The sequence below is a fragment of the Camellia sinensis genome, chromosome 2 (genome assembly GCF_055761805.1).
Source record: "Camellia sinensis isolate YWXY chromosome 2, ASM5576180v1, whole genome shotgun sequence".
NCBI lineage: Eukaryota > Viridiplantae > Streptophyta > Magnoliopsida > Ericales > Theaceae > Camellia > Camellia sinensis.
In genome coordinates this window covers 201229933-201302021 of record NC_138962.1, presented here as the reverse complement: position 1 = coordinate 201302021, position 72089 = coordinate 201229933, and the positions used below count along the sequence as shown (strand labels likewise).

General features: G+C 32.2%; 3 protein-coding genes across 5 annotated transcripts; 1 reads left to right on the top strand and 2 right to left on the bottom strand.

The window, feature by feature from the left end:
* Positions 1 to 202: 202 nt before the first annotated feature.
* Positions 203 to 1357, bottom strand: LOC145819361 (L10-interacting MYB domain-containing protein-like). The gene is made up of 2 exons (XM_082913344.1): positions 1106 to 1357; positions 203 to 865 (listed from the first exon to the last, which is right to left on the bottom strand). The coding sequence occupies exons 1-2, from the start codon at positions 1355 to 1357 to the stop codon at positions 203 to 205; spliced, it is 915 nt and encodes a 304-aa protein (XP_082769470.1).
* An 8445-nt stretch (positions 1358 to 9802) lies between these two features.
* LOC114298340 (uncharacterized) lies at positions 9803 to 28399 on the bottom strand. 3 transcript variants are annotated; one of them, XM_082916589.1, is made up of 7 exons: positions 28289 to 28399; positions 27704 to 27829; positions 17726 to 18020; positions 15942 to 16044; positions 11755 to 12144; positions 11037 to 11144; positions 9803 to 10257 (listed from the first exon to the last, which is right to left on the bottom strand). In XM_082916589.1, the coding sequence occupies exons 5-7, from the start codon at positions 12082 to 12084 to the stop codon at positions 9982 to 9984; spliced, it is 714 nt and encodes a 237-aa protein (XP_082772715.1). In that variant the 5' UTR covers positions 12085 to 12144; positions 15942 to 16044; positions 17726 to 18020; positions 27704 to 27829; positions 28289 to 28399; the 3' UTR covers positions 9803 to 9981. The 3 variants fall into 3 exon arrangements, 2 of the variants coding, with proteins under 2 accessions (XP_082772715.1, XP_082772716.1); XM_082916590.1 differs by lacking the exons at positions 15942 to 16044; positions 17726 to 18020; XR_003641869.2 differs by lacking the exons at positions 9803 to 10257; positions 11037 to 11144; positions 11755 to 12144; positions 15942 to 16044; positions 17726 to 18020 and adding an exon at positions 26589 to 27154.
* Positions 28400 to 38770: 10371 nt separating this feature from the next.
* On the top strand, positions 38771 to 46950 carry LOC114298352 (Golgi SNAP receptor complex member 1-2). The gene is made up of 6 exons (XM_028242922.2): positions 38771 to 39117; positions 41794 to 41990; positions 44684 to 44773; positions 44897 to 44968; positions 46443 to 46572; positions 46657 to 46950. Exons 1-6 carry the CDS (start codon positions 38982 to 38984, stop codon positions 46752 to 46754), a joined length of 723 nt encoding a protein of 240 aa, XP_028098723.1. The 5' UTR covers positions 38771 to 38981; the 3' UTR covers positions 46755 to 46950.
* The last annotated feature ends 25139 nt before the right edge of the window (positions 46951 to 72089 follow it).

The following is a 72089-nucleotide window of genomic DNA, read 5'->3' as shown; positions in this document are numbered from 1 at the left end:
AATAACACAACAAACCAAAATAAGCCTGCAAAGTCCTGCAGAATCATACATACACGTCCACACCAAAATAAAAGAAATGCGAACTATCTCGAGACTTCACCATCCCAAAATAAATAAATAAATAAAAAACAATACAAACACACATAATATACTACAATCTCATGATAACCAAATAGTAAAATGACAATCCAACCACAAAGGCCTAGTTCAAGTTAACAGCACCACCACTCCCGAACAGCTGTGTCCCCCCTTCACGATCCCTGCCAACATTGGCCGGCGTGCAGGCGCGCTTCTCTGTCAACCAGTTGACAATGTAATTCTGGGGGAGGGGCATGATGATGTCCCGATTATCGGGTGAATCCATTATGCCGCATGCGAATGAGAACAGCTTACCGCCGGGCTCTAATCCAGGTGTGCTCATAAACCGTGCAAGACAGTCCCCCACTATGTTGTCACCTTTACCCATGACAACGTATTGCATGATTTTCAACTCCCCGCTTTGTTTGCTCACTACTTCCATGAGATTGTCCATACTGCTAGCAACAGTACCTGGCGTTGCCCGCTTGCGCCGTTTTGGATTGGCTGATCCATCTACGCCTGACTGGGGGGGAGCATCCTCAAAGAGGCTACTATCAACCACGTTATCCCCGACAATGTCATGGCCCAGCTGTGGTGGTGTGCTTGCATTGAGAGGTCCCATCCCGCTATCCACATCCATGGCATTGGTCGCAGTAGTAGCATCATCGCGCACTTCTGTTGGAGTCCATGCATGTTTCCCAGTCACTGCTGCGCCAGAGTACACCCGCTCCATGAGATCCACGTGCTCTAAAGGCTTACTCTTGAATTTAGCACATCGATTGTTCATCTGTGAAGGAGAAAACACATATGTCAGTACAACTTGAAATGTAATTACAAAACAATAAATGTAACTCTTGAATTAAGTGTACACATCGCACGTTGTGGGTTGCCCAACATATGTTAAAGTAGTATGTTCAACAAGTGCTTTGATTTGTTAAAAATAGTTATGTGAACAAAATGTGGCAACTGAAATCAACAATACTAGTACAACAGTACTGGGGAACATAAAAGTTTTGTGAAAATATACCGCTTGCATTTTCGCCCACCAAAGGTCAGGTGCAGTGAACAAGCCTGTCTCATGGTCGTACCCAAGCCCTGTTAAGCCGTGGCTGGCATTCTCCAACTTCTTCCAGGCGACCCAATCTTTCTTCAAGTTGTCAAACTTGTTTTTCATTTGTTTGGCTGAATGTAGAAGGCCGGTTTTCTCTAGAAATTTGTTTGCTACATTCTTATACCCTGCCATGGACAAGCTGCACGGTTGTCGATTACCACATTCCATTTCAGCAATGATAAGTTAAAGAAACAGCTTTGTATTGTCGCTATCGAATTGGCATTTGTGGATTGGCTGGGGTTGGGTTGTTGTGACAACGTTACCTCGATACTTTGAATGGGTACGGGGTGATGATCGGTTTGTTTCCATGAGTAGTGTTGTCCTGCTTGTAACATTTACAATGCAATATCAGAAAGAAATGAAGTATAGTACATATTGTTTGCATGGCCAAAAGTGAAATAAAAGTGTAAACACAATTACTACAGTAATAACAACAAACAGTACAACACTTTCCGAAAGACAAAGTCCGTTTTACTACACGTTGGGGAGATCTTATGTAACAGGACCAAAACATCTAACTGATAGCAAAGTACATATGTCATACAAAAAGTAATAACCATGTGAATATCCATGACAATACATCACATCCGAAACAACAACACCAAAACAATGACGCACAAAAAATCGATGACGGTCTACGTAGGCTCTGATCTATGCGCGCAACGTCCGCTCGTAACCCCTGATCGACATCATTATGTGGCTAGTCAGTACGCAAACTGGTGCTGCGAAACTCGTCACACCAACCAGCCCACGACACACATCTCTGCTGGACAAAATTGTAGTAGATAGTTAGCATGCATACTATACAACACAACCAGAAATAAACGACGACATGACTAACTGCATAAGAGAGTGGCAACACAGATGCACCGTAGTTCTTGGGCAAACGCAGTACGCACGACCAGGGTTTTTAGCAGATCTTGATATCTGTACAACGCAATGTCCAAACCCACAATCACACATCCTCGGTGGCCATGATGAAGTGGCACTTGGCGTGGAGGACGCCATCTGTATACTCCTTTGATTTTTTTCGTTCATGTTATAAATTGAACTAATATAATCTACTATGCGGAACGAAAGATAGTAACTGAAAGAAGTTCATTTTGAATTTAGGTTAATACTTGAAAATGCTAGTTTAGTGGTGTGTCGAGACTCTAGCCATTTTGTTGTCTAAATTTTTCCAAGTACTGTCGTTGTCTTGTGTTGTCCAGTATTGGTAAACTACTTCAGAAATATATGGGATTTATGTTGTACGAATTTCTGCCATGAGAGCAGCAAGACACCAAAATGGTCATAGTATTATTTTGTTCACACAAAACATTGGTATGGAGGTGTTTCAGGTAAGATTAACAAAAACAAATAATTTTAAAAAAATAGAAAATATAATGTCTTATTTTAATATTTACTGTGCCATCTTATATATATATATATAAACTTTGAGCCACTATTGAATGACTCATGATAGGATGAATCAATTGGAGAGAGAAAAGAGAGAACCATGGGCTTCCCTTAACAGTAAAAAACTTCTCTGCATTTGACAATGCATATGGGTTAGGCCATTAATTATTAATGACCTACACATCTTGACTACTACCTTCTGTGGTCTCAATATCAACCACCATCCAAAATTCCATGTGAAACTAGGCACACAAATGGTAATTGACACAGCACAATTACCTAATGCATTTCCTTCACAAGCCATATAGACAAAAAAAGAATGCAATATTGTCTATTGCAATAATGTATTGTTTATGAACACAAGCAAAATCAATTGAAATCCTATGTTTTACTCTCTTGTAAAAATCTAACATAATTGCAACCAGCATCAAACAAAACCCACAACCACTTTTAAACAAGTTTACACATCATTTGATTCATTTTGCATTAACCACTGATACTAATTATAGTTGAACTTATTAATATTTGGTTCAAAACTCAGATGAATTGAGTTTGACACTCACTGATATGATATTTATCTTTTAAATTTTGTATAAATGTGGTTTGCAAATGATTGTAGGTTTGCAGAGCCTGCTTGGGTGGGCATAAAGAATCTAGTTTGGTCTTAGGATTGTTTATAATTATAAAAAAAAAAAAAGTTAATTATATTTTGATCTCTACATACAATATGTAATTTATGTCATTTTGTTTCTAACCTTTCAATTATATCAATTTTATTCCCAAAATTAGAAGAAAAAAAAGGTATTTCCAAAATATTGAATGCATCATTGTCAATATTCATTATAAGAATCATGGATATTTATTTTGGTCCTAATATAATATTTTGATTGAGTCAATTTGTAAATGCCTTTTTTTTTTTTTCTTAATATGTAATTTTTTGTTCAAAAAACACCCCTAATTGCAACGATATACACTATTAGGCATATAATTAAGTTATTATATATTTAATACTTTGAGGATGAAATTAACACAATTAAAATGTTTGGAATCAAAAGTGTAATTAGCCTAAGAAAATGCTTACTAATTTGTTTGTTTGCGAGATAACCCCAACCTAATGTATCTAATCCTTGTGCATAATTGAGCAATGTTATTATTGTGACTTTCACCAAATTTGAGCAAGTTATGGCGTGCTTGGTTTAATCAGATCATAATCATAGGAAATTGTGGGGATATATTTTCTGAGTACCAATACGTGGCAAGGTGACACCGACGTGTCAGCTGAGGTGCCACGTGTTCTGGTCGTGACGCCGAGGTGATCTCGGTAAGGCCGAGGTTATCTCCGAAGATATCGGAATCCGAGATAAGTGGATAAGGGACAAGAGTCCTAGAATAAAAATGGACCTCAACCTAGATATGGACAAGAGTCCTAGAATGAGAGAAGACTTCAGTTTGGGTAAAGATGAGACTCTTAGAGAGTTTATCCTAATTCAACTGGGAGTCCAAGATTAGCAGTAATCCTGAGTCCATAGAAGTCAGGCTTCTATTGGGACTAGGTTTATGTTGGCTATAAAAGAGAGGCACCCCCATGGGTCTAACGTATGCTTTTGATACTCAAGCTTGTGAGTTTAGTACTTGATTTATCTTTGAGAGATATACTGACTTGATCGTCGGAGTGCCCCCGGGTGGTCGAAACCACCGCGGGATTCTTATATTTTTGTTACAGGTCAGCCAGGTGCCATCTATTCTGTCGATGCTCTCCAGTTGGTTACTAAGCGGACAGTGTGGTCAGAAAATCACTCACACAATTTGGCGCCGTCTGTGGGAAAGAAAGAAGAATAGATGGCCAATGACAGACAGAAGGATCAGATTAGAGACAATGCTCCTGCTGGGAGTGGGAGACCTATCGATCTCGACGTTGAAGGACGACCGCAACACAGAAACTCGTGACCAGAGTCACGGAGTGAAAGATGCCGGCCAGGAAGCTAACGCACCAAAGACAACAGATCGAAGCGGATACTACAACGAAGATGACCTCCAGGTATGGAAGGATAGATACCTGCGGAGGAACGAAGACCCTTCCAGAAGGGATGCAAAGACAGGGGGGCATGAGCGCTCCCAAGGAGATAACATTCAAGTATAGAAGAGCTCAACCTGAGTGAGCAAATCCCGGATCCCAGATCCCAGAAGACATGATCTCGGCCTAGATGAGTAGGTCCGAGAAAAGAAGAGCTTAACCTAAGTGAGCAGATCCAAGATTCCAGAAGATAAGATCTCGGGACCTGAGTCCGAGAAGAGAAGAACACAATGAGCAGATCTCAGATCCCAGAAGATAAAAAGGAAACACACAAGATCAAACTAAAGTTGGCCAGAATTGAGAAGTATGCTAGGGCCGAGGAGGACATGTCGAGAACAAAGGCGTCAGAACAAGAAAAGAGAAACGGCTCGTCGATGCGAGGCCGAAAATCAAACTCAGGTTGGAGCCAAGTAAGATCAATAAAGAAACCAAGGCCGACAACCTCGGCTCGAATTAAACCTCGGCGACAAGGTCGAAGCTACATGTATGATGAGAACCCAAGTGAATTTTAACTTCACACTGGGGGCGTAGAGAAGAAGAATGCGTTTACCACTTGTTGAAATTTGTAGCAATTTACAAGTTGGTTAAACCGAAAAGTATTGCTTAAACACTTGTTGAAATTTGTAGCAATTTACAAGTTGAAGTTAAGCCGAGATAGTTCCTTATCTTCACTTGTTGAAATTTGTAACAATTTACAGGTTGAAGTTAAGCTGAGATGGTTCCTTATCTTCACTTGTTGAAATTTGTAGCAATTTACAAGTTGAAGTTAAGCCGAGATGGTTCCTTATCTTCACTTGTTGAAATTTGTAGCAATTTACAAGTTGAAGTTAAGCTGAGATGGTTCCTTATCTCCACTTGTTGAAAGTTGTAGCAATTTACAAGTTGAAGTTAAGCTGAGATTATTCCTTATCTTCACTTATTAAAATTTGTAACAATTTACAAGTTGAAGTTAAGCCGAGATGGTTCCTTATCTTCACTTGTTGAAATTTGTAGCAATTTACAAGTTGAAGTTAAGCCGAGATGGTTCCTTATCTTCACTTGTTGAAATTTGTAGCAATTTACAAGTTGAAGTTAAGCTAAGATTATTCCTTATCTTCACTTGTTGAAATTTGTAGCAATTTACAAGTTAAGCTGAGATTATTCCTTATCTTCACTTGTTGAAATTTGCAGCAATTTACAAGTTGAAGTTAAGCCAAGATTACTGTTTCTCTTCGCTTGTTTAAATTCGTAGCAATTTACGAGTTGAAGCAAAACCGAGGTTATTGCTTAAACGCTTGTAGCAATCTACAGGTTGGTTAAACCAAAGAAGATGCTTAACAATTGTTGAAATTTGTAGCAATTTACAAGATAACGTTAAGCCGACATATGATCATCTGTTGAAATTTACAACAATTTACAGGTTGAGGAAAGAGCTAAGTATATTTAAACACTTGTTGAAATTCGTAGAAATTTACAAATAGATTATTGTTTAAAACTTGTTATGTTAATCCTTGTTGATCCCTGTTACAATATATGTTAATCCTTGTTGAAATTTGTAGCAATTTACAAGTAGGCTAGACCGAGATCACCGTTTAAACACTTGTTGAAACTTAAGAAAAAGTATGCAAAGTTAACATTGAGTAATATATGTTTCACACTTGTTAGAATTTATGAAAAGTTTACAGGTCAGTATCTTACCGAAGTAAAAGTTTTGTAGCTATTATACCCGAGGTATGTAACCCCGAGAAGATTGCACAAAGGAGGCAAAGTATGAAAGACATGCAAAATATTCGAAGTATAGAATCATGCAAGAGCAGTTAGAAGAAGATCAAGACAGAATTTATGGTGATTGACATGCCCTCACCATACAATATCATCTTGGGAAGGCCATGGCTATATACAATGGGGGCAGTTCCCTCAACGTTGCATCAACTACTGCGGTTCCCAACAGAACATGGGATTGAAGAAGTCAGAAGGGATCAACTGCAGGCGGAGAATTGCTCCATGGCAGCAATGAAATCCATCTGCAACATTCGAGAACCAGAGAAGGCAGAGATTGAAAACAAGGGCATAAAGGTCCTAGATGATGTCGGCAAGGAGCCAGCCGAGAAAAGTGAAGAGGCACTGAGGAAAATCCTCATCTAGGAGGGGGATGAAGAACGCTTCTTTCTTCTCGGCTCAAGCTTAGCTGAAGAAGAAGAAAGAGAATTGGAAGCTTTTTTTTAGAACAAACATTGAGGTATTTGCTTGGACACCTTACGAAATGCCTGGCATTGACCCCGAGGTCACTTGCCACCAACTGAACGTCGACAGATCGGCCAAACCTGTAAATCCAACGAGCAAGAGGACTGACGTTGATGCACGTCGAAGTAATAGAGGAAGAAGTAGACAGACTTCTGGAGACTAGGGCCATTCGAGAAGTCAATTACCAGACATGGCTACCAAATACAGTGGAAGAAGGAATGACAATCAAGAAGCAAGGAATGTTAATATTGGCCAACAAACAGACATTTTTCAGAAGCAAAAAAGGTTGCATATGCAAAGAAAACAAAAGTACAAAGATGAAGACCCTGAGAACTAGGGACTAAGGCAAGAACGTCGGACTAATCTGCTTCAACGGTTGACGATGGTTCAACATTGACAGTCAGCTGGGAGAGCTTCTCTACCATTATCTCAGCAACAATTTCAAGAAGGGACGTGGTTCTAAGACTATACAGAAAATAGAAACAAGAATGTAATTCGTAATCAAGAATGGTAATGAAGCTATCAGGAAATCAAGACAAAAAATTTACACCAGTGTGTATTCAATAAGATGATTTGGAAACAACGGGTAAAACAGCAATTGTGATTAACAATGAAGTAGAGCTTCTTAAGCAACAAGAAATAAAACCAGGAGGAACAGTGGCTTACCAGAAAGAGGGAAGCCGGAATGAGAATTGTCGAAGTCTGATGACAATGACAGAATGACGTAAGCTTCACCAGAGGAGAGGAACGAAGATAGTTGCAGAAGCTTGAAGGCTTGGAACAATGACGGATTTAAGCAAAAAATCTAGAAAGAGAAAAAGCCAGAGGATTGAATGAAAAAAGAGAAAAACAGAGTCAAGAAAATGACAAAGTTCAAAGAATAAAGCCAAGTGCACAGGCGCTAAGTAAGTATGTGAAGAACAAAAAAGTAATGACCCAGACACAATGCTAGCAATAGAAAAGAACAGTGCCAGGCATTCAAACAATTCAAAACTTGAAGACAGACGAGAATAGAAGGCAACAGATGGCAAACAAACAGATTCAAAGTAAATCAGAAGAGTTATGAAAGATTGAGCTTAATAGCAAGTAAAGAGTTTATGAACCTACCAAGAGAAATGAACGCCGATATGAAAATCGCCAGAGTCAAATAGATGACTGAAAATCAGGAACTCATCAGAGAGTGTGAGTGGAGCAGTTGCAAAGCTCTTGGAGTTTACGAATTAATGGAATCAGAACCTCGGCTAGGAGGTGTGATTTCAAGCAGCTTGGAAGGCATGAATCTTGATACTTGACAGAAGTGAACAGCAAAGTCCAGGGAACTTTGAGGTCAGCAAGTTTGATCTCGGATAGAGGGGCACAGATGAACGAACAGTGTAGGTTCCATCACCTCAGAATGCCGAGGTAATAGAACCTAGGGGGCAGTTGTGGGGATATATTTTCTGAGTACCAACACGTGGCAAGGTGACGCCGACGTGTCAGCCGAGGTGCCACGTGTCCTGGTCGTGACGCCGAGGTGATCTCGGTAAGGCCGAGGTTATCTCCGAAGATATCGGAATCCTAGATAAGTGGATAAGGGACAAGAGTCCTAGAATGAAAAGGGAACTCAACCTAGATATGGACAAGAGTCCTAGAATGAGAGAAGACTTCAGTTTGGGTAAAGATGAGACTCTTAGAGAGTTTATCCTAATTCAACTGGGAGTCCAAGATTAGCAGTAATCCTGAGTCCATAGAAGTCAGGCTTCTATTGGGACTAGGTTTATGTTGGCTATAAAAGAGAGGCACCCCCATGGGTCTAAGGTATGCTTTTGATACTCAAGCTTGTGAGTTTAGTACTTGATTTATCTTTGAGAGATATACTGACTTGATCGTCGGAGTGCCCCCGGGTGGTCGAAACCACCGCGGGATTCTTATATTTCTGTTGCAGGTCAGCCAGGTGCCATCTATTCTGCCGGTGCTCTCCAGTTGGTTACTAAGCGAGCAGTGTGGTTAGAAAATCACCCACACAGAAATATATATATACATATCAGATTCCACTAAACATGTAAGGCATCAGGGCAGAATGTGTTAAAAGAACACAAGTGACCCCATATTTAATTGTTGTATCAACCATGTAAATGCTAACAATCGCTGAAATTAATTAATTAATTACATCACTCAGCCCAATTTTTAACCTATACAAACAATTTCATGATCAAAAGCTCTTCCCAACAGCATCATAAAACTGATTTCAAGCAACAGAGTATGGTGTCCAATCCATGAAAGAGTGCAAGTTTCATACAATAGCTCCACTTCACCGCACTACAACAAAATTAAATATTTACGGCTTGCGATGCATGCTGTAAAAACTCTTTCACGACATGCACACAAATGCCGTTATATGACATGCCGTGAAAAGTGTAACATCATTTACGGCATGCAGATAAAGTTGTAAAAAGTAATAAATTAAACATTAATGACATACTTTGTATGTCGTATATAACTTTTTACGACATTTTTATCATGCCATAAATCATCATACTTTCCATGACATAATTTTGCATGCCGTAGAAGATTATTTTTAATATATTTATAGCATACTTTGTATGCCGTATATAGTATTTTACGACATTTTCTTGCATGTCATAAATTATCACTTTTCACGACATAATTTTGTATGCCGTAGAAGGTCATTTTTAATATATTTATGACATGCCTTGTATGCCATATATAATCTTCTACGACATTTTCTTACATGCCATAAATCGTTACAGTTTTCACGGCATACTTTTGCATGCCGTAGAAAGTTATTTTTAGTATAATATATATATAGGAACATAACCTTGTCTAACCGTATGTAGACAACAGCTTATAAAATGCAACATGTTACAAACCAAGCAGAAGCAGCAACTATGAAGTAAACAAAAAAATCTAATATCCATACACCAAACAACCTGCATACTAACTTTTATCCTCAACTTCTATCATATCAAGCTGATAACAACCTCAAACATACAAATAAAAAAAAAGTATCCAAATCATAAGATTCACTAATCTCTAAAATACGACTTTAAACATCCAAAAAGTATAACTACAAATCGTAAATCAATTAGTCCAATATTTAGTCCAAAAAAATGAATTGACTAGGCCATGCAACTGTACTTCCTATTGCATCTTGAAGATCATACATCTCACGAGTAGAACGAAACAACGGCACGTTGACTGTTACGTGGTTCACCCATACTTTCCAACACAAAGGTCCAAGAGTTGCATGATGCACCTTTGACTTGGGATCCCTTGATGCAATTTGGCCTTCTGCAACCACCAAGTTTGACCCCTCCCAATGCAACAACTTGCATTTGACATTTGCTAAGCTCGACACACCATTACTTTGATCCTACAAATATTAAGAGTATATAAGCATACTGCATAACATTCATCCCATTTACGCAGTATTAGTTCAACAAAGGAAATGAAAGTGTCAAAAAGCTTCAACGAGAACTCACTTACATATGTCATCAATGTCAGAAAAGAAAATTTCAACTTGATAAATATATATTTTAAGGTGGTCACACTTATGAGTCTACTTAACCTGATGAATATGACAAGGCTTAAAAAAAGATACATTTGAATGTCTGAAACTGTTACTATCATCAGGTGTTGGCTTAGAGCTAAACTGTTATTGCTGGACCACATTATAGCCCTAAAAATATGACAAGGCTCAAAAAAAGGATCTTAGGGCATACAAATGCTATTCAACCACTACATAAACATTACCATCCGAGGCATAATTAAGACACATTTGAATGTCTGAAAAAATATGAATTGGATCACTTTAGGATTAGCTCATTAACAAATTAGATAAGTACATGTGTTGCACTGTAAAGATGACAACTAAAAAATTGATTAATTTACTTTCTTTGTGAGAATTTAAATTAGTTCATTTCTTTTAAACATAGAATTACTGGCAAACAATGTGCAAAAAGTTGGGGACATTTGGGACATGGCTTTCCCTATTTAAGAGTGTGGTTTCTTCATCATTATGCATATCTAGCTCTTACAAGGTTTACATTATGTTATGCTTTTACAATTTGATGTGAGCAATCCTGGATCATATAAATTGATGTGAATGCAAATTATAATACCAAAAAAAAAAAAATGAAGTAATATTGGTACCACAGTTGCATCAAGCACTTCATTCATGGATTTTCCTTCCTTCCTCGTATGCCTTTTAATCCAAACATCAACTCTTGATATGGATGATGGTGCTCGACTTTCTCTTCTCTAGAAAATAAAATAGAAAATGAAAATCAGCATGATTAAAACAATCTCAAAGTAACCATACTTCATACCCAATTTACAAAATTACTTGAATCACTCTTAAATTTACCATTTCATCCTCTAATCGTGCATAACCTTTACGACTCATGGTGTGAAAGAGGGTTTACTTTTTTCTCATTGCCCTAAATCTTTTACTCTTTGCCTACATATACAAAAGAAGAATGTCATAATTTATATGATTAATAATTCATAATTGAATCACTATGAGAAAATTTGTTGGTCTAATTAGTTCATAAAAACTAGAGAATTTCTATGAGGATTCTTTGGAAGTTCATTATTTCACAAATGCTTTCCATTCAACCATTTCTACATTATCAGGTTTGGTGAGGACAATATTGTGTGCTAGCTTAGCACTTTTACCAAGAGGTCTTATTTTTCGTGATAGTTTAGATTTGTGTGAGCGCCATAATCTGCCAAACTTTTGCATGATGTGTTTCCTATGGCAATCATGTATTTTGAATCTAAGCTGCATTTGCATTTAAACAAAAATTTAGTGGTTAGGAAAAACACTTAAGTTGATAGTATAATAATGAATTAAATAAATATATGTTACCTTCACACAAGCCCATAGCTTGTCTTTAACCTCTTCTGGAATATCAGGCCATCTCTCTAGGGTTATTGGCACCATCTCTCGTGCCAAGATCCCTTCTAAAGTCGATAGTTTAACTGACTCAGGTCCCACAAGCTGATTCCTTTCATTGAAGTCAATTTCATCACACTTTTGTTTTCCTTTGTCATGCATCTTTAACTTTGATGCCCCCCTAGTTTTCTTCTTTGGTTCTTGAGTGGAGTCTACAACTCCTTCCATATCATGTGATTCAACATGTGGAGAAGTAGAACACTCATCTAAAATTCTGAATGATGCATTTCTTCTTTCATCCATTGTCGCAGCAATTATAGCTTCACGCTCCTTTCTAATTCTTTTCTCAGTTTTTTTTGAACTCTGTGCAATACATAAGGAAAAATAAGAAATAATGTGGACAACAATTGGTTATAAATGAGTCCATTTCCAATGAAAGAAGAGGGAAAAAAACAATTTAAAGCAATTTAATGAGAGAAAAAAAAAACAAAAAAACAAAAATATCGCAAAACAAAAAAACAAAGACTCTTTCTGGGTATTGCATTGACCTCCCCTCTTGTTTTGAGAAAATAAAGAAAATTCCACAATTTTAACATAATTACTTTGGATTCTCTTAAAGTTTTAATTCACATAACACAACTTAGTTTTCATACATGAACTTTTCTCACAAGAAAAATGAATTAAATAAAAGAAACAAAAGTAATAAATGATTTATTTTTCTATTAATCATTTTGGGATCATCTAAAGTGCAAACCACATGGCCTCTAAATCTCTTATGCAAATGTAGTATGTTGTATTACACTTTCATTTTAATCTTACGTTTCATAGGTAAAGTTTCAAATAATTATTGTCCCCATTGACAATGTCTAGGCTAAAATTGGGAGATAAAAAAGTAGTTTATATTTTTTTTTCTTATTTAGAATTTTTTTGTTCAACACTCGGTCGAAATTGTTTTTTTTTTTTCCCTTTTTTCTTTTTTTGGGTCACACGATAGAACATTTAGTAAGTTAATAGAGTTAAATTATTACAATAAACTAATGTCACTCCATCTCTATACTAAAACTCAAGTGCCGATTATGACCACTTGGACTAACACTCTATTGTATAATTAATTGGCTACTCTTGTAATTATTAGACGTCAAACTATTAACTATTAATTGGCTACTCTTGTAATTAATTGGCCTGACATTGAAGACAACCATGGCCAACGTTTTAATTTCTTATCCAAGAACGTAGTAAATTTGAAGCACTTAAGGTACCTTACCATGAAGTACTGTTATGGTATGCAAACACTCCCTAAAGGCTTTGGCAATAACTTGCTAAACTTGCAATATTTAAATCTTTATGGTTCAGCACTATGTGAATTGCCTGAAGATTTTGGGAAACTAACCAACCTACGTTTTTTGGGTTTATCATCAATGCTGACATGTTTGCCTGAGAAACAGATTGGTGGGTTGACTTCTCTCCAGGAATTACAGCTATATGATAGTTTTGAACTAACTGCTTTATGTGAAGGGATAGGAAAACTCACTTGCCTCCGAAAGTTGGAAATTAAACTATGTCCAATGCTAACTTCATTGCCATTTGGCATGAGATACCTCACTGCCCTTGAGCATCTGAAGATTAGCTATTCTTTTGCTCTCAAATTCTCAGAGGATAATGATTTGCGGGGGCTGAGAAGACTTAAATCACTAACATTGGTTGATCTGCCGTGGTTGGTGAGTTTGCCCAAGGGACTTCAAGATGCTGCTAACACACTCAGCCTCCGTTTGGGAAGTGGGTTGGTTTTTTGGCTTTTTGGCTTTTTTGGCTATTTTAGCCTGGGCTAAAAAGCTTGGTTTGGGAAGGGCTTTTTGGCTTTTTGGCTTTTTTGACTTTTTTTGTGAGAGAAGAATGTAATGATTATAGGTTGGATGTGATGTTTTGTTTGTTATGGCTAAAATAGCCTATTTTGTTTTTTGTGGCTAAAATAGCCAAAAAAGCCTGAAAAAGCCCTTGCCAAACACAGGCTCAATCAGTTCAAACTTCGAAGTTGTGAGAACTTGACAACAGTATCAGAGTTCGTCCTCCCATGTCTCACATCACTTCAAGGACTTGAAATTTATAATTGCCCTAATTTGCTATCTCTACCAAAAGATATGCAACATCTCACTAAACTACATTGTCTGAGCATCAAGGGGTGCAAACACTTGAGTAGAAGATGTGAAAAGGGAATAGGAGAGTATCAAGGGGTGCAAACACTTGAGTAGAGGATTAGCCTATGAGGGATCAAATTTCTATTTTTATCACTTGCGTTGCACCGCCTGAAGGGTATGTGAAATTAAATGTTGATGGCGCCGCAACGGGCAATCCTGGGTTAGCGGGCTTTGGTGGAATATTCTGTGATAAGGCCAGCAATTTTAAACTAGCATTTGCTAAAATAATTAGCTACATCGCTAATGCCATGGCTGAAATGTGGGTTGTCCGTGAAAAACTATCCTATGACTTAGCACATGGAATTTTAGACTCATTATTGAAACTGATCCCCTTATGGTTTTTGTTTTGATGCTTTTCGCAGGAAGCAAGTTCATCATCACAAGCTGGAGCTTCTACTTCTGGACAGCCTAGCTCTAGCACAAGGGTTTGAGGCATTGCAGCTTCATTTTGTATATCGAGAAGCAAATTTCACAGCCGATGCACTAGCTAAATATGCAGTTCAATACACATCCTTAGATATAAAAATAAATACGGCACCTATGTTTTTGCCCTTTTTTGTTATTGGATGTGTCCAAAGCTTCTCGATTAAGATTTGTATCTAAACTTCAACTATGCACAAAGTTGTTATTTTATATAATATCTTTTGTTTCTTGTTAAAAAAACAAACCAGAGACATCTTCACAACCATCAATTGTTCTTTTGGTTGTGTTTACTTCTTCATACTCTCACTATCACCTCAAGTTCTGCAATAAAATGCTTTGCAATACCCAGAGAAACAAGAACTACTTCTAGCAAGTGATCATCCTCAACCAGCTTCCTGACTTCTGCCTAGAAAAGCTGAATCTAATTATTCACCGGGAAGAATTGCTTATGGTACACTTAAACAAAGTGATGCTCTTTGCACTTCATGATTTCACTTACACTGACTTGATTTCATTTCCAAAATTTACAACTAGACATCATAAAAAAACCAGAAACTCATATTACTCTATGCATCTTGCAATGTAATAGTGGTATCTTGAAGATTCTATTATCATAGATTTGATCACATAATCTTGCAAATTCTTTCAATTAATAATGAGGTCGCCAAAAAGTAAAGTCAACTTTTTAAGAGTTATGGCACATGGCTTCCTTTGTATTTGTGTTTCTATTATAAGACTTGTTAGACATATCTTTGTTTCTATTATAAGCCAGACAGATTGATCAAAATGAAGATTAGAGCCAAAGAGAAGAGTTATTATTGGTTTAAGAGTCAAACCTAAGTATTTTTTTTTTGGTATTTTCCCTTTATTTTATTCAAAATGACAAACTACCAGTAGATCTCTCTTATCATTTTGAGAACATACTGGTTGACCAATACAGATGGGATAGTATATGATTTCATATTGATCTACCAGTACAACTCTAACAACTAACGTGATAGATGTTCATTTTTGACATCTAGCGATTTGATTTCTTCCAACACAAACAAATATACAAAACAACGAACCATTTCACAGCTTCTGTATTTTTTCTAAGTGTAACATAAATGCTACCATAAAACTGTAATTTCACAAATTGAAGTAAAATCCACAAGCATATATGATACTTGAATCATTCACATTCATATAAAAAAACCATTCCTCTTAAAGCAGTTGTTGAAGACACCCTACATCAAACTGCAACCTCACAGAGATACAAGGAAAATTTATGTAACAAATTCGAAAGAGGTTAATTCTATATCAAGATAAATGTAAGTACCAAATTTCCCAATTTTTGACTAAGAAAATATCACAAATGGCCACCAAAGCACTATTCTGAAGCAATTTGACTAGCAGTTCATACATAGAAGGAACCAATCAAACCGAACTGAATTCTAAAATCAATTGCTCAAACTCGATGGGAAGAGCTTGAGGGAGAGAGAAAGAGAATACGAAATTGAGAGAGAGAGAGACAGAGAGAGAGAGAGAGACGATGGTGCTCACCTTAGTAGACGATGGTCCTTACTTCCCTCACCGGTGCAGATGGTGGAGGCAGTGGAGCTTCGGAATCTCAAAATCGAAATTACCAATCGCTCTGAGATTGGATCTGAGATGAATCACCAATCACTTTGAGATCAAATCAAGGCTAAAGAAGGCTGATTCGATCGGTTGAGAGAAATTAGGGTTTAGAGAGGGTTGAGAGAGAGAGAGAGAGAGAGAGACCAGAGAGTGAGTGAGAAAGAGAGAGAGAGAGATCGATCAAATCAAGGCCTAAATTGTTTTTCTGTGTTTTGTGTTAGTTATTGTAATATTTTAAATAATTTTTTTTTTTTACTTTTCAAATTCAAATAATTTATATATACTTAAAAGAAATATTTTATTTTAATTTTAATAATGTTTTACTTTTTAATTTTTTTAAAAAAATACTAAATTCAAAAAAAATAAAATTTAATACATTTCATATATATTATATTTTATTATTTTTTTTACAAATATTTTATTTTTTAGTTGTATTCATATTAGGCACATCTAAAAAATAAAAAATAAATAAATTATTAAAAGAAGAAAAAATATCAAATCAAGGTAATTTAAAAAAATAATAATTACAAATTAGTGAGAAGCCATATAAATATTAATCATTAAAATTATAAACGTTTTCATTAATGTGTAATTTTTTTTTTCCAAAATCCCACTGGGTGCAATTATCCCTTAAAAGAGACATTAAATTATAAAATAATGTATAAATTATTTTTTATGTTGTCCTCAATTAGGAAAATTTAAGGTGAGAAGTTCGGTTGGAAATTGTTAGTTTTTTGAAATCAAAAAAAAAAAAACAAAAAATTGGATTGAAATTTTTTTAATAAAAGTTTTCACGACCTGCTAATAGATGCCGTGTAAAGTTATAATATTTTATGACATAAAATGTATGTCATCTTAAGTACAAATATTTTATGACATATTTTTGCATGCCGTGAAAATATACATTTTTTACGGCATGCTTTTGCATGCCATAAAAAAAAATTCTGATTGATTTTTTTTTTTTTTTGTAGAAGTTTTCACGACATGTTAATGTATGCCGTGTAAAGTTATAATATTTTACAACATGAAATGTATGTCGTCTTAAATGCAAATATTTTACGACATATTTTTGTAAGTCGTAAAAACATACATTTTTTACGGCATACTTTTGCACATGGTATGTATGTTGTTATTGATAAAACATTAACGGCTTGTAAAAAAAAAAAAATGCCGTAGAATGTACTAACTACAACATGTATTTAATGCATGTCATAAACATGATGCCGTAAATAGTTAGTTTTATTATAGTGCCGTATATAGTATGTATATATATATACACTACACTTCACTTAATGGGATTCATTAGAATTCTTGGAAAAAATGGATCTAATCTGTAGCTGTTCTAAGTACACAGAACACCTTGGTGTTTCAAATCGGAAAAATATTTATTTTTGGACATCCGAAATCACAAGTTCAAACCAATATGGACCAACCATGGAAATAATTAGAATTCTTAGATCAATTTGTCATTGATCTAATCTGCAGGTGTTCTAAGTACAGAACACCTTGGTGTTTCAGATCGGATATACAAAAACCCTTTTTTTCACATCCGAAATCAGAAGTGCAAACCAATATAGACCAACCATTATGAATGTCATCCAAAATCACAGGTGTAGGTCGTCGACAAGATCAAGAACAACTGTTGCCATGGTTTTGGGTCCGTCACTACTTGCGAGAAGATAGTAAATGGAAGACAGTTTTCGGCGTACCTAATGGTGCAGATCCCGTGAAGGCGAGGACGTGGGCGACGAATCCGGCGGCAGCTTCGGCGGGGGCCGACAAGGTCGTTGGTTGCTCAACGGAGTTACACGACGCCGCTTGAAGGAGGATTTCGCTAAAGGAACCAAACTCTGAAGGAGGCAAATGTGGCCTCGTTTTGCCCTAGGCCCCAATTTATGAGATGATGGTAGTTTGGTAAATGGCCGAGTTGTGTTTCTAGATCTTCCCAAATGGTGGATTCAGTTTTTTTCAACACTCCAGCGTTTGTGCCCTTAGCTGAGAACGCTGCGTTTTTTCAAGGTTCCCAAAACGGCACAATATTAATATTAAGCCACTGATGCCGCTACTTTTCGGAAGACTAAAACAATCTATATATATTGTTGAATCTTGGATTTTTATCAAAATCTTAGCTATTATTATTGGGCTTTCAAAAGATATCTATAATATATTAAAAATATATTATAACCAATCCCAAACTAAATCAAATTATTTGAATAAACTAAAGAGGTATCCCAATAATATTTGTCTAACTGCACTCTACCATCAAATATTAGGCCACACTAATATACCCAACCTACATTTACGTAAGGTGCTGTTGAAACACCACGTGACTTTGCTACGAGAGCATTGATTAACTTTTCAAGATGGCTAGTTTTCTGGTTTATTTATTTTTATTTTTTTTAATTAATTAATTTATTTATTTTTTTGGATCTTGATAGAGGGAACAAAGTTTCTCTTTAGTCCATCAGACTTGAACCTTCAATTCAGCTCTGGTAGGATTCATTATGAGTCATACTTTGATATCTATTATATTTTTAAGTTTCAATGTGTAAATTATTCACAAAAAAAAAAAATCAAATTAATCTGATAATCATAGCCATATAACTTTATTATCTTTAATTTCATAAAAATGAACGATTTATTTTTAAAATTATACGTACTATCTATTTGTATAAAGACAAAGACAATAAAGTTATATAACTATAATTATCAAATTAATCTAATTTTTTCATATATTACCTATAAAAATGAACAAAATACATAATTAAAACTCATGATGGGCCCAATTGAAGAAGAGTTGAGTTGGGAGAGAGGTGGCACAACTTAGGATCCCAAATTTTCAAAGATTTAGAACCTAAGGCCTCAGTTGGATGTTCCACATAGGGCATCAAAAAAACTTTTGGCCTGCAGTCGGGTCTCAAGATGGGCCGGGTTGGAGCCTCTGTTAGGGGTGGGGTGGTGTTGGGCTGCGGCTAAAACTGTTGCTTGGGCCTACATATCTTGTTTCCATGAAGTGAGTGACTTGTTCTTAATATTACAAACAAATCAAGCTGAACCGAGCTATAATATGTTTGGCTTTATTTATAAAGATTTTAATGAATTCAAATTCGAGCTCGAATTTAATAAAAATTTAACAAATCGAGTTCGAGTCGAGTTGCCTTAAGCTTAACTCGAACTCAAACCTGTTTATAAGCCTTAACAAGTCAAAAATTTTATAAATTCATACTGCATATGAGACTAAAACTACAATTAAAATTTTGATTTTACAATTATATATACAATATATATAAACATTTAAAAAAAAATCAATATTTTACCAAAATAATAATATCTACTATCACTATTATATAAATGTATTATCTATAGTTAACTATTATTTATATTTATATAGTTTAAATATATAAATAACATATTTATCTTATTTTTTATAATTATTTTTATATTATTTAATATATAAATAATAAATATTAAACGAGCCGAGTTTTAAAATATTTGGACTTGTTTATTAAAAATTTAACGAGTTTAAGCTTGAACGCAAAAAAAAATAAAATAAAATAAAATAAAAAAAAATAAAAATAAAAATTAACGAACCAAGTCGAATGAGCTCTTACCGAGACAAATTCAAACCTATTCATGAATAGCTCTATTTATTTACGGCCATATTTTCTTAATCCGATCTCCTTATCTTAACAAAGCAATGAATCGATCATTCATTGCATATGTATCAACAATAATTAATCAATGTGACAATGAGCGTTTGGAAAACCTTGCTTTCAGAAAAAGAAAGATAAAAGACATTAAAGTGAGAGATTCCAAATGTTCTATTAAAATTTTTACCAAATATTTCACATAGGTGTTAGACATGTGGGTTTCACACTCATATGAGATATTTGATAAAAATTTTGGTAGAACTTTTAAAATTTCTAACATTTTTGAAGATAAAAAGCAAAGAAAGTGTTATGTAAAAATAATAATAATATATATTTTAAAAAATTACAAATTGACGTGGACTAATAGTATTTGAAATGGGTCTATTGAAATTAAATGATAAGAATAATTGAACTGCAATATTAATTTATAAGTTAAACTAGCTGTTGATCCGTGCAATACACGTATTATTTTTTAAAAAAAATATTTGATGGTACAATATGTGTTATAAAACAATAATTTTAATTATTTATTTTGATAATATTGGCGCTATCATTCCATACAATTGTTACTTGAATACTTATATATATATATATATATATATATATATATATATATTAATTTTAGTTAAATTATTTGTATATTTTGATAATTTTAGTTCTATCGTATTATAAAAATATAATTATCATATAATAATTTTATATGATATAAATTAAATTATAAAATAGTAAAATAAATATTCATTTTGATATTAAAAATAATGATTAAATTAGAAAAAGAATTAGTAATGTAAAATTAAAAGTAATTCTAACTATTTAATTTTTTTTAATATTCATTTGGAAAAGAAAAATACGCAGAAATAGAAATTATATAAAGTCTATTAAAAAAATTAAATATAAACATGTTATAGTTGGATTATTATATAATGATATTATATGATATATATATATATATATGTATATATTAAATTATAAGATTCTAAACTGAATACTCTTAATTAAATTAAAATATCAATTATATAAAAGAAATTCAACAACTACTAATAAAAAAAATCACATAAAATCTAAACTCAAAAAGAAAAAATAATAAAAATATCCAAACGATAAATACATCTCAATGTATAAAGTGATTAATCATCTATAATATGATGTTAAAATATAAAAGAAGTTACTGTTCAACAATTGAAAAAGTAACTTAAATAGTAAATCCAAACTTTAGAAGTTCCTCAAAAATATCATTGTTATGCAGATTTTTTCTCTTGCAAGTTATGATTATATAAAATAATGTAGGAAATGAAATATAATTTTATATATAGAATTACTAAAAAATTTAAACGACAAATCCATAATATAGAATTAGTATTGGATATAAAATAATGCAACTTAAAACAAGAAGAAAAAAAAGGGAGAAAAAAGAATGAGGCAATTTAACATTAAAAAAAAAAAAATCTTAATACTTTTGAAAGAATTAAGAAGAAAAACGTGAAACATAAAATTTGTATTGAGTTTGTGGATTATTTTAATTTACAATAAAAAAATATATAGAAAAGAAATATTTGTCAAATAGAGTTTATATAAAATAAGTAAAATTAGTATAATTTAAATTAAGTTTGAATTTGTGTAGAGTTCTATTTTTAATTAAGAAAATACATATTAATATGATTTTTTTAGAAAAAAATAAGCTCTTATATTGTGTTATTAAGAATGAAAAGAAATATTTTTAATAATATATATGATGATTTGTAAAATAAAAAATAAAAAATTTATTTGTGTAAACAAAATTCTAAAATAGTGCCGTGCAATTATGTATAAAATATTGGATGAATGATGTCACCATTGCTTACTCAATTATAGTGCCTGTCTTTTCTGTCTCTTTCTAAGCTTTATTATTGAAAGGGTGGGGTTATCTTTTCTATCACGGAGATGAGGGTATTGTTTGAGTCGGTTAACCTTATCATTTAAATTACAACAATGATTCATCCCATTAAAAATATCACCACTAATAGCACTAATGCATTAAAAAAGTAAAAAAAAAAAAAAAAAATATAACTCCAAGGCCAAAACATCACATCATTAATGGCGGGACCCACTGCCACCTAATTAGTGGGAGCACTAATTAGTGCTCCCAAGCATTTTTCTTTAAATTATTGATTTTGTTAGGTCTTATATGTATATTATTTATAAAAAATAAATTTAGATTGATTTGATATTTGTAATGTAACCCATTCATCTTATCATATTTGTATGATAGAAATAGATAATTTATTTTTAAAAATATATTGACTGTTAATTTTTTTTGAAGGCAAACTTGATAAAATAAAAGTGTTACGAATATTGGATTGACTTAATTTTTTTTACAAATGATATACACACAGAGCTTGATAAATTAAATAATTCAGATTATCAAAACTAAACCTGTGATGGGTCTCACAGGCCTAAAACCCTTTCTTGAAAAGGTATGTCAGATGGATATTTCAGTATTAAAAATGAAGTATTTGTGACGATCACAAATTGTCGCCAAAAGTGCAACAACCGTTGCAAAAGACTTTTGTGACGACTTAGCAATGAAAACGTGGGTGGGGGAAAAAGTTTTTGCGACGAAAACTAACCATCACAATTTACTTAGAAAATTTGTGCACATAAACTTTCACATGAGAGTGGATCTCACGTGGATCCTACATGTGTGTGCCTCATCTCACCCTTGTGTGAGATCTTCTATGCATATGGTATTGTTCTATTTTTAATGAGACTACTTAAGATTAAATTTAATAAAAATATTAAGAGATCAAGCAATTATATATTCATTATTTCTCACATTATAATGATTGAATTACTCATTATGTACTATTCTTGTAGTAATTGTTGATCTATAATTGTCCAGTTTGATATAATTATTCTCATTATCTAATTAATCTCTTACTAATTGATTTTGTTTTAAATTTTATTGTACAATTAGTAAAAGTGAGTAACGAAAGGGAAGCAGCATCATCCTTCAATAAAACTTGAATCCAAACATCATTAGGGTTACAAATGAGTTGTGTTGAGTCAAGTACTAAATTACTCAAACTTAATTTGATAATTCAACGAATATAAAATTGCGTTTAAAATTATCTTAATTACATAATGAATCGATTTTAAATAAGTTGGATACAAATCAACCTCAAATAACTCGCTTCATTTAATAATCCTAGACATCACGTCCGGTAAAGTAGCATCTCAACCCTTAATCTCAAGGAAGTGGATGTGAATTGCACCATTCTTGTACATTTATTTATTTATTTATTTATTTTAAACCCACTAAAGAAACAAAATAAAATAACCAAGCAGTCCACTGAATCGATTGGGCTAAAATTGAAAATTCAGCCCAGCCTGATTGACTAAATCTAGACCAATGCATGATCTAATAGAGCCCAAGCCTTTCTAATTATAGTTTAACTTCATGAAATCAACTGGGAGATTCTATTTGCATCCAAAAAAATCATTCTTAATTTCTTAATATTTTTTATTCTATATTTTTTTATAAATTACCTCTCAAACATATATCTAAATAATAAATAAATCAAAAACCCTAAATCATCAATTCTCAAGCATCTCTATAATAACTTATAGCTTATTACTTGTCAGAGCTCTTCAAGCGAATGAAGACACGAAATGGTCAACCACAGCAATGGTGGGAGATATTAAGCTTTTGGTTAATGACTTTAATTATGCATTTATTTCTAACGTTTCTTAGGATGTAATTAAACCCACCCATGAACGGGCTAGAATTGTAAGTAGTTTTAATAGTTAATATATTTTATCTTTTTCTCAAAAAAAATAAAAATAAAATTAAGTTCCACAATAGCAAGCAACAATCAATATGGTGATGATTTTCGGTAATGATCTAAAACTTCAAATGGGGAGAGACGAGAACTGGATTGCTTATTATTCCAGTAATGATCAAAAAAATATTTTTTGTTATTATTTTTATTTGTTATTTAATTTTATTCAAAGTTTTTTTATTATTATTTACAAGTATCAATACAATACGAACAACGTTTTTTTTTTTTTTTTTGGACTGGAAATTCCCATGGCCGGGCCTATTTATGACCCGATCCTAAGCAAGATGTCGAGGAACCCACCCCTCATCCCTCAATTTCAATCGAGGACTATAAGAAGGTTGGTTAGGTTTTGAACCCGAAACTTTTGGTCACGCAGGCCATTGCCTTATCAACTCATCCAATCCTTGGGGTTAATATGAAAAATGTTGTTATTGATAATAGTGAGTTTTTGTGGGGTGGATCGAGGTTTTGGAGTGAGAAGAAAGATAGAGAGAAAATAATTGAAATTTGAAAAAGAAGATGAAGAGACTTGAATATGAATAATAGGTATGAGTGACTAGGGTGTACCATAAGGGGAAAAAAATATATTTTAGAATTTAATGTGTGTTATCCTTATTAAAATTTTACATTAGGTATAATAGGAATTGAAATTTTAAAAAATTTAATTACATGTACTAAATTACTATTTCAGTATAAATAGAATAACCCAATCAAATAATACAAAATTCAATTGTAACGTGGGCTAGGCTTTTATAAAAATGATTGAAGCCCAACAAAATTCGACCCACAAAATATACATATGCAATCTATACATACATACATACATATACATATACATATATACATACATACATATACATATACATACCATACCATACCATACCATATATTAAAGCAAATGTAGTAAGTCTTCAAAAACTTTCTAGAGTTTTATGTCTACGTTCTCATTCAAAGTGAGCTTTCTCTTTCCTACATGGCAAGCTCTCCAGCCTCATTTGTCCTTTTTCTAATTTCTAATTATTTATTACATAAATAAATAAATAAAACTATGGAAGATAAATAAAAATATTTTTTTATCCAATCTATTTCAGTATTACAATCAAATAAGTATTAATACATATAAGATAATATTGATTTTTAATAATATCCTTTAAAAAATCAAATAATTGATTAACTATTAAAATAAAAACAAACAAACAAACAAATATTATCTTAAAGGGTTGAATATTCAAATTTTAAATGATAAAATTCATTCTAGATAAAACAAAATCAGATAATTATCGTTTTAATATATCAGATAAGTATTAGCTTCTTTATATATATATATATAATGTATCATCTTAATTTATATCTTTCCACCACTACAAAAAAATTTTAGAGACCAAAATTTAAGGACAAAATTATTTTTTAAAGACCAACTAATTTTGTTGCGAAAAGTATCGTCATTATATTTTTAGCAACAAAAATTAGACATTGGTGATGAATTATTATCCTTTTGCGACCAAATTTTTTGTCTAAAAAAATAAACCATTTTGAGACCAAATTATTTTGTCTCTAAAAGTCTATTTATTAGTGACATTTTTAAAATTTTGTCTCTAAATGTCTTATTTTTTACTTTTCGGGACAACCTTTTAGCGACTACCCTCATGACGATGGAAATTAGTCTTTAAATGTCTTTTGCAACAAAATTTTCACTTTCAGAGACCAAAACATTTTGTTTCTAAAACTCTTATATTTTGCACCTGAACTTTCCAGAGATATATCAACTCAAGAAAAAATAAAAATTGTAAAATTTTCAAACTTTGGTGTATCTCTCAACCAAAACTTTCTTCTTCACCTAAACTTAAAACTTATATCAGGTATACAATTAATTTATAACTCTATCACATGTTTTCATTTATTGGAGTTAATATATTTACATTGATGCTTAATAAAATTCCATTAGAATATATGATATGTTTATTAATTTAGAGTAATTTAATTTAATGTATTTACAGTGATGCTCAATCAAACGCTATTAGAGTATATGATTTGCTCAATAAAACTTTGTTAGAGTGTATGATTTGTTTATAGGTGTAGAGTAATTTAATATTTTTACAGTGATATTATTTTCACATTTTATTTTTATTTTGTTAGTTCATTGAAGGTACACTCAAAGAAAGAAATGTTATTCACATACTTTTAAGGAAAAATTGTATTCATACAAAAGAGTATTACAAGTATGTAAAATTAATTTGGAACTTAGTTTAGGGTTAAAATTTGGAATAGCATTAATAATGAGTTTTGCAAAAATTGATATCTATATATTAGTACTTAGAATTTGATCTAGAGTTAGTTCTTCACGTTACAATTTGAATCACATATATATATATATATATATATATATATTAAATAAAACTATGAGTACTTTTTTGAACATTGAAAATTAGCCCACCAAATATGTAATTAAGGCCTCCTGTGCTTAAGATTTTTAAAGTAGTTTTTTTAGTTTTTTTTTCTAAAAAAAAAATCCCCATTTTGTCATTTTTCAAATATCAAAATGCAAAAAAAATAAAATAAAATAAAATAATTATTTCATAAAACAAGCTAAAAAGTGAGAATTTTAAAAATTATCACAGTTTAGTCCCACCCAAAAAGAAAATCTTATTCTTTTTACTCCCTAACTTTAATTCATCATGTTGAAATTTTTTCAAAATCTATCTATAAAAAAGAAAAAGAAAAATGGTTACTCTAAGTTACACAAAATCAAAATTAAAAATAAAAATTTTATTCAGTTTCTTTCTTTTTTTAAAAAAATCATTAAAAATGAAAAATAGTAAAAGAAAAAAAAAAGTCTTCCTAAATGAGAGTTAAAAATAAATAAATAACGGGTTAGGAAAACTAACAAAATTACTAAACAATATGACTTATTTCACTATTAAAAAAAAAATGCAATATGCGATAACTTTAAAAAAAGAAAAATAAAATAAAATAAAATAAAATTATCCTATCCTTTTAATATATAGTATCGTAAATAATTTTTTATTTATTTTTTTTTTTTATTTTTGTAACGCCCCAACTTCTAGGCCGTTAAATATGTACAATAATACAACACAAGTAGGATAGATAACCAAAACATCTTAATATACATATATAACCAAAGTTAATATCACAGATAATTCATTTATGTTCCACTACAAAATTACCAAAACATTGCCAAACCAAAAGTCAAAAGGAAAAAAAACTACTAGTCTAAGTCTTCATATGAACCACAGCTCCAATACTTCATTTTATTTGCGTTCGAAATAACCTTCACCATTGTAAACTGCTTTATCACATGGCATGACACGTCATGAGCTTGGAATGCCAAGTAAAAACACATACACCCCTATTTCTTCTATCAACCATACACAGAACAAATTGGGTAACATAACCTACAATATTATAACAATATTCTATGAATTAGTAGTTAAACTAGACATCTAGAATCCCCCAAAGTAATCCTTCTATCCAACCACAAGGATTGAACACCAGGCTATTCAGAACTCCCCCTTTTGCTGCTTTGCAGACCTTGCCACCTATGTCCACCTCCCGATTGTTTACTGGTCAGTGGCATTGATGGACCTCAAAAGGAACAGCCAAACAAGTGGGCTTGCTTACACCCAAATCGTGCCTAAGGCTCGCTTATACCCTGCACATACCATACCAAATCGTGCTTAGGGCTCGCTTACACCCTATACATACCATACCAAAGCACTCGCTTACACCTTGAATCCACCGCATAGAGTCTGAATACATCATTGTCAACCTAGGGGCTCGCTTAGACCGCTTGTACAAGACTTAGTTCATTTGGTATTAATCCCATCATAATTCATGTCATTCATATGTATATTACATAAATCATTCTGAAACACAAGGGTGAACGTCACCCATTACCATCCTCTTTTCATTTTCCGTTTATTAGATCTTTTACTAAGCAAATTAGTCACATTTAGCAATTTGGTAATATAAAAGAGCATGAGACAAACATATAAGAGGAAATATAACCCTTGATAAGCATACATAAGTATGGTAAAGCAAGCAAACAACATTAGGAATTTTTGGAGACACTTAGAGACAAATAACACAATAAAACATAATTTTAACCACTATTCAGTTCTGCAGGGCTAACAATAATGCTTTGGTAAAAATACTTCCAGGTCAAATTAGGGGCTGAAATTGCACAGAAACAATAATCAACCTGTCTAGTTTCAGTTCCAATTCTCAGAATTTGCACAGCACCTCCAGAAATTCATCTACAAGCTATATTTGAAAACCTGTCTAGATTTGTCACCCTTTGAGAAAACTAGCTTTCCTCTCCATCTACCTGGTAATTTTCACCCAAATAAATTCCATTGGAAAGAGGACTTAGAGTTCTAAATTTTGATAGAAGAACCAACATGAGATGATATTTCTGAAATTTTATAAAATTGCAAGAAGTGGACTGTTTTTCAGAGACTCGATACCAGATTTTTAAACAAAATATCCAAGCCCTAAAAACACATAATTAGGGGCTAATAAAATTATCACAAGCTCTAAATACACCAAATAGCCTACACTAAATTCAGATTTGAGACATAAATAAATTTGATATTTCTTTTAAATTAGAGAAGTTACAGCAGTGCCTAATTTGACAAATTTACAAGACAATGTCATTAACTCATACCCACACTTTCATACACACCAAAAACCCTATTTAATATTAATATGCAACACAAGAGGGCATCTAAACAATAGAACGAAATGGGTGAAAGAATTGGAGAAGAGAAGGGAGATGTATTCTTACCTTCTTGAGTCATCTTTTCTTCATTTTCTTTTTTCTTTTTTTCCTTCTTCTCTACTTTCCCTAATCACACTCTCCCTCTCTCACCCTCTCCTTGGGTTGCTGAAACGTGAGAGTGGAAATTGAGACAATGACCTCAATTTATAGACCATAAATTTGGGTTAAAAAGACCATTCTACCCTTCTAGCTTAATGACTAAGAAAACTTATAAATATCTAGATATTTTTCCACTAATTTGCTACTAATTTGCTCAAGTAAATATTAAAATAAATAATAAAACTATTTATTTAAAGATATTTATGGCTATTTATTTGCTCAAATAAATAATAAAGATTCAAAGAATTAGTAAAAATGCAACTAGGCTAAAAAATAAATAAATAAATAAAATGTATGAATTAATTTAGAAACTAGGAGGTAAAATAAATAAAATCCAAGTGTTAGGGTATTTCTAATTATAAAGTGGTGTTCTATGATTTAAAATTATTCTTTATTGGGCCATTATGCAAACTTTTATGGAACTGGGGGGTTAAAAAGCTATTAACCTAAGGTGTAGGGTTTCAAGTTTAGTTACCAAACATTAGGGTCTCTACAATTTTTATTATAACAAAGACTATTTTTAGAGTTTTAAGGTAACAGACTATAAAAAAAAAAATTAAAAAAATCTATTGTTTATGCCGTTCAATCCTAAATATTTGTAACTTAAAATTTTCATAATAGAAATCCTTACAAATAATTTAAAAAGAAATGTCTTACACAATTATTTTGTTATTTATAAAGTTCTTAGATTCTATTAATTTTAAAATTTCCTTTAATTGTAAAATTTCCTTTAATTGAGCTCTCTTTTAAATAATATTTTTAATTTTTAAATAGCATGAACACATTTCATAAAATTATTTGTACTTTTTACTTTATTTTGAGTAAATTGCACATATTATTTATACATTTTAAAGGAAAAAATATTGAATGTCTGGGTTAGGAGAGAGAAAACTAATAAATCAAATTATTTATTATTATATTTTCAATATATATATATATATATATGATTAACGACTAAATTTGTTTGGGTGGGGAGAGGAAGTAATTAATATACAACCCATAAATTTATATTTAATTTTTTACTTATGAGCACTAAAATGAAAAAAATATTGAATGTAAATAATATGTATCTTATTAAAAAAATAATATATTGTTTTATTTCATGCATAACACGAGTCATTTGCTAGTATATTCATATGTATATGTACTAGTGTTCCACCCATATATGTATGGATTGTGTTTGTAAATGTTTATATATATGTAAATTGTGATTTTTAAATGTCTTCTTCTTTTTTTTTCTTTTTTTTTTTGCATATAGAAAAAAGAATATAACAAATGCAGTATACCTTTAATCAATTATTTTATGTTTGCTTTTGTTCAAAATTTAAAAATAATATACGGACAAAATTTATAACTAAATTAAGAAAAATTTATTCCTAACAATAATTTTTTTTACTTCTATATAAATACTTAAAAAATAAAGCTAAAAAGGATAGTCAATATAAATATTATACATTAAGTTAAAAATGTGGTTAGCAATTATGTTTACATAAATTTACTATAGTTTTAATTTCAAAATTAAAAAAATATATATTTTAAAAGCATTTTATTTAGCTAATACCAAATAGAATTTTTTTTTAGCAAAAAGGAAAGTTATAAAATTTGTTGCAAATTTCAAATGTCTATTATTAAATATTCTATTCTACTTGCTTGTTTGCTTGCTTTGGGAGTTTTGATATTTGATATTTGCTCCACATTCATCTTATTGTTTTATTTATTTTTCTGCTTCTTGTTTGATTTTCGCATGATTCTTCTTTCATAGTGCATCTTCGAGTGTATTTGTGAAAATATCATACACTTAAAATGCACAAAATTACAATATATAGAAAAAAAAAGTAATTAATTACCCAAAACTAAAACTACTTTAAGAAAAAATAAAAAAAAAATGAAATTGTTTGAAATAAAAAATGATTTATTTATTTATTAATTAATTTTTTTAAATAAACTTTTAAAGAAAACAAAGAAAAGTATATAATAAAAAAAATATAGAAACTAAACATAAAATATAATACAATAAATAAATAAATTATTGGATTTTTAAGAAGTGAGACTCACAAACAAATTTTGTAAAATCTTCTCTATTCAAATACTTTTTGTGTATGTTTTTATGTACTTCTAATCCTGAGAATAATATTGAAATAATTTGCACTTCTTGCATTAAGTTCATCTAATAACTTTAGTAAACACGGATATAATAAATTTCATAACACAAAATATAAACAATTGTGAGACGAAGTATCTAAAAAAATGAATGCAACGTTCAATGATGATATAAAAGCACACCTGTCGTTTTAATTAGAGGTATAACTAGATAAATAATCATAGAAGAGGAAGACAACATTTATCTTTCATCACAACAATTACATAACTCAATATATAATTTTGATGTCTCTCATCCTTCCACACATTCAATTCTCTATCAATATTAGAATGAATGCATGAACCAAAAAAAAAGAAATATTTGAGAAGACAAAGAGATGCGGTCTGAGACCTTTCAATTGTTGAATTCTATTAATTAATAATTATTAGGCTTCAATCAAATTTCTAAAATTTGTTAGCCATTAAAGTAGAGTTCTTTGGTTTCATCTATATTTACTTAATAATTTGAGAGCGGACAGGTATCAAGTCTTTACACAAATATTTGACACATTTTTTTAGCATTATTAATGAAATGCAGAGTGTAAGTTTTTTTCTCTTTTTTTTTCGCAATTGAAACCTGTTATTTTTTAATAAGAATATATATTTGTTTTAGATATTTTTTAATATACAAATTATTTTTTAGAGTGTACTTTTTTTTCCTCTTTTTTTTTCCCGCAATTGAAACCTGTTATTTTTTTAATTAGAATTTATATTTGTTTTAGATATCTTCTTAATATAGAAATTATTATTTTTTTTAGATTTTAATGAAATGCATAGTGTAATTATTTATTTATTTATTGTAATTGCAATATGTTATTTTTTAATAAGAATTTATATTTTTTTAGATATTTTTTTAATATAGAAATTATTTTTTTTAAGATTTTAATGAAATGTATAGTGTAATTTTTTCTCTCTTTTTTTTTTGCAATTGCAACCTATTATTTTTTTAATAAAAACTTATATTTATTTTAGATATTTTTTTAATATACAAATTATTTTTTACAGTGTAATTTTTTTCTCTTTTTTTTTAAAAAAAAATTGCAACCTGTTATTTTTTAATAAGAATTTATATTTATTTAGATATTTTTTTAATATATAAATTATTTTTTTAATTTTTTTTTATAAAAATAATTTAATAATCTCATCACTAACTATAGTCTATGGGAGAAATTGAAAATGGTGCGGTAGTAGGTATGGAAGAAGTAAAAAAGGCTTGTGGGTTGGGAGAAATCAATAAATGTTGAGATTTTTTTATACAAATTATTTTTTAAATTTTTTTTATAAAAATAATTTAATAATCTCATCACTAACCATAGGGCATGTTTGATTGGGTGGATTAAAGTATGAGATTGAGATTATTAATCCGTGGGCCCAATTATCCTATGTTTGTTTTAACATTTTGGTTTAGGATTATTAATCCAATGGATAATTAATCTAACACATTTGTAAGATTATTAGTAATGGGATAGGGGTGGGATTATTAATCCAATTGGATAGTGAATATCATACTAATTTAATAGGATTATTAACTTCACTATTAATCTTGCGAATCAAACATGACCATAGTGTATGGGAGAAATTGAAAATAGTGCAGTAGTAGGTATGAGAGAAGTAAAACAGGCTTGTGGGTTAAGAAAAGTCAATAAATGTTGAGATTTTTTTTAAATCAAAAACTTAAAAAATTAAAACTGGGATATTAGCGCTCTTACAAAACTTGTGGGTTAGAAATCTCATTTTTCTTATACAATAATATATAGATATAGATAGATAGATATAGATATGTATTTTAAGTATTATGTTTTATATTGTTTAATTTTATTTTTCATGAAACGAAATTTTTATTACTAGTGGTGTTGTAAAGAAAATTTTACTTAGAGCTTGGTTCTCTTTTGGAATTATGATTCCAATCAAAAAATTTCAAAATTTATAATCAAATACATAACTTAAACACATATTAAACTTAATTCAAAAACTATTTTCAAAACTTATAACTAAATACACAATTCAAAACTCAATTCAAAATTATTTTCAAAACTCAAAACCAAACTTTTTTCAAAACTCTCTTAAAAATAAAATTAATTAATTTTATTTTATTTTTTAAAATCATGATTTGAGTGTGAAGTCGTATTTTAAGTCATGAGTTTTGAGTTGAATTTTAAAAAAAGTAAATTTATTTGGTTATAAGGTTTAAAAAGAATTTTGAGTTGTATTTTGTGATTTTTTAGATTTATTTTTTTCGGATAAATATTTTATAAAAAATATTTATTTATTTATTTTAATGTGCACTGTATTTCATATATTTATGTGGGGTATTTTTTTAAAAATATTTAAAAATTTATAATATTTTATTTTAATTATATAATATTAATTTTATTTTTTTATTTTAAATATTTTATTTTATTTTATAAATATATTTTTAGATATTTTATTTTTTTAGTTATGTGTTTGGTTATGATTTGAGTGTAGAGTTTTGAGTTATGTATTTGGTTATGAGTTTTAAAAATAGTTTTTAAATAGAGTTTTGAATTTTGTGTTTGGTTACGATTTAAGTGTGAAGTTGTGTTTTAAGTTAAAAATATTAAAATATTTACAAAATAAAATAAAATGTTTAAAATAAAAATTATATATATAAGATAAAAAAATAAAATTTTCTTAAACATTTTTAAATATTAAAAAAAATAAATTTCAAAAATTTCAAAATACAACTCAAAATTCAAAAGCTCAAAACTCAAAATATAACTCAAAACTCTTTTTAAAATTTAAAATTTAAAAACTATTTTCAAAACTCATAACAAAATAAAGTTTTTTTTTTTTTTTTTCAAAACTCAACTCACAACTCCATACTTATAAATCACAACTCCACACTTAAATCATAATTTTAAAACTAAGTTAAACAGAACCTTATTTAATTTGAACTCAAACCATTAATTTTTTATATTTTTTTATTTTTTATTTTAAAAAAATCTGAAAAGTATTTGGGCTATATGTGTGGGCTCAAGAATGTAAGTGAGTAGAGCCTTAATTAAAGGCCAGGTTGGAGTTAAGGCAATTACTCATTTTGTTGTTATATTGAGTAAGTTCGACTTATGTTTACCTTTATTTATTACCATCCTAATCAGGGATTAATTTAGTGGGCTCTCCAATTCTAGAACTAAAAAAGAAAAATTAATGAATGAAACACTTCTTCATTACGCGTGATATTTGAATTTGAGGTGCAAGGATTATTTGTTTACAAATAATCCTGTCTCCCTGTCTTAATTCACTTACAATTATTGGATCATATAAAAATCTCAAGATATATTCAATGATTGTGAGTAAATTGGGATAGGGGGTCGAGATTATTTCGGAACAGAGGATCCATACACAAATTGGAGATTTATTGCTATAAATGTAACTTTCCTTCCCCAAAATCAATCACATTGCCTGTTTTTGGTTTTCCAAAAACACTTTTAAGAAAATTCTACTTTCTTGCGTTTTCGTGTTTTTTTTTGTTTTTACTAATTTTTTTTAATATTTTAAATAATTTTTTTAATTTTTAGACACACCTGACTTAAATACACATAAAAAGTATAATTTTTGTAAAAATATTCTTTTAAAAATTGACTAAATATCAAAAATACAAAAAAAAAGAAGAGAATTCAGTATATTTTCATATTTTTATGTATTTATTAATTTTTTAAAATATTTTTCACAATTTTTTTACTTTTTAGATACATTTAAGTAAGGTACATCTAAAAAAGTAAAAAAAAAAATTTAAAAATATTCACTAAAAACAAAAAAAAAATGAAAAATAAAAAACTCAATTTTCAAAAAATTTAATCTAAAAAACTCAAACCAAACACACACAATTACTTTGATCTCAAAATATTGAACACCTTTTAATAATATAGGGTATCGTAAAAATTTTACAATTTATAAACAATAAGGGGTGTAAATTTGGCCCGGCTTATCCAAGCCTGAGCTTGGGCAGGCCCATGTCGGCCCTTGCAGGCTCTCGCCAAAATTTGGGCTTGTTCGGGCCAGCCCACGTGCCGAAAAATTAGACCTGGGTGCGGGCCTCGGGCCGGAGGGCAGGACTTGAACATTTTTTTATATTTTGTTTACCAAAATTTTATTTTTTCTACAAAAAATGATACTGGGTGTTGGGTCGAGTTTTGAGTAGGCCGATGAGTCGGGCCGGGCTTCAAAATAATGACCTAAGCCCAGACCTAGGGTTCAGAGTTGGGCTCGGGACTAATTGGGTCTACTCGGGCTGAGCCTATAGGAGTGTAAAAATGGCCTGTGTCTTGTAGGCGGCCCAAAGCTCGCCTGCGGTTCAGGATGGGCTCGACTCGTTTACCCCCGTTTGGGCTCAACTCGAAATCCTAGGCCAGGCCTTGGGTCATCATTTTGAAGCCCGACCCATTGGCCCGCTTAAGGCCCATTCAAGGCCTACCCTACCTGAGGCCTAGTGGTTTTTTTAGTAAAAAATAATAAAATTTTGGTAAAAAAAATAAGAAAACAAAAAAATTTGTTCAGGCTTGCCCAAAGCCCGAGCCCTAGCCAAAGCCAAGGCCCACTGGTCCGTCCAAAGCCCGAATACCCCCTGGGCTTGGGCTTAATTTTTTGACCCGTGGCTCAGCTCCACCCGAATTTTGGCAAGAGCCTGCGAGGCTCGACATGGGCTGGGTCGGGCTCGGGCTTGGGTGGGCTGGGCCAAATTTACATTCCTAGCCCACACACTGCGGACCATTTTTACACTATACATTTTTGCAAAAGAAGATACACTTTTAGGAAAAAACCATGAATAAGCAGTTACAAGAGAGTAGTAGCTTCATCTGGGAAGAATTTTATAGCTTGATTTTTTTAATTTGGTTAAAAAGTTTTGCTTGTGATGAATTTTTGATTTTTTTTTTGGGGTTTTTTTTTTAAGCTCCCTAATAATAACAATTTTCTACATAAAGGACATTAAAAAATGTAATACTGCCTCAGGTCCCTAACCAAAATACCCGCGTATTTTATCAATTTCTTGGACCAAAATACCCTACGTCTGTTCTCCTTTGTGATGTTGGTACTGGTGTTGGGTATTTTCCGGCAAGTACGAAAACAAATTCAGCAAAACAAAAGCACTAAGTTTGGCAAATTTGATTTTCTGGGTAAACAAACAGAGTGGAGTGGAGTTGATAGATGTATATATATATATATGATACATACATATATATATATATATACAATCTGTTGCTTACTGTCTTGACTAATATATATATGATAATTAATCAATTAAGACCATTTGCAACCATAATCAAACAGTTACTCTTAGTTATCTTATCTATAGTTGCAAACATATATATATATATATATATATATGATACATACATATATATATATATATATACAATGTCAGCACATATATATATATCCAGTGTTGAATATAACATCTTCAGGTTCAAAATTTCTCTGAGTGTTGAATATAACGTCTTTTGATTTTTTTGGTTTAGTAGAATTGGAGTTGTTTCTGGAAAAGCAATATTTGGACCCCTACTTGAAGAATATTGGAAAAAGAAGCTTGAGGAAGAGGCAGCAGTAGAGGAAGGCTTAAAGTGATCCAGAGAAATTTGAATTTTCTCTGGATTCAACTCAGAGAAATTCATGCCATTAAGTTTAAAGAAAATCTATCACAAACTCATAGAAGAACTATTAATTTGTTTGTACAGGAAATTGTGATTGAATTAGCAGCAGCAAAACCAATGACAAATTGATCAAATCAGAGTTTTATCGTTCCAGAGAAATTCTGGACCAGAGAAATTTGAATTTTCTCTAGGTTGAATCTAGAGAAATTCTTTGGAAGTCCAGAATTTCTTTGCTTCCAACTGATGATGGGTTGCTTTCCTTCCAACTATCAAAATTGAACTGCTTTCTGTGCATTTAGGGCTTCTTATTGATGCTTCTTGTGTTCTTGTTTTTGTAAATTTCTCTGGCTTGCTACATTTGTGTTTCTCTATTGTGTAATTTTATCTGGCATGTTTATGTTTCTTCATTATTTTCTCAAGCAAATTATCTGTGGCTTACTACTCTATTGGTGTGGCTAATTTTCTCTGGCATTTATAATTTTTTCTGGCCAAATTACTTTTCTTACTTGTGTGTCTAATTTTCTCTGGCAGCATTTATAATTTTCTCTGGCCACATTATGTTTATGTCTTGTGTCTAATTTTCTCTAGCATATTTATTTTGTTCAATGCTCCATTTCCTCAAAATTTCTCTGTTGTGTAATTTTCTCTGTCATGTTTATGTTGCTACCTTGTAATTTTCTCTGTTGTGTAATCATTGCTACCTTGTAATTTTCTCTGGGATTTAATGTTTATGTTTTCATTCTATAGAAATGGCAAAGCGCAGAAGCAGCACAACCCCAGAAACCCCGAAAAAGAAACCAAAAGTCTCTGTGTCTGCGTCTTATGATCTTAGATCAAAACGCAGTAGCAGCACCGGAACACCACAAAAAAAACAAGTCCAAGTTGAAGAAGCAATAAGCATCAAGATCAAGACACTAACTTAAAGGGTGATTTTCACTCAACTACAAGCTTAACATTTTCTCTGTCATTTTCATTGGATTATAATAACAAACCTACGATTTTCTCTATACTACAAAGAAAAGTCCATAAACATGAATAGTGTAAAAAAAAAAAAAATGAAAAGTGCAAAGAAAACATATCAGAAAACTTTGAAAAGTGCAAACATATAAAAACACATAAAAACACAACATATAAGTCTAGAGAAATTTGTAATACTTATCATTTGTAATACAATCATATGATTTTCTCTGGACTACAAAGAAAAGTCCAGAGAAATTTGTGAACTTATATTCACTTTCAATATAACAAAAACAAAAACACATTAACATCAAGAGACAAAAATATATTAAACACAAGCATATAAAAAAATCACAGAGAAGATCTGTTATGTTCACAAAACATTCAATTCAAAAAAAATTTTAAAAAAAACAAAACACTTACTACTCTATTGCTACATCTGTAAATTTCTCTGCCTACTTACAATTTTCTCTGTGATTTTCACTGCACTACAAGTTTACAATTTTCTCTGTGATTTGAGTTCAATTATAGTAACAAACCTGCAATTTTCTCTGCACTACACAAAAAATGCAAAGTGAACAAAAAACAGAGCACAAAAATGCAGAAAAACAGAGCACCAAAAAGCAACTCATAACCATGTTGACAGAGAATGAAAAAGCAACTCCAAAAATCAAAATCAACTCCATCGAAAATTCATCAATAACAGATAATGAAAAATTAACTTCAAAAATCAAAAACAACAACACTGAGTTCGTCTCTCTCACATTGATCAAAACTAAAAACAAAAACCTAATTCAACACCTACACGATCAAATCAAATCAAAAATTGAAAACTTATCTAATTCAACTCCACATGAAATCAAATCAAACACAATAAACCAGATTTCAACTCCTACACGATCGATCAACACCTACAAACAACGAACATGATTTCAACTCGTATAGGATTTCAATACCTACAAACAACAAACAGGATTTCAACACCTACAAAAACTCTAGAAAATCTCCACAAAAATCTGAATCGTCAAGTTCATCCTCACGTAATCTCCCACAAAATATCAATATGATCTTTAGCTGCCAAATTCAAAACAACGTATATTATAAACAAGGGTAAGACAGGTATTTCACACTCTAAAATAACATTGAGGGACCTTAGGCTACAAAAGAACACATTGTGGACCTAATCCATTACTAAAAGTTAGATAGGGACCTTACACCGATTTTCCCTTCTTTTTTTTTTTATAATTTTGTGAGAGAAAAAGTGACATTAGGTACACCTAGAAGGTCTGTTAAAAAACTCCATAATGTACTTTTTTTTTTAAATGTAATACTCTAATGTAACACTCCAATAAACAAAAATTTCTTAGTATACTTTTATCAAATGTAACACTTCAATATGACGGGTATAATATAACATTAGGTAAATTTAGCAAGTCAGTTGAAAAATTTCTCAATATATTTTTTCTAAATGTAATATTCTAACAAACAAAATTTTTTTAATGTACTTTTCACAAATAAATATTTAAAAAAAAATTCTTAATATATATATTTTTTTCAAATATAAAACAATAACAATTAAAGAAATTGGAAGGACAAATAATAAGTATTACACCTCTAAAATGATTAAATAAATCATAAAAAAATTATGAAAATATATGGATGATAAGTCTAACATATCAAATTTATTGTTCAATCTCCCAAATAAAAAAGAAGGGCCCCTATTTTCATTAAAATGAGCATTTGGTTGATTCGATTCAACTGCAAATAACAGAAGCAAAATAAAGCAGTCCCATTCGCATACATACAGAGAACAAAGAAGGCCGCGCGCGCGCGCGCACACACACACACACACGAAGGAGGAGTAGAAAGAGGGTCGGGTCCCAACCTGAGATCGAATGACGGATCCGAATATGGAGCTTTTGCAGGAATCGGGTTGGGAGGAATTGAGGAAGGAGGCTCGCAAGATCGAGGGTGATCTCGATGTCAAGCTCTCCTCTTACGCCAAGCTCGGCGCTAGGTTTACCCAAGGCGGTTAGCTCTCTCTCTCTCTCTCTCTATATATATATATATATACACGCACGCACGCATATGAATCGATACATGTATGTATGCAGTCTTGGATCTAGCTCTGTTATACAATTTAAGTTACTAAACCTATAATTGAAATTGCAATTGTCAATTTTCCATTAGCATTATATTGATGCGTACAGATCATAGTGAATTGTGGAATCTGAATTCCTGTTCTTACAGTTTTATGATTGAAGTTCTTGTGTTTATGTTTCTATTTTGTATTGTAAAATTGCACTTGTTATAAAATGCTACATTATTTCCCCCCAGTTTTTTGTGTTCTTTTAAAATAATTTGCATTAAAATTCAGTTACTATAAAAGTGTATTTTTTTCCCCCCTTCTAATTTGCATTGTATGGGTCATCAGAGAGGTATTTTGCCTAACAAAAGTATATATATATATACATTCTGTATTTGGTCTAACCACTTTTGTCATGTCAACAGCACTCTCTGCTCTGCTAAATAAGTTTATCTAGCCTCCAAGGCTATCCAAATGCAGCTAGCTAGCCAAGAAGAGGATGAGGCAAAATGGGTACTCTGTTGCCTATCGTGTTAGACCTGCATTATGTAACCAGGCTAGACAAAATGCTTAAAATGTTCTAAATGCTTAAAATGTTCTATTTGGAGATGCTTTCAAAGGTTCATTGGAGAGTAACAAAGCATGTTACTTTTCAAAGAATGACAAAACATGTCAAAGTACAAAACTCGGAAAGTCCTCCATATGAGATGAATTATTCTAATGATATATTGGAGGTGAGCATGTGACCATAACTAACTCTCTGAGGGCCGGGATTATTGCCGATTTTAGAAAAGTCGTTAGGTTTTGTTAAAATCTAGTTAACCCATTGAATAGTCTTTTGATTCTAGTTAGTTCAATTGACACCATCATGTGAGGTGAGTAATTAGGTGTGGGGGTGGTCGCGGATCCGGTTGAGTTAGGTGGAATTTCATCCGTCATTCGTCCAAAATTAGACAGATTGAAAAAAATCAATCCGCATCCATCCACCGGTTTGGTGGATGTGGATTGAACTGGCCGTGCGGGTTAGCGGATAGATGCGATTGGTTTAGCGGTTTGGACTTTACAAATTTTGGACATTTTTTTGAATTATAATTCATAACTTTTACAATATCCAATAACTCTAAAGCAAAAAAAATGTATTATTTGTCTATAATGCATGCATATTTTTAAGGTGTTTTTCATTTTCACAAAAATATATATTTTATTATTTCTACTCTATGTTGTTACTTGTCAGTAGTTTTTTCTTTTTTTCTTTTTTTGAACTTCATCTACGGGTGTATCGGGTTCATGTGGATGCGAGATGGTTGATCTACCATCCGAACCGTATCCGCAAATTTTGAAATATTTCATCCACATCCGTTTGTTGAAAGACACGCACCTGCCCAAAATTAATCGAGTTGGATCGGTTAAGTCGGATTGGACGGATCCATGATCATCCCTACTTAGGCGAGAGTCATTCACCATTGAGTGATTTGGGTGCCAGAGTACTTGCTTGGTGTGGTCAAAATGGGTGATTTGCCATTTGGTGAATACTTATTAGGCTAATTTGTTTGGTACTGATGAGAGTTGTTCAAGGCATGTGGTAGTTATGTTGGAACTTTGAGTGATTGGCAAAACACTTCTTGAGTTGCACACCACACCGTAATATTATGGATCACAGTTCACCAAATCCCAGCAAGGTAAAGAAATTCTGTTCTAGGCTTTTAGCCACTTTTAAAGGAGAAAATAAAATTATTTTGTCCTTAATCTTGTGGACCTCACCAGATAAGATCTCATTCAAAAGGGGTTCAAGTGGTGCAATTATCTTCCCGAGTTGAGTGGTTCGGTGAGATCTATCACTTGTCATTCAATGGACTACATCATCGAACACATGATTGACCAAATTAGATTGGAGTAAGGGAGATGTTTCAAACAAACTCAACCACAACATCGAGGTGATCAAATCAGGCAATCATTCTTTTCTGACAAAAGGAAGAACAAGTTCAAAACGTTTGCAATGATTACAAAAGTAATTGTAAATTGCATTGTCTATAGCATGAGAATCTTCAACAAGTTTGGGTTGAGCACAGAATGAAGTCCCACATTTAAGAATCAGAGATTACGAATCTTGATGCAAGACCCTTCTGCATCGTCTGCCTTTTCCACATTCTATAAACCCCTGGGACTCTTCTTTCCATAGTGATGGACAATTGCTTGGTGGTTTGATCTCAACCATTTATAATATGGCTTAGCCAAACCATGTCATAGATAGTAATATGAATTTGATAACCAGTTTACTTATAAAAATCGCAAAAAAGAAAAAAGGATTTGATAACCAGTTTTTAAAGTGAGTTTTGTTCATAGATGTAAACATAATTTTCCTCTTTTTTGAGAAGTTACTAAATTTAAGTGTATGCTTTTTTTATTCAACTCATGGGATCATCTGCTAGAGGGTGATTAGATTTAAATTTGATTTCTGTATTTAACTACTATCAAATTCATATATTTGATGGAGTAGTTATGTTATTATCCAAAGATAAAGTTTATGGTTTATTACCAGGTTTTACAGTTCCTAGGTTTGGATACTGAGTTGTTTGTCTTGGTTGTTTGCCTTTCTGATGATCATATATACATGGGTTCAGGTTACGTGGATGGTGGGTCGCCCACTTTCGGGTCCAGCAGGTCATGGAAGTCCACGGAAATGGAAATCCAATCCTTGCTGGAGAAGTTACTAGATATAAATGATGCTATGAGTCGATGTGCTGTATCTGCTGCTCCTACTACTTCAGTCACCCAAAAGCTTGCACGGCACAGAGACATATTTCATGAGTTCACCCAGGTTTCTTCTTTTTCTACGTAGTAGTAGTATTTTTCGTTTTACTGATGTTTTCTCAGTTTTAAAATTCCTCCCACTGCATTTTCTACTAAGGAATTCTATAAAGCTCTATCTACATGTGGTTCAAGTTGTAAAGTGCCATTTATGCAGTTATTTATTCAACTTCTTATTCAAATTTTCACTAATAGCTACTTATTCTTAATATGAGATTTTCTCACAATACAAGTGCAATTTTTGCATCTATTTGTGTTGCTTTGCTGAAGCAATTAGGAGTGCTTAAGTAGTTTACAAACTTTCGTTCATTTCTTTGTCTCTGTTATTACGATGACCATCCCTCATGATTTATAGAATTCTTATCTGAACTAATATCTCTGCTAAATTGCTTGGCGTTGGAGATACAGACGTCACAGCCAAATTTCTGAAGAGTTTGATTTCCGTGGAACTAAGAAAAAAAAAAAAAATTAAAGAATCATGATGTGTTGTGTTGTAACCACATTTAATTCCTGAAGAGTTTTTGGATGCAGTTTTTTTTCTGAATATAGAACACCATAAATGCTAATACTACAATACTACAAACCCTCATATTTAGCGCGCACCCAAAAAAAAAAAAAAAAAAAAAAAAAAAAAAAAAAAAAAAAAAAAAAAAACTGATAATCAAGAAGGAATCATGTTTGTCTCCTGTGGTGCTGGGTTGGTTTGTTGGACTGGAAACTTAAACCTCTAATTAGTTCAGGGTTTATATTAAACAAACCTCAAGGAGAAAGGAAAGAATGTCGAAACTTGTCTGAACTGTATAGACCTTGCCTAAATTGCAGACAAGTTGGTCAAAAAATTTGATCCTTTATCACCCAACTTTTATCACACTATTCCAAAACCTGTAGCATAGCAGTTGGGCAGTTTTGCTGACCTGCTTTCCGCCATTTACGCTGTGTTTGGTTGGGGGATTTGGGGAAGTATTTGGAAAGGAATGGGAAAATGTATGTGAAATTAGGTGAAATATAAGTATATTTTATTCACATTTCACTAAACTTTTCCCTTTCCCTTTCCTAATCCCTTTCCAAATCCCCCAACCAAACACAGCGTTAGAGTTTGGCTTTAAGTGAGTAATAGTTGGACAGTGTTGCAGTCTTGATGTGTGTTGTAATTATGTTTCAGCAGACATTTTAACATTTTCACATATTTGCATTTGCTTTCCATTTTCTTGCAGGGAAGTCTGGTCTAGAAAGTGTGTAAGTTATCTGTTGATGAATTTTGGTGTCAATATGAGCCATTTTCAATTGGTGTTAGTTGTGTTGCCAGTCAGATGCTTCAAGCAGTAAAGACTTTAAACAGTAGCATCAGTAATACACTTGCATTTCCTGCAATACTCAAAATTGCTATTTTTTGTATTTATTGTTTCACTAAGGAGAACTTATTTGTTTCTTGTTATTTGCTGAACTTGTGCAAGCATGCTGAGCTATAAAAATAATTTTGATCTCACAAGCTAACCTGCTATATTACTTTGTGGATTTGGAGAGCATATATCTCTTGTATTATATCTATAATATGCCAGTGGATCAGATGTGTCTTATCTTCCTCATTGTTTAAATTTAACCTCCTTCAACAACTGGAGAGTACATAAAACATTCAGATTTACACGGGCTAGTATATTGTGTTGAAAGGAGAAATGAATAATCTAAAGTTCATGCTTGACTCTCTGTTAGCATGAACTATGATGTTTAATGGCCTTTACTTTTGCAAGACCAAAATAGGAGGAGACGCTTCATGGTTAAAAAGGCTACTTCTGTATCTGGTTTGATACATTTTAGTATTTCACGTTCATGTTCATAGCCAGCCTACGAGCTTGTATTGCATTTTTAATTTTCGCTATATTAGTATTTTTCAGGGTAAATTACACTTTGCCTCCCTTTTGTTTGATCATTTTTCCACTTTGGCCCTTAAAATTTATTTTTTCCCACTTTAGCCCTTCAATTTTGAAGTTTTTTTTTTCAGTTTACTCCTAAATTTAATTTCTGTTAAAAATTAAACAGAAAATGACACATTGACAGTCATGTGACATAAAAATATTTTATTACATATAACTTATATCTTTGACATAAACTCATCTCCATATAATAATATATATTTTATGTCATATGATAGTTATTCTGACATTTTTTTTTGTCTAATTTTGAACAAAAGTTAGTTTTAGGAGTAAATTGAGAAAAATTTGAAACATGAAGAGCCAAAGTGGGAAAGTAGCCGAACATAAAGGGGGCAAAGTGTAATTTACCCTATTTTTCCAAAGATTATTTAGCATATCATGAAAGATTATATCTGGATGTTTTTAGTGTGTTACCTGGCTAGTTCTATATCATTGCATTTTCTTAAAAGGATTGGTAGTTGTGCTTATTGGGCAACCCTCTTCTACTGAAGAATTGTAGTTGGCTCCTAAAGCACGGTCATGTGGTGCTCCAAGAGCCTCCACAACCAGTCACAAATGCCCACCCCTGTTAGTGAGCAGGGGTGGCCATATTTGATTGGAGGGTGCTCTTGGATCATCATGAGGCCTTGCTCCAAGAGCACCCAATGATTACACGTGCTTCTGGTTTCTTAGATATGAACCTTCTATTACTGCTATACTAGGCACTGTATCCTCTTTAAAGAGTTGCTTAAGGCCTTGTGACCATTGACTGAATGTCATGTGCTTCTTTTAGGAATTTAGGCGAATAAAAGGAAACATAAACTCAATGAGAGAACATGCGGAGCTTCTAAGTTCTGTCAGAGATGATATCAGTGAGTACAAGGTGAGAAAGATTGAAGTAATAACTTTCTATTTTAGATTCTTGTCAAAATGAAAATAAAAAATAAAAAATCTATTTTTACTTTTGTTTATTTGTTTCTTAAAGCTAAGATCTATGGTAATGCAGGCCTCTGGAAGTATGTCACCAAGAGTGCAAATACTACGGGAGAGAGCTGCCATACATGGGAGCATATCTCACGTAAGACATCAATGCTTTTTGATAGTACTATCATATGTCACCTATGCTAATTACTATATATTGAGCTAGAGTTAAGTTTGGTCTCCACTTGGTTTCCACATTTTTAAGTTTCCCTATTATCCTTCTTTGAAAAAAGAATTCAACAAAAGTTAGTAATGTTTGGGATACTACTTTGGGCTACAATAGCCATATAGGACAAAATTGACTATTTTAGCCAAATAAGACAAAATGTCACATCCACCCCATAATCATTTTATTTTTTCTTTCACAAAAGTGAATAAAAGCCAAAAAGCCTATTCCAAACGAGGCTTTTTAGCCCCAGGCTAAAATAGCCAAAAAGCTAAAATGCCAAACAGCTAACCCACATCCCAAACGAAGGCTTTAGCCTTGAAGGCCAGAATTGCAACTTTACTCCTTCCTATATCTCTCTTCATCACTCTTTGCTACCTCTGTCGTGTTTCTCCCTCTCCACCCCAATGTCCATGTTTCCTTTTAAAGAAGAATTCAACACAGATTAGTTAAAGGATGTAATTGCACATCACACCTGCAGACCTACTACACTTCAACAAAAAAAGAAAGAAAGAAGGCAAACATATATTCGTTACTATAGGTTCTATCTCAATATACCATTTTAAATAAAGAGTCAATTATGATGTAGTTTTATTACATATTCTGTGCTGGAACCACTGGATCCTTAAACCATTTTTAAATTGTTTATTTATTTATTCTAGTTACCATATAAATCCAGGCTAGCCAGCCATGTTTGGTTTCAGACAGGGTGCCTAAATCAAATTTGAGGTTAGATTTGTGATGGAACTTTTTGACTAAATTCAAAAACTTGGTTGAACAACAGGAGCGACCAAAATATATTAAGGGCTCATTATTCATTAATATATATATATATATATTAAGGACTCATTAATGGCTGGGAAAATGCAAAGATTTGATATATTCAAGTTGCCAAACTTGTCAATTTCAACTAATTTGGATTTAGCTAAACAATAAAACAATACACTCTTTATTCAGGAGATAATAAACATGTTTTGACATTAACAATCATACTCTATACCCACCCTCATGTAATGTGGGTTTTGAAGGTATGATATTTTTCCTTGATGGTAATAAAGGTTTTTACGCTCTCAGAAACTAAGCAATCTTGGTTAATTTTAGGCATGCATATATAGGCCTATTCATTTTTAATAGTCCCCCCTATTCATTATTAATAAGTATGATTTGGTTGCATAGCATGTCTGCTTGTTCCTACTGTCATCGAAGCAGTAAATATAAACTGGCATTAAATGTTCTATTATGTAGGCCCCTTCTAAGGATACCTAACTGAACTATCTTATGCAACTAATCTACTTAGATGGAAACTATCTTATTTGCTAACTTCTCGACTGTAAGATCTTTTGCTATCTTAGAAGTTTCTTTTGATCTCTATTCCATGGCATTGTTTGGTTAACTGTTATTGCAGATAGATGATGTTATTAGTCAGGCTCAATCAACAAGGGCAGCTTTAGGATCCCAAAGGGCTTTCTTCGGTGATGTTCAGGGGAAAGTGAAGCTATTGAGTGACAAGTTCCCTATCATTCGTGGCCTACTTGGTACTTTCTTGAACCTATCCGCCCTAATGAGTTTTAGCTGCCTCCGAAATTTCTTTTCACTTATCTTGTTGCTGATCATTGCAGGTTCCATAAGGAGAAAGAAATCGAGAGACACTCTCATCCTCTCTGCTGTTATCGCCGCTTGTACGCTGTTTCTTATTATTTACTGGCTTTCAAAGTAACTAATGATGTGATTTATAGATATAACCAAAAAAAAAAAAAAAAAAAAGAGAAAGAAAAGAAGAAGAAAGTTCGCGACTCTTCTTTTAAGTGATTTTGCGTGTGTAATTTGTTAGAACAAATCGAAGCTGGCTGTTTTAAAGCTCGTGGCACGTTTTTGTGGTGCCATTATGCAACAATTTTCTCATTCTGCTAAAATGTAGTCTCTCTCTCTCTCTCTCTCTCTCTCTCTCTCTCACTTGTTGCAACTATTGGTATTGAAATTAGGGAAAACTACACTCGTAACCACTTTAATTGTGAGCCGTTGTCACTTTACCCACTTCAACAAAAAATTGTTACGTTTTACCCCCTAATCTTCTGATTAGTTTCAATCTCAACTCTCTTCTTTTTTTATTTGGATGACATGTAAGCTACTAGTGCATGCCAATTTTATGACAAAAATGTTTATGTAAGAGTTGGCTTATATACATATATGTAATATATATATATATATATATTCTGATCTGATCATAAAATTGGCAGCATGTGTATGTCTTTTTTCTCACACATTTCTTCATAAGAAAGTGGAACATATATACATATTTCTCACATATATGTAAATAAATAAGCTCTTGAGTGACCAATTTGGCATAGAAATGGTATGAGCAAGCTCATATTGCCATTTTTTCGTCCTCTTTTATAAATAAATATATATATATATATATATATATATATATATATATATATATTAATAGAAAGTTGAGATTGAAAACCAATCAAACGATTAAGAGGGTAAAATATTGCAAATTTTAGTTGAGAGAGGCAAAGTGTATATGTTTATTTAGTGCCATTATGCTAAATGGTTTCTCTCTGTCTCTCTTTCTCAAACTTGTTTGCAATTGGTATTGAAACTATGGGTGCAATGGTAGTGCATAATTTATCCTGGTGATACATGTGGTTGCTTAATGCTGTGTTTGGTTGGGGGATTTGGGGAGGGATTTGGAAAGAGAAAGGGAAAAGGTGTGTGAAACTATGTAAAATATATGTATATTTTTTTCACATTTCACCTACTTTTTTCATTTTCCTTTTTAAATCTCTCCTCAAATCTCTCAATCAAACACGGCATAAGAGTACTGTTTTTCTTTTTGTTGGGATGTCACATGTTAGGCCTCTGGCACTCTCTATTCAATGTCATGTTGAATGTGGTCCATAGAAGCTTTGCTCTGTGAGGTTGGCCAACATTGTTTTCTTGAAGCTTTGGCACAGTCTCTAGTATGTCTTATCTCCATTTCCAGAAACACAATCTTGACGATAGGATCCAAGATTTCGAGTTGGAGGTTTGCTTCTTGTTAACTGTAGGATTTCTAAGGATTAATTCTCGGTTGTTCAGATATGTGGTAACTCAGGTCCAATGGGACTAGGTTGGGCGAGAGATACTTGGGTTATCAAAGACTAATTATTTTATTTTATTTTATTTTGTTTTGTTTGGTGTTATTAAGAAAAGGGAGAGGAAGTTATTAAGAAAAATAACACACATTGTTTTGTTAATAAGAAAAAAAAATTGAAACAATTTTCTATCTTTTATCCTTCCTCACATTTGAGAAACAAACAAGAGAGTAAATTCCCTCAATGTGTAGAAGTATCATCAAAGAAAAAGAAAGGAAGAAATAATGAAAAATTAAGCACATTATGATAGTTTAGTTTTTTATTTTATTTTTCAGAATAGTTCGTACAAGAAGTAGGATCAAAGAAAAGAAAACAAGAAGATATTGACCTGCATAACTTATTTGTAGCTTATGTTCTTTAAAATCTAAAATTTTATGCTTAAACATTTATTTTAATTTAATGAAAAGTTAATGGATCAAGGAATGTAGAATGTCACTATCAAAACCGATTGCCAAAGTTTTGGTTCGTATGCTCCAGCCTAACAAGGATGGTTCATACTGGACTGTAATATCTACTATTAACAATATTAGATATTTTAGTCAAATTTTCTCTTTTCTTAATATAATTAATGTAAACATATTTCATATCTAATGTTATGTTTTCCCTACTAGTTCTCCCAAAAAACAAAAAAAAAAAGGGGGGGGGGGAGGAGATAAATTACAAATGCAACATTAAGATTTGTTTAAAATTCGAATTATTCTCGATAATTTAGAAACTTACAAGTAATCCATTGTCATAATTTTTTATTTAATAGAATTAACTGAAAAATAAAATTTCCAACTGCTCCGCTATACAATAATAAAATTAATTGAATTTTAAATTGAAATTTTTTTTTGACATTATTAAAAATTTGTTAATTATCTTGATGATTTATTAACAAAAGGGACTATTTATTGTAAAATTAAAAGCTTTAGGGGGTGAAATGTAATTTTTAAAACTATATAGATTAATTCATATTTTAAATAAATTTCATAAAGTGTATTTATAATTGATCCTTAAACTTAATAGCAACTTATCTCCAGACTGCAGTTCACAACGACGGATCGGAGTGTGCAATTTGAGCCCGTGGCTCATCGTGAGCCTCATTTTAAATTGTTTCATCATATAGATCTATGTGCATGGGTCATGCATTTAAAAAAAAAAAAAAAAGAATAATCTAAAAGTTATTTATCACATTTACCTTTAAAAAATAAATGATTTATTGTTTATATTTTAAACTCATATTTGTATATATATATATATATATATATTTGCATACAAATGTGATGAAATAATTGTATTAACAATTATAGAATCAATTTTTTTTTTAATGTATGATCCATGCATAGAGGCCCTATAAAATGAAATGTTTGAATTATTAAGACCAGGCCAAACTACAGAGTCTAATCCATAAGACATCTTTATTGAAGTAGTCAAATTTTAACTAAAAAGTCATTTTTCTATTTTCGCTAATCACTTTTTTTAAATATATCCTCTCACAAACTCTCTACTCTTTTTCTATTTTATTTTATTATTTCATTAATTTTTTTTATTATTATTATTATTTTTTTTTTTTGTAAGAATCATATTTTTAAACTAACATTTTCAATAGTTGAACCTTTGATCATATATTTTTAAACCGATACTTTTCTAAAGTGTTTTTTTTAACGGTCATTTTTTCTAATGTAATAACACTTCATCTCTATTTTTTATTCACTTCAATATAAATTTTTTTGTTCAGCTCATTCTTATTTTATTTTTATTTTTTTAATATGACTTAAAGAGAAACTATTTTGTTCATACATGTGACCATTTAAAATATTCCATTAGTTTTAGGTCTCGTTTGGCATGTAACATTTTTAACCTAAAAGTTAAAAAGTTATTAAAAAAATCAAAAAACTTATAACCTATATCAAAAAATTAAAGATTTTATTTTCTCTCTACTTTTTGCACATCTTTTCGAAGAAAATTAAAAAGTCATTTCAAATATACTAATTTTTTTACCTCATATTTTAGTCAAAAAATTATTAAAATAGTCTGTTTCAAAACGAGGCTAGGTAATGAAAAAGTTTTTTAGTATATACATTTATCAAATATGTGAACAAAATTAAATCTCAAAAAAATAGTTGTGTAATGCTTGTCTAATAATTTATTATTTAAATATGTTTGTGAAGGCCTCGATGGCTAGCTAGCTACTTATGGGGAGGATTTGAGGCTCATATAGATTTGACAACTGAAAAGGCTAATTTGATAGAGTTTTTATTTAGTGAATTTTTTTGGTAGAATAGTTAAGAGAAGGATTTGATGTGTTTGATATTAGAGGTAAGTTGCTCTCTTTAAAACTTTTAGCTTATTTACTTATTGAGCTAAAAAAAAATTTAAAATAAATTCAAAAAGTTAACTTTTTAAAAAATGAATTAGCGGATTTTTATTTTTTTAAATTGCAAATATAGTGTTGCATAAAAAAGGAAACAAAATAATTTAGAGAAACCACAAAAAAGCATAGATAGAGGAACAGTTCCGGGCAATCCAAAAAAAAAAAACAGAACAGCTCCAAAACAAGGTTAATAGGGTAGAGCTAGGTTTTATGTTCACAAGTCCTATATTTGAATTGGTTGGACCATGGTTCGGTGTGGTCCACTCAGACAATGAACCTATCTCTTAGGGGCCCCATTTGCTGACCCGGGTTTGATTAAAAAAAGTTGGGTATGAGAGTCTCGATCCCTTATAGTTATTTTTTTAATAAATTATAAATATATTTTTTGAGATTTGATAAAAATATAAATTATTTAAAAATTATGTGTCGCCTGTTCAAATTTATAATTGCATAACAATTGATTTATTTTATTAATAAATTATCAAGTAATTAATAATTTTTAAAGATGTAAAAAATATATTTCAATTAATAATTTATGTAATTTTATTTTTGTATAGTTAAGAATTTTATTATTTCTGTTAATTTTATTAAATAAAAAATTCTTATAAGAAAATATTTATAATTTTCAGAATTACAAAGTAATCCATATTTTGAATAAACTTCAAGGGGTATAATTTACCCTTACTTTTTTAAGGTGATATTTTTGTATGAAATTTTTTATTTACACATCACTTATTTAGTACACATTGCACACAATTCCCCCTTTTTTTTTCTTTTTTTTTTTTTTCTCTCAATTTACATAATATTTTTTTTTTGAATAATACAAAAATGTCACTCTATCTTCTCCAAACTCAAACACTAACCCTAATTATATCGCCCACTGTTGTTGCCATCAACGATCACCCTTTTCTAGTCCCTTTGCTGCCAGCCACCCCTCTTCTGTCACCTCCACTCTTCGTCGCAATCCCTCTCCATCCCCAACCCTTTCAAAATATAATTTGGCATAATATAATATCAAATAATAATATTAAATTTTGATAATATTAGTTCATTGATGCAAATGTTATTATGGTACATTCATGTCATTGCTTGACTTTATGAATAATTCTACACATATTAACAATCTTATTAAAAATACAAGAAGCCAAAAATAATGATATTTAAATATCCAATAATATTTAAACATGCATGGTTTTAATAATATTGTTAGTAAATTTTTAAATAGATGTAATATTGCTCTATTTCTAATCATTGGATGTCTTACATCCTCATTTTCCATTTATCTAATATTTTTTCCAAATTTTTTAAGTCGATGCCCTTTAAGTCAGGGTAATAAGACAACATTTGTTATAAAGAACAAACATGTGGTTCCGTTTGGTTTGGTTTTAGATTCATGATTCGAGTGTGAAATTGTGTTTTGAATTATGAGTTTTAAATTGAGTTTTGAAATGAGAAAATTTGTTTAGTTATGAATTTGAAAATAATTTGAAAAAGAGTTTTGAATTTTGAAAAGAGTTTTAAGTTGTATTTTGAGCTTTGAGTTGTATATTGAAAGTTTTTGGATTTATTTTTTTAAAATATTTAAAAAATTTCTTAATTATATTTTTTTAGTGTAAATATTTTTTATTGTAAATATTTTTTTAATGTGCGCTGTAATTTTTAAAAATATTTTAAATATTTAAAATTTTAAAATGAGTTATTTTTTTTAAATATATAATTTTTTAAAATATTTTTTTATTTTTTATTTTAAATATTTTATTTTATTTTTTAACATTTTAAATATATTTTTTAGTTTTTTTCAATATTTATTTATTTTTTAATTTTATAAAATTTTGGATTGCTCGTATATATCTAAATCATAACAAATTATTTGGTCAATATTTCAAAAAATAACAAAATATATTTCTAAAAAAAATATTTTTCTTCAAAAATAAAAAAATATTTTAAAGAACAAAATAAAAAAAAAAATTGATCTTTTTTTTTTATAAAAAAAATAGAATTTTCAAAAAAGTTTGATTATGAGTTTTGAAAATAGTTTTTGAATTGAGTTTTAAAATGTGTGTTTAGTTATAAATTTTAAAAAGAATTTTAAATTTTTTTAATTGAAATCACGATTCCAAAACGAAACTAAATACTACCGTGTTTTTTTTTTTTAAAGATGGATTCAATTTTTCTCCGATTGAAAACTAGATTGATTTGATGTCAGTAAATATACTTATATTAACATTTACAAATATAATTTTAAAAAAACATATATAATAAAATTATGTAATGACGATTAGCGATAAACAACTGAAAAATGATTATGAGTCTGTTTGGAATGTTCTCAAAATAGTTTTCTGGTTAAATTTTAAAAAAATAAATAAATAATTATCATCAACTAAAAAAGTTATAACTTTTTAACTTAAAATAAAAAAATAAGTTTACTTCTTAAACACATAATTAACATTTTAAAATTTTACCTCAAAAGAATCAAAAAAATAAAAACAAAATCACTAAAACAAACCAACCTCAAGACCGCCTTCCAAATGAACTCGAGTCAAACTCGACCTCGCTACAATTAGAGGAAAGACGAATCCTTTGAAAGAAAAGAAAATTGGAAGCATATTTAAAGCTTATAAAATAGGATAAGGTTTCTTTTTCAGTCTATTTTGTAGATTGGACAGCGTTGCCAGCTCGTGGGGTTCACCCTCGATTTTATTTTGATAATTCGAATCGCTCAATGTGTAAAATATATTGAGTATTTCATTTTGTAAAAAATTACGTTGATCAAATATTAATAGTCTCTTGATCAGATTACATTTTTGTCAATGATAAATATGATTTTAAAAATAAATTATTAAGAAAAATGTGTTATGATTAATTGTCTATCCATATTCGATCAACGCGATTTTTTATAAGAATAAAATACTCAACGAGCTCTATATATTAAATTATTCGGATCATTGAAATAGAATCCAGTATGGATCCCACGGGCCTAACAGTGGACTGGAAAGAATCTGCCCCTATAAAATAAAGGATATTGGGGTCATAAATTCAATTTTAAATTTTTTGGACAATAGTCTCAAAATTTAATTTTTTGAAGGTATAAAAATAATAATCTATACTATATATTAAGTAAAAAGGAGTTTTTAACTCCAAATCTTGTGGGAGCTCTAATCTCTCAATCTAAATTTCTTGATTTTTTGATTTAAAAAAAAAACCCTAGCATTTATTAACTTCTTCTAACCTCCAAATCTTACCATCATAATAACATTTTAATGCATCAAGAACAAACATTAAAAAAAAATTCTTTGAAATCCAACACATATAAATTCTTTGAAAAGTCCCAACACATATGATTATTATTCCTCATAATAACACTTTAATGCATTAAGAACAAGTATAAAAAAAATTCTTGAAAAGTCCAACACATATAATTATTATCAAATATTAAACTTTAATATAATATAATAAAAAAAAGACATTTAATTTCTTGAAAAATCTAATACATATGATTATTATCAAAATATTAAACTTTAATATAATATAAAAAAAAAGAAAAAAAAGACGGCATTTAAAAAAAAAAAGACATTTAAAAATTACAATTCACATATATAGATAATTATAAATATAATCCGTACATAGCACGGGTGATATGCTAGTAATAATAATTTAAAAGGTTATATTAGCCCCTAACTATTTCACCTATCCGTACACTACAATATTACTTATTTGTTCACCTAGCCTACCCATTAATTCATATCATCACCATCACCAACCACCACTTGCCACAACTAGCTGTTGCCAACCCCCTCGGGCGACTTCTCTAGTCACTGGCAGCAATGAATAAAAATTATATTTCAAAACATTAATTTATCTTTTACACTAAATAATTTCATTAATTACGGGATTTTTTTGGGAAGTAGCATTTTATCCAACTTTTAGTTTTTTATCAATTTTAAGTCGCATCAGCTCTCACATTTTTTACTTACAAAAAGATAAAATAGACTAAAAAAGTCAAAAAATTAATTTTTTACTAACTTCCCAAAAACACTCCTATATCCTTACCTCCAAAACAAAATAATTATTGGATCTAATGCCATAGCTCTAAAAATAACTTGTCACCAATATTTTTTTTTTTTTGAAAAATAGACCTTTAAAACGCCTCATATAATTGTTTCTCATAGTTCAATCAATACGTATATACGGAGTTGGGATCAGCATGTACTTTGAGCATTAATGCTCGTATATCACATGGAAAACAAGCCTACCGAACATTTTCCCACCCCTTATTAGGCTCCGTTTGGCTGCATCTAAAACCATCTTGTTCGTTTGGATTTAATTTAATTGGTGAAAAACTAGAAAAAGTCATGGTGGCACCATATACATAGCTGCAGGGTATTCACTAGTATCCTGATTTTTATTTTTATTTTTATAAGACGTATAAGAAATTTGTATTTCGATTATCATTTTTACTTAAAAAAATTATTTTCTTAAAATGTTTTAGACTGATTGGATTATCATTTGTCACTCTTAATTTTTTTTTTTTCCCACTCTCATTCAACTATTTTGAATGTCAACTTATGGTCAAATTAAAAAAAGGCTAATATTAATTATAAACTAAAGTGATAAGTTTTTATGTTTTTTTAAAATTTAATAAAAATTAATGCGTTTGGTAATTTCTAAAAAAATTATTTTTAGTGAAAAATTACCACATTATCCTTAAACTTACTTATGAAAATATTAATAGTAAAATCATTTTTCATAAATTTGTTAAAAAATAATTTTTAATGAAGAAATCATCAAAAATAAACGTATTTACTTTTGGCTTTTTTTTAGAAACAAAAAATTGCTTATTGAATATAGACCATTCGAGTTGGTCTCAAGTTGCTGGAGGTTGGTCTTATTTACGTTACCAAAAAATTGAATGCAAAAAATTGCTTATTGAACATTATCAGAAATGGTCTTAAGTTGTGGAAATAATTTGAAAATAAACCAATATATATATATATATATATATATATATGTTATTTGCAAATATTGCAAATTTACATAGATTTGAATTGCTTTTGCATATCTGAACCTGCAGGCTTTAAGATTAGAAAAATTTTAACAATAATGTTTTGGATATCTAATTTGTGAACTTTAATAGCGCAAATGTTTATGTGAGATCCATCTAATGTGATATTTTGACTTTTTTTTTCGACTTTCTATCTCATTACAGCTTAATTAATGCTCTAATTTTAGAAGAATGTATCATTGTTGAAATTTTAATGGTTCCAAATTGTTGATCCAGAAAATCTCAGCAGAGAGAGAGAGAGAGAGAGAGAGAGAGAGAGAGGGGGGGGGGGGGGGTAGAGAGTGAAATGCTTAGACTATATAGGGTACATGACTGTCTCAACAGTAAAAACATTTAGGGCTAACTCACTAGTCACTATCATGTAAGCTCTAAGGACACTTCCATGTTCATGCAATCCTTGTGTATATTAGTCTGACACTGTACCAGACGACAGAGAGAGAGAGAGAGAGAGAGAAATTATAATAAGAAAGACAGTTGAATAGACCTATAGTTTTTGTTAGGTCTTCTCTAATATTAATTGACACATTCCTATGGTTGTATAACACATTCTCATGGTTGTATACATTTTGTAGATACTCATGCATTTATGTTATATTGGAAAATTTGGGCAATTGCTATTGAAATTGTATGCACTCAAAATATAGTTTATGTATTTTATCAAATTTTTGAGTAAATTACACTATTAGTCTCAAAGTTTTATTTTGATTAATGTAATTTTAATTTTGTCAATTTTTTTATTGTTGAACGTCAGTTGCGTTTGAATGTGATCTCTCCTAATTGCGTTTGAATGTGGTTCCTCCTTCAACTGAGTTAACTCAGTTAGTTATTTCTTATTGGTGTAAAGAAATTTATATTTTAAATAAAATAATAATAAATTATTAATAAAATTTTAATGAGAATTTCTCTTATTTTTATGTTTTATATATTTCTTGTATTCTTAGACTAAACAAAACTATAACACTCCATTTGGATGAAGAGTTTTGGTAAGAAAAGAAAAGAAATGATGAGAAGAAGAAATTCCTTCACTTATTTGAATGGCTAAATAGGCAAGAAATGATAAGAAATGGTGAGAATCATTTTCTTATCAAACCAGTATTTTATTTCTCACCAAAAGTACTGAGATTTGGTAAGAAAGGAATTGGGTTTAATGAAAGTTTTCTAAAATATCAAAATTACCCTTATAGAAAACATAACTTACTAATATAGAAGGTTATTTTGGTAAAATGAAATACAATGCTTTATTTTCTTTTCTCTTATTTGCTCTATCCGAAGAAGATATGTGAGAAATCACATTCTCTTTTCTTTTATTCATCCAAACATAATGGTGAGAAATCACAATTTTTTTTTTCTCACCTTGTGTTGATCTCATTGCGTAATTTCTATTTGTGTAACTTTTACCTGAATTTTGCTTTCATCCTTCACCTTTTATGTACAGCAATTAAATCCTTAAATTTCAACTTGAGTTTCATTATAGTTCTCTTGTCGTCCCACTGTTTACAATTTGAGTAAAAGTTAAAGCATAAATGACTAAAATAAAATTTGAATAAAAATTAAAGTGTAATTTTTCCATAATTTTTTCTCCTTCTACTGCTCTTGCAATCGTATTCACGTGGCCATTTTCAGCCCAATTTTAAAAGGTGAGATGACAGTCGGATTATATTGAGACAACTGTTGAAATCCATGAACTTATTGTTTTAAGGAAAATGTCTCGTAACTCAAATTTTGTGGCTCAAAAGTGGCTCAAATGGTCAAAACGACGTTGTTTTGGTCATTTTTATGTTGTTCTGTACTCAAAACGACGTCGTTTTGGCCATTTGAGCCACTTTTGAACCACAAAATTTGAGTTACGTAGCATTATCGTTGTTTTAATTAGAAAATAAGATACTAAAATTAAAGTAAAATTAAAGTAGAGTTTTGCCCTTTTTATTTTTTACAATTTTGCCCCATTTCGATGGCTTAAGAACTTCAATTAAAAAATTCCCTAAAGTGCCCCAATTGGTAATAGTAGGTGGCTTTCAAGCACTACCACAATTCCCTACAGCTGCATTTTCATACAATCAAAACTACATGTTGGTGATACGACAGCTGGATTTGTCGGCAATTCTAGAGAGCTGCTGGAGGATTAGGCAAAGGTGTAATTCGAGCGGGTTCAATCAAGTTAAGATTTGTTTAAATTTAATTTGCATTATAGAGGGATTTATTCAAGCCCGAGTCTAATCCCTGCATGAACTTACTTGTCTGAACCCGAGCTTAAGTGTAATTCAAAAAATTCAGGTTAGGGTCCAGTTGCCCAAAAAAAAAAACAAAAATCTTTGCATGGTCCTAACCTTAATGCATTGTATTTTTGGAAATATATATATATATATATATATATAAAATAAGAAAATTAATTCGAGTTATGTATATGAAGTAGTAAAATATATTATTTAATCTAAACAATCAGAAAATAATCAATAAAATTTGAGTTGGTCAGGATGTGAGAATCCTTGTTAAGTCTTGCTCAAATTTAATATAGACTGACAAATTTTAGTGTAGGATCTGACCAAATTTAAAATTATAATGTCCAAGTTTTAAATGTTTTTAATTAGACTCTAATTGTTTAAGTTGGGCCCAAATTGCACCATTAGGATTATAATAAGCTGGCAAAGGCACCTAATGTGCTGTACCACCAATTGGCTTGAGCTCGTTTAGCAACTTTCAATTTTAGTTTTAAAAAAAAAATCACTGAAAAAAATTAAAAAGTTAACAAATTATACAAAAAAAATCAAAATTTGTATTTTCTCTTTATTTTTTGCACGATTTTTCATAAAAAATTAAAAATCCATCTTACATATTAATTTTTTTTTTTCAATCTCATATTAAAAGTAAAAAGTTTATTAAAATAACATATTTTCAAACAGACAATCTCACACCATATCAATTCACAGCCACACTCAAAATTTCAAGTAAAATTCTAGTTAGTTTATCTGCATAACTAGGGGGAAATTTTTCAATGCTTTTGGAGCAAGTCCGGGTAATATTTCAATTAAGTAGTTATTAGTTTAAATCATAAAATCTATTAGTTTTGTATTAAAATTTTAAATAACAAAGTAATAATTATTAGCATACAAATAGAATGAAGCATTACTTTAAAACATTGAATAATTTCTCATGAACAAGGCTTACAAGTTCACCAAGTCTTTAGGGTGCCCCTCTATTACGTGTCATGGCATGGTAAAAAGATAGGGAATTGGAGGAAATTATTAACACTATAAAATTAAGGGGATTGACCAATATAAATCCCATATTCTTGACTTATGATTCATATAATTTTGTATATATATATATATATTTTAAATTTATTTAGTCCTTTTAGATGTGAAATAATTCTTTTATCATTATTTGATGATACAGATAACTTTATTAAATCCGAAAATGTTTGGTGGCCTGAAGGTTCGAATGTGTCAAAACGACGTCGTTTTAGGTGTTTGAGCTATTCGAGCCATGATTTTTTGGGCCATCTAGCATTGTTTAATTGTTGTTGTTTATTGGAGTGTTATATTTGAAAAAAATACATTCAAAGTAGGGGTGAGCAGCGGATATACCGATCCGCCAAAATCGACCGAACCGAACCGATCCGCCGCATTTTGGACGGATGCGTGATGACGAGCGGACGGTTGCGGATTGATTTTCTCCAATCCGCCAATTTGGCGGACGGATGGCGGATTTGAGATTTTGTGGCCGTAACCGAACCGCCAAACCGCCAAATCGTGAGCACCCCTAGTAATTTATAAAACTTTGTATTTTCAATTTGTTTAAATATTATGTTTGTGTTTTCAATTGAAAAAGAGTTTAAATATTCTGTTGAAAAAAAGTTTTCAACTTGAATATATTTTTTGAATTGAGAAAAATAAACGTATTATTCATCTATATTTTTTAGTTTTTAAATCTAACTCTAAAAATAATAAATAGAAAATATGATATATGCTGGTTGGTTTTTGTTTTCGAAAACATATGTAGACACTGCTCTGTTCATGATTTTGGTGGTTTGAATTGTTATTATATTTTAAGAATCACAGATTATAATACTTTATGTAGATGAATCATGCTGTGATTGTAATATATATGTGGATGAGGCATGCAGTGATCGTGATATTCTAAAGTTTTAAACTTTCTTTCTTTGAATAAGGCATACAGTGATTGTAATACTTTTTTAAGTCATTGATTGTAATACTTTTTTTTTTTTTTTTTTGAGGAAGTGCACAAGTTGAATTATGTTGAAAATTTATAAAATTTTAAACCGCTAAACCGATTCGCAACCATCCGCCAAACCGCCAATCCGCTCAATCCACATCCGTCGGATTGGCGGACGGATGCGGATTGATTTTCTTCAATCCGGCAATCTGGCGGACGGATGGCGGATTGGAGGTTTCGTGGCCGCAACCGACCCGCGCCCACCCCTAATTCAAAGGTTTTTTAGTAGGCCTTCTAGATGTACATAATGTCACATTATAAAATGTGACAATGAGACATTTGTGATATCATTTTAATGTGTGAAAATATGACACTATTCTAATGTGTGACAATGTGACATCATTCTTAAAATTTGACAATGTGACATTTGGGAACTATTATCTTATTAAACTTTTGTCAAATATGTCATTTCTAAAATGTGACATCAATCTTTTGTGTGCACGTGTCATTTTTCTTAAAGAATAATACTTGGGGGCTCGAAAATCATTGCCCCAAATTGGCTCAAATACTCAAAATGACATCGTTTTGGGTATTCCTCCTAATTTTTTTTTCTTTGCTTTTCGTTCCCTTCCTTTTTTGAAACAGAGAAGAAAGAGAGGAAGCCAGAAAGAGAGAGGAGGAGAAAAAATAAGAGAAGGGGGAGGAAGAGAAGAAAGAGACAGTGATGGTGGTGATGGCGGCGCCGATTGGCCGGTTGGTGGCTCTCTCTCTCTATGCTGGTGGGTGGCCCCCCCTCTCTCTCTCTCTCATATATATATATATAGATGTGTGTGTATAGATCTGTGTAGTGTGTATATAGATCTGGTGGCTCTCTCTCTCTTTCTCATATGTATATATATAGATATGTGTGTATAGATTTGTGTGAGATCTGGTGTTGATGATGATGTGTTAATGTGACGAGAGGAGAGAAGATGAAGAAGATGAAGAAGATGATCTGGTGTTGATGATGATGCTCTCTCGGTTTTTTTTTTTTTTGATGATCTATGTATAAAATTTGATGATCTGTGTATATAATTTTATTTTATTTTTTGTGATTGTTGGTTGTTGATGTTGATGTTGATGCTCTCTTTCTCTCTCTCTCTCCGATTCCCCAGCTCCCACTTCTCTCTTTCTTCTCTCTACTTCTTCTTCTTCTTCATCCTCTTTGTTTTAGAACAGAGAAAAGAAAGAAAAAGAGAAAAAAAAAAAAAAAAAAATCCAAAACGACGTCATTTTAAATTCGAGCCATTTTGAGCCAAACATTTTTTGGGCTATGTAGCAGCTCTGTTTCTTAAAATGTGACAATAGAACATTATGTACTATTATCTTATTAAACTTTTTCCAAATATATTATTTTTAAAATATAACAATGTAACCATCATTTTAATGTGCGCACTATAATCTCATAAATAAGGTTTACAAGTTCACCAAGTCTTGAGGGTGCCCCTCTATTACGTGTCATTCATTGTAAAAAGACAGGGAATTGGAGGAAATTATTAACACCATAAAATTATAAGGATGATTCTCAAAATAAAAAAATAAAATTAAGGGGATTGACCAATATAAATCCCATATTCTTGACTTATGATTCATATAATTTCATATATATATATATATATATATTTTAATTTATTTAGTCCTTTTAGATGTGAAATAATTCATTTATCATTATTTGATGATACGAATAACTGTATGAAATCTCCTTAATTGTTGTTTATTGGAGTGTTATATTTAAAAAAATATATATTAAAGGGTTTTTTTAGTAGAACTTTTAGATGTACCTAATGTCAAATCATAAAATGTGACAATGAGGCATTTGTGATATCATTTTAATGCGTGAAAATATGACAGTATTCTAATGTGTAACAATGTGACATCATTCTTAAAATTTGACAATGTGACATTTGGGTTGTAGAGCCCTGAAAACACGCATGACTCAGGGTTGTAGAGCCCTGAAAACACACTTAGAAGACCTAGTGGGGTAACCATTTGAGAGACCTTGTCGATGAGGCCAGGACAAGGGAAGAACATGCAAGATTGACTCAGGCGACAGCAGCTCCACCTCCCCCAGCACAGCAACCTCAAGCAGGAGGACCTCGGGTAATTAATGTAATTCACTCGAAGGTCAGCGAAAATGAGATTTGGGGGGAGACCCAGAAGGTAAAACACCTACAACATGTCTACCAAGTTGGGGAGAAGAGACATCGGGTAGAGGAGTGCCAAGGACCAGTAGTGTCCTTCATTGAAGCCGACCTGGAGATGGTAACACATCTGCATAACGATGGCTTGGTAGTATCCCTCCAGGTTGGGGAATGCTAAGTGAAACGCATCTTAATCGACCAAGGTAGCTCTTGTGACATCATGTACGTCAGATATTATAAGGAGCTTCGCCTTCACCCAGACGATATGGAGCAATCCAATAGCCCAATGGTTGGGTTCAATGAAACGCCGACATGGCCATTGGGAACGACGAGCTTGGAGGTGCAGGCTGGCACCAAGAAGATAAAGACAGAGTTCACCGTAATCGACACGCCCTCCCCTTACAATATCATCCTAGGAAGGCCATGGTTGCATGCAATGAGGGCTGTTCCCTCAACATTACATCAACTATTGCGGTTCCCAACAGAGCATGGGATTGAGGAGGTCAGAGGAGATCAGTTGCAGGCAAAGAATTGCTCCATGACAGCAATGAAATCCACCTGCAGCGTAAGAGAACCAGAGAAGGCAAAGATCGAAGACAAAGACATAGAGGTCTTAGAGGATGTCGGCAAAGAGCCAGCCAAGAAGAGTGAAAAAGCACTGAAAAAAGTCCTTGTCTAGAAGGGAGATGAAAAACGCTTTTTTCTTCTCGGCTCGGGCTTAGCTGAAGAAGAGGAAAAAGAGTTAGAAGATTTTTTGAGAACAAATATTGAGGTGTTTGCTTGGATGCCTTACGAGATGCCTGGCATTGGCCCCGAGGTCACTTGCCATAAACTGAATGTTGATAGGTCGACAAAACCCGTAATCCAATGAGCAAGAAGACTAACATTGATACACGTTGAAGCAGTAGAAGAGGAAATAGACAGATTTCTAGAGGCAAAGGCCATTCAAGAGGTAAATTATCCGACATGGCTATCAAACACAATGGTGGTGAAGAAAAAGAATGGTAAATGGAGGGTTTGCGTGGACTTTACCAGCTTGAACAAAGCCTGTTCCAAAGACAGTTTTCCTCTACCCAAGATTGACCAGCTGGTAGACACCACTTCGAGGCATGGAAGGATGAGCTTCCTAGATGCCTACAGGGGATACCATCAGATAGCCATGCATCCCCCAGATGAGGAGAAGACTGCGTTTATCACCCTAAAAAGTCAGTACTACTACAGAGTGATGCCTTTTGGATTGAAAAACGCAGGAGCAACTTACCAAAGACTGGTAACCAAGATGTTCAAACACCTGATTGGTAGAACGGTGGAAGTTTACATCGATGACATGGTCGTGAAGACCAAGGAACCTAAAGGTCATCTGGCTGACCTGAAAGTAATCTTTGACATCCTTAAAACATATCGGTTCCGACTCAATGCAGCGAAGTGTGCATTTGGAGTGGGATCTGGTAAGTTTTTAGGATACCTGATGACTAGAAGGAGCATTGAGGCCAGCCCAGATCAGATTAAGGCCATCTTGGAATTGAAGAGCCCGACGTCGGCAAAATAGGTACAAATGTTGACTGGAAGGGTCGCAGCCCTGAATAGGTTCATAAGAAGAAGCTCAGACAAGTGCAAACGTTTCCTCAACTTAGTGAAGAAAGCCACAGATTTTTTATGGATAGAAGAATGCGAGCCCGCTCTGGCCGACCTGAAGAAGTATTTGACCACAGCTCCAGTTCTTTCAAATCCAGAACCTGGGGAGGAGTTATTTTTGTACTTAGCAGTCTTAGAACACGCAGTAAGCGCAGTGGTAATCCGAGAAGAAAAATGGGAGCAAAGGGCTGTTTACTATGTAAGCAAAACCCTAGCTGATGCAGAAACAAGGTATCTACCCTTAGAGAAATTGGCACTGGCTTTAGTAATGGCTTCAAAAAAACTGAACCATTACTTCCAGGCCCATAAAATTGTGGTGCTAACAGAACACCCCTTGAAGTCTTTGCTACAATAAGGAGACCTAACAGGAAGAATAGCCAAATGGGCAGTGGCCTTGGGACAGTATGATTTGGAGTACAGACCCAGAACAGTAATTAAAGGCCAAGTTTTGGGCGACTTCGTGGTCGAGTTCACACCAGAATCCATCGTACATTGGGCTCCGTTGAGCCGAGGTGAACAATGCCCAAGCAAGCAAGGAGAAGCCCAACCAAATGCAACAGAACAAAGGAAAAAGGAAAAACTCAGACCCTGCAACATTTACATCGGCGACTCCTTTCGACTGTTTATCGATGAGAGCTCAAACCGGCAAGGAGCGGGGGCAGGAGTAGTACTGGTATATCCAGATGGAGAGATATTGGAACAGTCTATTCGATTGGGGTTCAAGGCCTCAAACAATGAAGCAGAGTATGAAGCATTGATTGCAGGACTAAAGCTGTTGGTAGCAGCAGAAACAGATGAAGTGATAGTCTTCTGTGACTCCCAGCTCATAGTCAACCAGACAACAGGCGAGTTTATAGCCCGAGATAAAAGGATGTTAGCCTACGCAAAGGAAGTCAACAGGTTAGTAGCCTTGTTTCAGAATTACCGACTACATCAGGTTAGCCGAGATGATAACAGTCACGCCGATGCACTGGCCAATCTGGCCAGTGCAATACAACCTGGAAAAGTAAGGACAATAATGGTCGAATACCTGTCGGGCCAAGCATTGAACCACTGATCGCAGAGCACGAAGCAATATGTGTGGATATGGGACCAAGCTAGATGGATGCAATTGTAGCATTCTTAAAGGAAGGGAAGCTGCCAGATGACCACAAAGAGGCACACAAGATCAGATTGAAATCGGCAAAATTCAGTCTGACAGCAGAAGGACATCTCTACAGAAGATCCTTCACTGTACCCCTTTTGAGGTGTGTACATCCTTTACAAGTTGAAGATTTTTTATATGAAATACATGAAGGAATTTTTGGAAGGCATGCTGGGGGCAGATCACTTGCCCATAGGGCCATTACGCAAAGGTATTGGTGGCCCTACATGGAGAGAGATGCAGAAGCCTATGTGAAAAAGTGTGAAAAGTGCCAAAGGTTTGCACCCCTGATACACTAACCAGCAGCAGACCTGAATACAGTATCTAGTCCATGGCCATTTGCCCAATGAGGCATGGATCTCGTTGGGCAACTACCCTAAGCAACTAGACAAAGGAAGTACTTGCTGGTAGCAACAGATTACTTCACCAAATGGATAGAAGTTGAGCCCCTGGCCAAGATCCGAGATGTGGACGTGAAGAACTTCATATGGAAAAATATCATTACTAGATTTAGGATTCCAAGAGCAATAGTTGCCGACAATGGAACACAATTTGACAGCAAGCTAATCAAAAGCTTATGTGCAAAATTCAGGATCAAGAATTATTTTTCAATCCCAAGATTTTCCTCAAAGCAATGGACAAGCAGAAGCATCCAACAAAGTTATCCCGGATGAAATAAAGAAGAGGCTGCAAGCAGCGAAAGGAAAATGGGTGGATGAGTTGCCAAGTGTACTCTGGGCATATCGAACTACGCCGAGAAAATCAATAGGGGAATCCCCCTTTGCCATGACTTATGGCACAGAAGCTGTCATTCCACTGGAGGTCGGCATCCCAAGGATCAGAACCCAGGTAGTAGAGAATAAGACTAATGATGTACTCTTAGCTCGAGATCTAGATCTACTAGAAGAAAGAAGGGAGAAAGCTGCAATTCAGCTAGCAGCATACCAGCAGCAGCTTGCCAGGGCTTACAATAAAAGGGTTAACCCAAGAGAGTTCCAAGTCGGTGACCTAGTCTTGAGAAAAGTCGTCAGCAATAAGAAAGATCCCAGGGAGGGCAAGCTTGGCCCAAATTGGGAAGGACCGTACAGAATTACTTCGATATTGGGCAATGGGGCATATCGGCTTGAAGATAATGAAGGCAAAGAGTTGCCAAGACCCTGGAACACTTGTAATCTAAAATTTTTCTATCGTTAGATTTTCCTTGTTTTTGCCGACATAATGAATAAAATTTTAGCATAATTCCTCTACATTTATGACTGATAAGATACTTGCCAATGTTTCTGGAATACATGTGTAATGAGAACCCAAGTGGAACTTAAGTTCACATTAGGGGGCAGAGAGAAGAAAAATGGTTTTAACACTTGTTGAAACTTGAGAAAAGTTTACAAGTTGAAGTTAAACCAAGATTATGTTTAACACTTGTTGAAACTTGAGAAAAGTTTACAAGTTGAAGTTAAACTGAGATGATGTTTAACACTTATTGAAACTTGAGAAAATTTTACAAGTTGAAGTTAAACCGAGATGATGTTTAACACTTGTTGAAACTTAAAAAGTTTATAAGTTAAAGTTAAACCGAGATGATGTTTAACACTTGTTGAAACTTGAGAAAAGTTTACAAGTTGAAGTTAAACCGAGATGATGTTTAACACTTGTTGAAACTTAAAAAGTTTACAAGTTAAAGTTAAACCGAGATGATGTTTAACACTTGTTGAAACTTGAGAAAAGTTTACAAGTTGAAGTTAAACCGAGATGATGTTTAACACTTGTTGAAACTTAAAAATTTTACAAGTTAAAGTTAAACCGAGATGATATTTAACACTTGTTGAAACTTGAGAAAAGTTTACAAGTTGAAGTTAAGCTGAGATGATGTTTAACACTTGTTAAAACTTGAGAATAGTTTACAAGTTGAAGTTAAACCGAGATGATGTTTAACACTTGTTGAAACTTAAAAAGTTTACAAGATAAAGTTAAACCGAGATTATGCTTGTTGAAACTTAACAAATTTTACAAGTCAAAGTTAGACTAAGGTTAAAATACTTGGTGAAATTTTATGAAAAATTTACAAGTTGAAACCAAGGTCGCGCCAAGAAAGGTACTTGGGTACTTGCCGAGGTAAATCGTCAGTTTGTATAACCGAGATGTGTCACCCCGAGAAGGTTGCACAAGATTGAAGTATATATTAAAGATATGCAAAATATTCTAAGTATGGAAGCATACAAGGCAAAAATACAAGCATTCAGAAAAGAGAGTTATATTAAAAAGCTGACACATCAGCGATGTAAAGAGTTTACATTACTTCAAAAAGAAAAACAAAGTACAAAATACAAAAGAAAAAGACATCAAAATCAAGACTCTTCGGCAACGACAGATGGTTGGGTCTGAAGTTCGGACGACTGCTGGGAAGACACCTCGGCAGCCTTTTCCGCCGTATGCTCAGCATCAATTTCTTGAAGGGTTTCGTCAAGGCTCTTGTCGGCAAAAAGCATGTCGGCTGATGCCATCTCAGCTGTAACATCTTTGGGAACCTCCTCACCCTCCTCATCTTGAGTCAAGTCCAGAACTTGCTCATTCAGAGAAGGGAACTTGGTCCCAACAGTCTCCTTTGATTTCCTCACCAAGGTCTCCTCCTCAGACTCAGACTTGTCGTCAGATTGACTTGGAGCTGGTGGGAATGGAAGAGGAATGATGTCGGCATTCTTGAGGGGCGAGTCCTTGGGGACTTCAAGCTTTTTTAGAAGAGACATCCAATCCAGGGTGAAACCCTTGTTGCATGTCTGCTTCACTTGCTTTTCATAGTCAGCCGTGACATCGGCCACTCCCTTATTATGGCTTTTCTCATCAGCTACCTTGAGCTCAGCATCTTTAGTGGCCAAGGCATCCTGAAGTTCCTTCTAGGCCTGGGTCATCTGTTCTTCGGCCTCCTTCTTCTCGGCCTCTAGGACCTTCTTAATGGCCTCGGCGGATTCTACTTTTTCTTCGGCGACATTTTGGGTCTTGATGGTAGCCTCAGCCTGGTCTTCCAACTTCTTCATTTTTTATTGTAAGCTTTTGTTGGCCTTTTGCAGGCTAGCAACTGCTCTCTTCTTATCAGCCAGTTTTTTCCAGTTCTCAAAAGATTGAATTGAGAATGAATGAGCATGCTGGATGGCCTGAAAGCGAACAAGACAAAGGTCATTAAAGAATTTTCTAAGTACAAGAAAGGAAGAAAAATGACCAAGTAAAGACACTTACTTGGACAAAATGCTGGAGCATCAGAGCGTAGTTTTCATATTCACTCAACTTGGCGTTCCGGTCGAGATCGCCGGGAAGGAACAGAGCGATACTAAAGGCAACGCCGACGTTTATGTCAACGGCACTATCGTTAGCCCTAATTGGTTTATCCTCCAGTGTGATTTGGGGGGCCCAGGGGGCATCTTGCTTTCAAGACCCCGATGTGGTCGTGGCGGATGACCTCGGCCTCTTTGATTTTGGGGATTCAGATGGTTGGTCCTCGGCTGGCCTCTTCTCGACAGCAGATGTGGTTCTCTCACTCGAAGCCAATTTCGAGATCGGCAAAGTATCTTCGGTGTCAATTTGAGTCACCTTTGCCTTTGGTTGAGCCTTCTTGATCCTTTTTGTCTTTGGCTTTGGCTGGATTGGCGCTGATTGAGCATCAACAAAATCAGGAATATCGGCCAAAAGATCCTTAGCAACTGCTTTTTGGCAGCCCATTTTAGCAGCAAAAACAGTTTGTTGCCGATGTTGGCGTTGGGATATTGGGATCAGATGAGGAGTCGAGGTTGATGGCTGCTCGGCTAGATCAGAGGTCGATCCTTGATCTTGTCGAGATGTGGAGGTAGTCTAAGGAGTTGTGGCAGAAGGAGGAGACAGACTCTTCCTCTTCTTCTTCTTGGGGACGTCGGGAAGAGCTGACCTATACGTAGGAATGAAATTAAGCAGAAGTGGGGCCTTCCATTTGTGGACTGACAGATCTAAAAGTTTCCTCAAGTCTTTGCTGGGAAAGAAAGACTGACGGAAGCTCTTTGGTGGCTGAGGAAGAGCTGCAAGAAAAACAAACATTAGAAACAAATAGGAGTATCGAAGACTTTGAAGCAAACAAGTAATGTGGACACAGGGCTCTTACCATTGCCCTCCACAAAAACTGTTCGAGGAAGAGGGTAAAGATGAAGGTCTTCATCTGGAGAGAACTCCCAGTTCCACGAGGTAATGAAGTAGTCGTCTCCAGTTCCCTTGTTAGAGTCTGGGAAGTCGGCTACGATTTTGTACTCTGTAGATCTCGGCTTGAGGTAGTAAACTTAGCCCATATCTTTTTTGAGGCCACACATGGTATAGCAAAACTGGATATCGGCTAAGGTAACCCTAACGTTTTCTTGTTTGGCTAAGGCTATGATGCCATTAATAACTCGGTAGGAGTTGATGGCAAGCTGCATTGGGTTCAACTTATAGTAGTGAATGATCTCACGAAAAAGGATATTAAGTGGGAACCGAAGTCCGCACTCGATGAAAGCTACAACAAGAAGGGGCATGGAATCAGCTGTGGGCATGATAGAGTCTTCCTCCCCAGCCAACCTCAGATGGACGTCGGCCGGGATGTCAAACTCCTGCCTAAAGTGCTCTAATTTGCTCGGGGTATCTACCCTATGCTTCCGCATACCCATGATATTGGCCTAACTAGAAGGAGCTAGGTTTTAAAATGAAGTTGTTTTAAAAGGGTCATTGGGACCTCGGCAAAAACCTAAAAATTTGTGGGGTAAGAAATTTTGGAGATCGTTCTCAGTTTTTCCTAAAAAAATCATGGGTTCTATAAGCAAATCCAAAACCTAGATCTATGGAAACGAAGATGACGCTGACGTTTCAGCCGAGGTGCCACGTGTTCTAGTCATGACGCCGAGGTTATCTCGGCAAGGCCGAGGTAATCTCCGAGGATATCGGAATCCAAGATAAGCGGATAAGTTACAAGAGTCCTAGAATGATGAGGGAACTCAGCCTGGATAAGGATAACACTCTTAGGGAGTTTATCTTTATCTCTTAGAAATTCCAGGATAAGCACTGAGTAGAAGTCCATTGAAGCTAGGCTTTTATGGGGACTAGGATTGAGGTAACTATAAAAGAAAGGTACCCCCGATGGGTCTAAGGTACGCAATTTAAATTCTGAATAGTGAATTTAGCACTATTGATTATCTTTGAGAGATATACTGACTTGATCGTCGGAGTGCCCCCGAGTGGACGAACCGCCGCCAGAATCTTCTCTTTCTGTTGCAGGTCAGCCAGGTGTCATCTATTCTACCAGTGCTCTCCTGCTGAATACTAAGTTGGCAGTGTGATCAAAAATTCACTCACACAATATTTATGTTTAAAATTATTAAATGAATAGTTCACATATTAAAAAACTATCTAAGATAAGATAGGGCGGTCTTAAATTATAAGTCATATTTATTGACTTAATCTTACACTTAATAAAAAAATTGATTGGTTAATTAATAAAAATATTTGATAATAATTAATTAAAACTTTATATTTAAATTATATTATAGTTTATCAGTTCGGAACCGGTATGAGTTAGTTTGGCAATTTCAATATTGGATTAAACACTAAAGGCCCTTTTTGTTTTGAGGGTTAGAGGGGGGATTGAGATTGGTAGTGAGGTAAGACTCACTAATATTATGTTTGTTTTGAGAGATGTGGAGGGTATTGATAGTGAGCTTCGGATTAGGATGGGCCTCTCCAAGGGGATTCGGATGGGCCTCCAGGACTTCGTGTTAGAAAATAATCCGGCGGACTATAAATTTTTTATTTTTATTTATTTTTTATTTTATTTTTTACATGTCAGGCATTTTTTTTGAACATTAATGTTTAATTTTTTGTATTTTTTGTTAAGTAAAAATCATTATTTTATTTGTTTTATTTTTTTTTGAAAATTTTTTATTTTATTTTTATTTTTTAAATTTTTTTTACATGTTGGGCTTTTTTTTAAAATATTAAACTTTAATGTTTTTTGTATTTTTTTATTTGTTTTATTATTTTATATTTATTTTATATAAAAATAATTTAACAATCCCTACACTAAAAATTATCATCAAAACAAACATAATTTTACTTAATCCCCTCACTATTAATCTCCTCTATTTTACCTCTTAAAACAAACGGGGCCAAAAGGTAGCCAAAAAAAATCTAGTTTGGGTCGATAGTTTTGCAAAAAATTATTGGCTCTTCCTTGGAGAATTGTTTTAATGGTAATCTTTAGCTTTCGAGTTTATATGGTTGGACTTTATTAAATAGTTGATTATTTAATTTGATATAATTGTTTTAATATTTATAAAAGTGTAAATATTCTCTTATTGATTGATTTTTAAAAAAATAAAATAGATTATTTGATGTCCATAAATATCATACCAATCAACAAATATCATGGCCTCTTCCGGACAATGATAGTACTAAAGCCTTTGCCCTTTATTTATTTATTGATAAGCAAAAGAAATAATTTAAACCAAGCCTTAATAATGTATCGATAAAACACATAGAAGGTACAAAAGTGATTAGAGCAACGAAGGTCCGTAGAGATCACTTTCATTATGGCTAAACCGTGATTTTAATTAGGCTTTTGTGTTTTGATGTAAAATATTTTACTTAATTTTTTTTTTTATAAATTGATTTTACAACAAAATATTTTTGTTTTTGTCTTGCGGTGTTTGGTTAATACTTGAAATAAAAATATTTTATTATCTAAAAGAAAAATTTTGATTTAATAAAGTGCTATTTATGACTTTTTAATGAACTAAAATACTTATTTAAAAAGGTTAAATATGTTAAAAATATAGTGAGTGAGAATCAAATTTATAAAAATTGATTTATAGAATTTTTAAAAGTAAGTCATATAAAAAATTATACAAAAATATATTTTTTAAGAAATATTTTGTTACCTTTTATCCCACCAAATAACGAAAAATAAATATAATATTTTTAATAAAAATATTTTCGGTCGAAATAAACGGAACCTAGTAAAAGTCTTTTTCCTTAGAAGCTCCCATCAGCAATTGTAATAATTAATGCAAAGAATTCCATTTGATTAGCAAAAGTTTATTTTTATTTTATTTCTCTTGAAGGTTTCATTAGTAATTACAATAATTATTGCGAAAATGACAGTTCATGTCCATTTCTTTGTCGCCCCGGAAGCCAAACAACCTTATTAGGAGGGGAAAGACCGTAGAATTTTAAATAGTTGTACCATGATAGTTGTCGGAGAGCTGGTTTGGCAACCTCAATAGAATTTAAAAAAATTAAAAAGTTATATAAAAAATAAAAAAAATATTACTATTTATAAATAAAAAATATTAAAAAAATATTTTATATATATTTATAATA

Excerpts from the sequence above, each read along its gene's own strand:
- LOC145819361 (XM_082913344.1), bottom strand. The coding sequence starts at position 1,357 with ATGGAATGTGGTAATCGACAACCGTGCAGCTTGTCCATGGCAGGGTAT. Across the intron at positions 866-1,105 it reads GGTGGGCGAAAATGCAAGCG|ATGAACAATCGATGTGCTAA; the intron begins GTATATTTTCAC and ends TCTCCTTCACAG.
- LOC114298340 (XM_082916589.1), bottom strand. The coding sequence starts at position 12,084 with ATGGATGAAAGAAGAAATGCATCATTCAGAATTTTAGATGAGTGTTCT. Across the intron at positions 11,145-11,754 it reads AGCTATGGGCTTGTGTGAAG|AGAAGAGAAAGTCGAGCACC; the intron begins GTAACATATATT and ends TTTATTTTCTAG. Across the intron at positions 10,258-11,036 it reads AAGTGCTTGATGCAACTGTG|GATCAAAGTAATGGTGTGTC; the intron begins GTACCAATATTA and ends TAATATTTGTAG.
- LOC114298352 (XM_028242922.2), top strand. The coding sequence starts at position 38,982 with ATGACGGATCCGAATATGGAGCTTTTGCAGGAATCGGGTTGGGAGGAA. Across the intron at positions 41,991-44,683 it reads TATTTCATGAGTTCACCCAG|GAATTTAGGCGAATAAAAGG; the intron begins GTTTCTTCTTTT and ends TGCTTCTTTTAG. Across the intron at positions 46,573-46,656 it reads TATCATTCGTGGCCTACTTG|GTTCCATAAGGAGAAAGAAA; the intron begins GTACTTTCTTGA and ends TGATCATTGCAG.